Raw genomic sequence first — 64,624 nt, 5'->3', positions numbered from 1 at the left:
TGCTCTAGAATTGAGAGAATTAGACTCCTGCAAAAATATTCCTCAATGGGTAAAATGCACTATTTCTCCCAATCTAACTACAGCTTAATGCTTGAAATGCTGTTATCACACACATGCTAAGTTTAAATTGATGAGACTCTTTTTCTTTGCTTTGTGAACTTTTTAAATAAAAGTTATGTAATAAAAGCTGCTTTTATTACATAAAAATAGCTTTTATATAATAAAAAAATGCTTTTATGTAATAAAAGCTATTTTATTACAGAAAAATAGCTTTCAAAGTAATATGACATCATGGAATGAACTCAGAGTGATCCCCATTTTTCTTTCTCCCCCAAACAAAATCAATTGCAGATTGTTTTTGCAATTGTTGTTATTGATACAATGAACACAGGTGACTTATAAACTAACAAGTATTTTAAAGTCTAATCTCTCTAACATCTTTATCTCCAACTATTCCATTTCTTGTTAGTTTGTTGTTTTTATGCACAATTAAGACTAAACTTTTTTTTTAACGTTTATTGAACTATCATAATCAGGGGCACAGTTCTTTGAACCTGAGTATGTTCATTTTAATAACTGTAGATTATCATTATTTTGTTCTTATTCTGTACTTTGGTGTTAATCTGCAAGCTTTGGCTTACCTGTCGCTCTGCTGGTGATACACCTGAGTTTCTCCTCTGAGAGGTGCAATAAAAAACCTTTTCTACTCTAGTTTCTTTTCTATTCGTCCCGCCTCATAAAACTAGTTTCCCTGAAAAAGGACTGCTTCTTTAGAGCTCAGAAACTATTCTTCCTTAGAATTCCTAGTGTTGCTTTGGACATTTTTGTTGTCGACCACAACATATTAGTGGAAAATAATTGTTTTCAGGAAACATTTCAGTCAAGGAATTAAAGGAATGTTGTTTTTGTTGTTTTGGGGAATTATTGTTTCAGGAAATGTAATTTAAAACATATTACGCCAAGATTATCTTTACTCATATATAACAAAAAAAAAGACTAATCTGTGTCTTTGTTGGCAAATCCAATGTTCCTACTTCATAGTACACGCATGTTTACATTTAATCCATCAGCAGCAGGGATTGTTTTACTGAGATTACACATTTTATTGCAAAATCTAGAGCACAAAATGAAGTACAGAAAAGTACTACAGCTGTTATTTCATCTTCTTTTCTATTTTTTGCTGTTACAGCTACAGAGAAGCTTCAGTCAGCCACACTCTGGAAATGGAAACTGAACCAAAGCAATGGACAGGAAGTGAAGTCCTAAAAAAATACTGTCCTCTTCCTCCTCTGTTTCCTTTCCTGTTCAGAGGCAATCCCTCTTTTCTATCCCTATAACTCTTTGCATTTATCTCACTCTGTGTCCTTGCTTTTCATCTTTTTACCAGAAACTTTTGTTTTCGCAGTAAAGTCTGACTCATATCCTCTTCCCATAAAGCTCCAGTAATTTTCTTCTCAACAGACTCCATTTACATGTGGGCAGAATATTTAAATATGACATACGATAAGGTTACTGCACTTGCAAACAAATGTGCTGACAAAACTAACTCAGAGGCACAATAAAGGATTTAACAGAAAAAAGTTGATTTATTACAGTTAATTGATTCAAGTGAAATTTCAGTCAATACAAACCCAAAAGTCTGTCTCTGAAAAAAACCAGAATATCATAAAATACCAATAAAAACTACTTTAATGCAGAAATATCATTTTTATGACTGATACAGTCATAGGGAAGACTGTTGACTTCACAACAACATATTTGTTTTAATTAAGCTCCATTAGTAGAACCAAATCTATTATTACTGGAGTCTAACAGAATTAGAGTTAATGCTAGAAAATGAAGGTATACATTCCATGCATAGAGTGTTTTATCCAATCATATTATTGGGAAGTTGAGTGGAAGAAAAAAGTGTTATACGAAAAGGCTTGTCAATGTTTAAAGAGCCGCCACACTGAGACTTACCAAGGTTATGACCTACAGAGCTCAATAATTACACTGTTGCTTCAGTCAAAGTGTTTTAACAAAAGTGCATTTTGCGCAGCATTTCAAAATCAAAGCCCCAGTACCTGGATAACTAACTATGGTTAACAAGTATGGATACAAATATCCATACTTGTATCCAAATACAATTTTATTAAAAATAATAATAATAATAATAATAAATGAACTGAAATCAACTCTTAAAACACATCCCTTTATGAGATGAATTTGTAAGATATCTTACTATTGAAATTATTTTTTCATGCTAATTTATTGCGACACATTTCTTTTTTTATCAGTTCCACTCACAGTGTGCTGCTTTCCACATTCGTATGTGTGTGAAGCAGATAGGACACACATTTGTAGCTCTTTAACACAGTCCACATGACAGAATACAGACAAAGAACTCCATTCAGGTCAATATTGCAATGCTTTACGTAAAAAACAGGATTCAGAAAAGCTTATTTGTTGCATAATGAGCGTAAATGCATAATATTCGTGTTAGTATTAAACACAAAAGAACCACTGATAGTTAAAGGTGTTTCTGTAGTTTTAGACTTTTTTTCTTGATGCTTTTTTTTAATCAGACGCCATATGCACGCCTTCAGGACTCGACCTCCTTTTCTCCCCCTCTGAACAGACTGGTCTTTTCCCATTCCCATTATTGCAGTTTTTGTATCACCGGGTTTGGAAGTGAAGTTTAGTTTCTCCCAGTTTTTGAACAGCAGCTGGGCAGAACATCGAGTGAACATGTAGAAATGGATTTTATGAGGCTTTTTGGCACCGTTATCGCCGTTTTGTTTCACCCTGGATCCGCTTCGAAAATAAATGGTAAGATTGTTTTTTTTTTCGGGAGCGGAAAAAATAAAATAAAAAAAGGCAGAAACGAGTTTCATTTATATTTAAAGACCTTCATACGAAAAACAACAATGCTTTCTTTAAAAGAAAAAAAAAAGTGTCAACGTTTTCTAACACTGAAGTAAATGAAACGCGTTTTTCGGGGTTTTACTTGAGTGGCGCAGGGAGACGAGTCTTGAAAGCAAAACCGCTGCTGAAAAAAGTCCAAAGCAAGCAGCAGTCTGCGTGTTTCATAACAATATCGAGGCAACAAACTTCTTGGAACATGTAAACAGCCGTTTCTGCCCGGGTCAGAGAGTCGCTGCTGTAGTTTGACTGTGTTAGACCAGAGGATATCGCTGACTCTTGATTATAAGCAAAACAGAGACGTGAAAGCGCTTACATAACCACTCCTTCTTCATCTACTTTCTGTTTAAATCCGCAATTAAGTATAGGATTTTTCAGGCAGTAAGCATTTTATTACCGAATGCGCAGTAATCCTGTCCTGAGTTACTATTTGCAATGAATCATGATCAAATCGAAAGTTCTACTTTTAAGTGGGATGCAGTGACTCAGTTAATAGTCACTGTATTAATAGGGAAAGCAACTTTATTTGAAAATTACACTTCAAAAACTGCTGGGTTAAAAAACAAACAAACAAAAAAACAAGCCAATCGGTGTTGTTTTTGCTTAAACTGTCCTGGGTCAAACGTGACTGATGCCTTAACAGAACAAAGCTAGATTATGAATTTGAGATGCTATATTAGGTTTCAACCCCACAAATGTGAGTTAAAACGAAAAACATTGTCCAGTTGGTTGGAAACAATAATGGAGGAAGTAAGCAAGAAATTTGGGTTGGACGTTATTTTCTGTTTAGTTTTATGCTTCACCGAAAAGCACGACTTAACAAACTGAAGACAACATCCTTATAAAGTGATATAAGACTTTTATTGACTATTGTGTCAATTTTTCTGGTCAAATTGAGAGTGTGGAACCATAGCAGCACAACCGTTCAGCTACCTGATTAGCTGGTAAAATGCTAACAGAGAGTGAACTGAACTTCAGTCACCATTACATCCCACTGACATCCAATGTATTACACATTGCAGTGGGAAACTTTTTATCCCCTTACAAATGTATCCAGTTTTTGCTTCTTTTTTTTTTTTCATCACATTGATGAAACAGATTTATTATCTGAGGCAATAGGAGTTTTTAAATTATGATTTTATTTATTAAATGAAAAAAAGTTACTAAAGCAACTTGGCTCTATTTAAAAAAGCAATTGCTCCACCTTGATAAGTCGCTAGTTAATTGTGATTAATCATATTTTACTGGTTCAATTTCACAACTCAAACTAATCTTTTTATTGTCAGATCAGCAGGGTGAACAAATTGCTTGAATAAAATTTGTCCGACAAACATGAAGTAAGCTAAAAGTTGTCTAAAAAGCAATGCATAATCTTAAGAATTTCAAGTATAGATGATAAACAAAGTCACATTTGTATATTTTTAAAGCGTGTGGATTTCAGCAAACCATAATTAGAGCCTTTATCAACAAAGGGAGAAATCAATGACACATACCGGTCACAGAACAAACTAAAACAACATCTGCAGCTCTCATTTGCCTCAGCTAAGGTCTCGTTTTGGTCACTTGTATCTCCAATATCATTCTTTCCATCTCTACCCAGAGTTTGTGACCATAAATCAGGGCAAGAACGTAGATTGATGGTTAAATCGAGATCTGCGCCTTTTGACTTGGCTCTCTCTTCACCACGACAGAGCGGTACAGAGGCCGCATCACCGCAGACGCGGCACCAATCCTCCATTTTTTCCTCATTGGTGAACATGACCCTGACATACTTAATTTCCTTCACGTGGGGCAGAACCTCCTCCCTGACCTGCAGAAAGCAGTCTACCATTTTACATCTGAAGACCGTAGGCTCGGATTTGGAGAGCCTGATCTTCATCTCTTCCGCTTCACATTCCGCTTCAAACTGCTCCAACCAAAGCTGTAGGCCACGGTCAGATGAAGCCAATAGGAATACATAGTCTTCAAAAAGCAGAGACGAATCCTAAGGCCAAAAAATGGATCCCCTCAACACTTTTTCTGCACCCAGATGTTCCTTCCTTAGAGGTTATGAACAAGATCGGCAACAAAGGCCAACCAAGGCAGAGTCCAACTCCCACTGAAAATGACCTATTGCCTGGTCGGCAATGTGGATCAGACTCTGACACCGGTCACACAGGGACTTTTAAACAACACGGAAGAGGAAAGTGGAATAAAATTCCTTCAAAGAGATACAACAAATTTTTCACTCTCTAGGGTTATATTTTTTATATTATACTGCCTGTGTTGGATAGTGCTATCTTCTTTTTGTGCTGCATGGCTATTTTATGGCACATAGTTATAAAAAATATATATTTTTCTGTCCCCTTGATGTCCAGGCCAGAAAATCTGCCGACGCGGGACGGAGCGGCCATGCTATAAGGCATCCTACATCCAGGACAGCAGGCGGAGGCTGACGTTTGAGGATGCCAGGCAGTCCTGCAGGTCAGAGGGAGGCGAGCTGCTCAGCATAGAGACAGAGAGTGAGCAGCGCTTGATAGAGAGCTTCATACAAAAGCTGAAGGTTGGAGATGGTGATTTCTGGATTGGGCTCCGTCGCAGACCTCCGCATCACCGGACGGGGAATAATAACCCAGGATGCCCCTCGCAGTACTATTGGGTCGATGGAAGCAAGGCCAAGTACAGGTTCTCCTGATTATTTTTATTACTTCCTCTGTGAAATGGACCAAACTAGAAAAATACCGTTAAATGTTAATGTTTACGTTTTACTCGTCGCAGGAACTGGAACTGGGATGAGCCGTCATGTGGTTCTGAAATGTGTGTGGTGTTGTACCACCAGCCCTCCGCACCAGCTGACGAAGAAGGCCATTTCCTGTTTAAGTGGAATGATGACAACTGCAGCTGCAAAAACAACTTTGTCTGCAAATACAAGGAAGGTGAGTTAATGGAGCTGTTGCCAACATAGCTCCATCGATTTTACTTTCTGGCAATTTATAAAAGGTGTTAGCCAAATTCACTTGGTAGAATTAAGCACACGATTATAGTTTTAATATCTGCTTTATTTATGATTATTACATTTCTTTCCTTTTTATCTTCAAAAGTGTATAACTATTTTGAAGCCATTTTTATACCTGCGCTGGTTGTAAAAGAACATCTTCAGACATCTTTTAAAATACCAAGATTTTGTGACAAAAAATGAGACCATGATAAATTCTTTTAAAACAATTTAAATGTTTGTTAACAAATATATCCTGCACAATTCATCTTAAAAAACAAATCTGCACGAGACGAAAATAAAAAAGTAAAAAGGCTGCAAAAAAAAACTGATTGCATAACACCACATTCTTAAACTAATACTTAGTTGAAATACCTTTTGATTCAGTTTCAGCGTTCAGTCTTCTTTCATAGCGGTCTCTTAACTGGCAGGATCTCCCTCATAAAAGTTCTTCAAATCTATTAGATTGTGGTGCTGTTAAAAATATGTCTTACCTTTCTAAAAATTAGGGTGAAAACCAGCGTATGGACCAGTTAATGATTTCATCCCCTTTGACCAGAAAGCCCAATTTTGAAAGTTACTTTTCCTACTTTTCCCATTTTGGGAAAAGTAGGAAAAGTAACCCTACATCATGATGCTACCACCACCATGCGTCACTGTAGATTTGGCGTTCTTATGCTGAGATGTAAAGCTGTTTTTTGTGTTAAGCTCTTTTTTTTTTTTTTAGAATGATACCCAAAAGCTCATTGAATATTTGTGTTTGGATAAAGTTGAACATTATTTTTTAATTTATTGGAATGTTACAAATGTTCTAATTTTCTTCATCCTCTGCAGAGAAAATGCCAGTATTTACAGGAGACGGGATCATAGTAGAACCAGGTACACATTACTCTTGTTTAATGTAAAACCTCCTTTTGTCAAAGTCTAAGAAGGTTTGATTTATATTCTTTGTGTCACATATATGTGATAAATTTGCTACTAAGCTGGAACTGATAAATAAAGCTGAGTAAAGCACCAAGTTTATCTGGAAACAACCCAAATGGTAAATAAAAGTGATATGTTTGAGTAGCTAAATCTCCATACCAACCATTGGATGTTGTTGATGAGCCAAACCCTTAGCCCTAGTTTGGGAGGCATCCCAAGAAAAGATTGTGAGAGTTTTCTAACTACTTCTGAATCTGCATAGAATCATAATCAAACCTCAGACTGCAGACCTAAATCTTTTGTTAGGTGATGTTGTTGATGAGCCAAACCCTGAACATTTGACCATGCTAATTTTAGTTGTACAAAATCTGACATTCTAAACAATTATTTAATAATTATGAATCCGTTAAAATATGTCAGATATTTGTGGTTTTGTTTCAATCATGACCTTTGATGCTTCTGTAGTTCCATCTATGAGGCCAAACATATCCACAGAAGGGGATGTCAGAATAGCTATTGGATTACCTGAGTCGTCAGGTAAAATAAACACTTTCTATGTTATATTTTTAAGTACAAGAAACTTGTCATACTCGGAGTATTCGGAGGCTGTGTTTTAATGCAGATAGGCTTAATAATGTGCATTTTCTTGCAGTGTCTTTCTCAGACAACAGCCTCTATGTTTCCTACATCCTATATGCCACTATTCCAGCTATGCTGCTGCTGCTGCTGTTAGCAGCTGCTGGGTTCTTCTGCTACAGACAACATGCAAAAAGGTAAATAAAAAGAGAGAGTGTTAAAAATAATCATAGGAATCATTTTTCAACTCAGTTATTAGATTAGTGTGTGTGTGTGTGTGTGTGTGTGTGTGTGTGTCCAGTTGAAAGTCGGCCCTGGCGGTTAGTGTTCTCACCGTGAATTTGATCCTTTCTACTTACATTCAGGAGGAAGACGGAAACAGAGAGTTTCCCCGGCAGATCGAAGCAGCTGATGCCAACAGCACCTTCGGTTTCCTCCATTCAAGGACCTTACGCCTTTAGTGACATCACTAAGCTCCCTCACGCCGCTCTGGACTACAGGACGCAGGCAGAAATCATGACAAAGTACTCCTGCCCATACTCACATGACGCCCAGTATCCCGATTACGAGAACGTGACGTGTTCAGAGAAGGAGACCGGCTTTGTGACGAACGATATCTACGAGAGTGCCAGGACTCAGAGTCGGCGGTGCCGCAGTCAGGATGGATGGGTGGAAAATGAGATCTATGGCTAATGTTGTTGATGTCGATCTGAGCTCCAGAAACATCTGTGAACTTGTAATTGTTAAAGGAACCTTATTAAGCTAGAAAGAGGAACATATACTGGTCTATATCTCTTTCTTTCTACATATCTTGCTAGATTACCAGTGAGGTACGCAGTCTCAACATACACACCTGAGTTTGAACTGGTTTTACGTGGACTGGTTTCAGAGTGTGAATTTATTCCTTGTGTATATGTCGCCGCTTAACATCTATGTTTTGGTCAGTTATAACACTATATTTAGGACGTTATCATATCTGTCAAACCATATTAAATAAATGTTGATATTAATAAAAACAAAAGACATGTTTACATTATTTTTGGTTTTATGGATTTTTACATGATGACAGAGGTTGTTTTTTTTTTACAGTCCTTGTACATTTTGTTTTGCGATTTGCGACGCTACAACAAATAGCCTCAATGTTTTGGAGAGATTTTATGTGATAAGAAACACAAACAGTGGTAGTTATCTACCATGGTGTGAGGTTTCCTGCCCACAGCTCTTATTAAAGGGATCTACAGTTTTGTTGTTAAATTAATTTATGAAAATAGACCATTCCAAAGCTGTTATTTTCCTATTTATCGGCTCCTTGACTGGTTACTGTATCTTGTCTTTTCATTAGTTTTGTAGAAACAATCAGCTTTTGTTTCATTGCTACTTTCTTCTATTGTTGACCATTGTCCCTTTTCTGCCATAGTTTAAATAGAATGCTGGAGAACTTTTGCATCCTTCTCCTGACTGATGCCTTTGTTCAATCAAATATTTGCCAGCAGAGGTTTACATGAGGTTGTTGGTATTAAGCATAAATGATGGCAGGTAAAAGCTGAAGCTAAATCAGAAGAATATTCAGAAAAGTAGTAGTGTGCATACTTATGCAACTGGGTTAATGTCATCCCACCCCCTTTTTTGTCAGATTTGTTTTTCAGTTGAATTGCACCTGATAAATGCCCCACCTGTAAAAAAAATTTAAAAAGCCTATTTATCAGGTTTTCCTAAAGGTTACCAGTCATATTTATAAGCATGTCAGTCTGGTTAAAAGTTATTGAGATATTGTGCACATTTGATAAAAATGCCAACATGACAAGAACAGTAATAAAGAAAGAAAATAGATATCGCCTATCTTGATGCGACACATTTTTCTGATGTCAGGCTTTATTTTGAATATTCAAAATTACATTTATTTATAGATGAACTGATTCAGCATTTCTTTGCACACTTTCAGGAATCTATTTTTTTTTTAAGAGGAAGTTGCATGATTAAATACATTTGAAGTAGCAATTAAACACTGTATATACAATAATGATATACACTGAATATACTTTTCTTGAAAGCTTTGGTTAATCCCAAATGAATCTTCTTGAACATTAGTATATAGTTTCGCAACATTTGTTGAGATAATAAAAAACATCCGTGTGGTGCACTGTAAAAATGAACTTTTCATTTCGGGACTGTTTCAACCCCCTTCGTATGAAATCAAAACTGTCATCACAGTAGAAAGCTTCCTGTTTGGCTGCTGATGTCAGGGAACAGGACAGGACACGAGGAAAGACAGATGACAGATAACTGACCAAAGAGCTTTTTTTTTTTTTTGATAGTAAGAATTTCTCTTTAGGTATGACAAGATTACAATATGTTACGAAAAACAGCATCAGTTTTACCCTGTGTAATCTGTTCCTCTGTATAAATTTGAAAAGACAACACAAAAGCCCATTTCTGAAAATAAATGCCTGCGTTTTCTCTGAGTACATGCTGTGTGGGCTGCCTTGGTTAGTGATTTGGAAAGATGTAGCGGAGCCCAGTAAGGAGAGGCCGAGTGTGTTCTTGGAGAAAGTTAGACAGGAAATGCCAAAAGCACATCTGGAACTCTTACATTCAGGAAGTCTGTTTGTGACAGCAGAGGCCTTCGGAGCATTGCTCTGGCTTTCTGCTTCAGCAGTCTGCTGTGCTCTGCAAGGCTGTTACTGCATGGCATGAAGGGAACCAACCATGGATGTGGACATGGGCTGTGGATATATTATAGAACCATGAAAAATTATTTCCCCTTTACAGATTTCTGCTCCTTTTGCTTTTTTGTTTTGTTTTGTTATATGTTCCAGATCACCAAACAGATGTAACATCAGATAAATATACATTTGAAAAGCATGATTTCACTGATTAAAGTAAAAAAAAAAAGAAGCTATTTAAATTATTTGCCCCTATGTGAAATTTGATTTTTACCCATCTTTGTAAATCATAAAATACTGTGATCAAACATTTATTATTCTTTTTGTTTTGGAAAGCTAGATTCTAGTCAGGCTGCACAGTGGTGCAGTTGGTAGAGCTGTTGCCTTGCAGCAAGAAGGTTCTGGGTTTGATTCCCGGCCCCGGTCTTTTTGCATGGAGTTTGCATGTTCTCCCTGTGCATGTGTGGGTTTTCTCCGGGTACTTCGGTTTCTCCCACTGTCCAAAAACATGACTGTTAGGTTAATTGGTCTGTCTAAATTGTCCCTAGGTGTGTGTGTGTGTGCATGGTTGTGTGTCCTGTCTGTCTCTGTGTTGCCCTACGACAGACTGGCGACCTGTCCAGGGTGACAGGTCGCCCACAACGTTAGCTGGAGGTAGGCACTAGCAACCCTCCCGACCCCATTAGGGGACAAGGGTGTAAGAAGATGGATGGATGGATGGATGGATGGATGGATGGATGGATGGATGGATGGATGGATGGATGGATGGATGGATGGATGGATGGATGGATGGATGGAAGGATGGATGGATGGATGGATGGATGGATGGATGGATGGATGGATGGATGGATGGATGGATGGATTCTAGACACAGTTAGAATCCAGAAATTAAATATGTCTGGTTTCAAGAAATTTAACAGCTGATGACAAAAATCATAAATATCCGTGTTGGAGATATTACGTGGCCATTTCAAAAGCTTTGAGCCACAAGGGAAATTGAGCATTCCACTAAATATGGTTTACAAAATGAAGGCGTTGGAGTGGCCTGGTTACATTATAAACTTAAGTCTGATTGAAATGTGGCATGCTATGGAGAATTTATGTTCAGAAATCAGTTTTATTGCTGAATTTAAGTAATTTTGTAATAAAACATGGGCAAAATTCTATCACAGTAATTTACATAATTCATGGCCTATTATTTGCAATTTCAGAAACTGCGTTTTGTGTTTACTCAGGCTAACAAAAGATGAATGTGACTACACACACAAAAAAAATGTTTTCCTAGAAGTTATTGTGACAAACAGTAATGTTGTTGTTTTGAGACCATTTTCAAGTAATATTATAGTAGTGGGATAATAATGAGAGAACACATTCGTAGAAATCAAAAAACGTTAAATTCTATGACCATTTAACACTGAAACTGAAAGACATTTAAATACCCAAATAAAAAAACAAAGTAACACACAAAGTTAATTATGAAGTCTCTCTGAACAAAATAATTGTCCTTCAGAAAAGGGGCTGTTTGAGACCATCTGTCATTTTTGGTAGAAAGAGAGAAAATATAAAAATGCTAAATAATGCAATTGGAAATTATTGAACTCATTTTAACTTATTAACACACACACACACACACACACACACACACACACACACATATATATATATATATATATATATATATATATATATATATATATATATATATATATATATATATATAGTCAGATCAATAGTATATTATAAGGAGCATTTATATCATTTATATTGTTATATTGACAGCTTTTTCTCTGTCACTGCAGCCGCTTTATACTGTACAATTAAGGTCTCTTGAGAGACCGTGTCAGTTGCATGCTTTTGCCAAAAGATGTCGCTGTGATGTAGGTGAACAAAGTGTCTTCTTTGATCAAATACCTCCCTTTAATAAATGCTTTTATAAAAGCATTGTTTAAAATAAAGCATGCATGCTTTGTGATGCATCCATGTAACCAAAAATGCTGCTTTGCACAAATATGCTTGTTCATTTATTTCCCATTTAGTTTTGCTGAGTAATTGCTCTGAACAAGTAAAAGGAAGTGATGTCGAATATTTTCCTAAAGTATTTTTAGCCGCAGTGCTAGCTAAGCACATGCAGGGCCGAACTTCAAAGTTACCTATGCGTGCAATCAAGAAGGGCAGGCGAGCAAACAGATTTCAGAATAGCAATTTTACCGGCTGACGTAAGAGGTGGGTCTGGTTGTCTTGACAACCAATTGGCACTGAAGTGTGGAGCCGCTCTGTGGCCCCGCCCCCTGTACAAATACCCCCATGGCTTTGACGTCAATGTACGTCAACTCGAGAATATGATGCCTCTTAGCGAGTCAACTCGTGTGCTCTAGCTGATAGAGGCACCTCAACCTGAAATATTATCGCTCTATTGTACCCGGGGAACGTGGCGTGAAAGCCCTGTGGTTCAGCGAATGGCTCGCCGCGTATGAAGGAGAGTCAGCGCCACATTGGCGTTTTTTTTTTAAGCCGGTAGGGGCGACACAGAAATCAACTTTGTCTATTTTTAATGGACACGCTTCGGGCGGCGATAGAAGCGGCGGCGGCGGCGGGCGGTTTGTTTTCCTTTCGTCTTTATCTCTAGCTGCTCAAGCAAGTCTGTCTGAGTCCCCCGTCTCTACCTCTTTCACAAGCAGTCCCATTTAGAACAGCATGGTCATGGCCGACAGTGTCCAAAAACCGCTGCTCCGGGGTCCGGTCCGAGTGGGCTTCTACGACATCGAGCGCACTTTAGGAAAAGGCAATTTCGCTGTCGTGAAGCTGGCCAGACACCGCATAACCAAGACCGAGGTGAGTTCACGGGTGAACTTGTTAGCCTGGAAAGCTAACTTGGGCTGCTGTTCTGCTGAGTTATATAACTTTTATGCACTAGTTGACACCCCAGCAACCATTGCAGCGCTAATCCAGACCCGGGTCATGCAGCTGCCCGTGGACACATGATTTACAGTGCTGGTGCATTTGAACCATGCAGGTAGAGGAGCAGAGACTGTCTGCACGTTCATCCCCCCCTCAGGAATATCAGTGCCAGGAAGAGGTCTGACCACCACTGCTGCTGGGAAATACAAACTGTAAACATGCACACACTCTTCTCTTCTTGGCATCATACACCTGCTCTCGTTTTGTTATAATGACCCCACTCAAAGCCACAGTGGGGCAACATAAAGAGTCTAGCATGTGTAAACTTCCAATTTGCTCTGTATCAAGGGGGATGCAGCCGTAGGTTGGTGGTCCCATTATGTAATCTAACTAATGATGTGATTTAGCTATTTCTTGTCCCAGCAGTGCAGTGAGCTTTGTGTGGATCCTCTGCTTATGTCTTTCTAATTGGAAAGCGTAGAGTTTTGCAGGCTTGCTTGCAGACAGCAACTCCCTGACACTGGCTTCGGGGTCTTCATAGTTTGGAAAGGGTTTGGCTCTGCAAACACTCCAATCTGCAGAGCGGTGCAGCGTACAGTGCCCTTCAGAAATATTCATAACACTTAAACCTTCTACACTTTTTTTTTTTGCTACAAGCACAACAATTTTTTGTGCTCACCAGAGAAGATGCATGATTGCAAACTTATTTTACAAATTAAAAAAAAAATTGATATACAATTTTACTCCACCCTCGTTCAATTTTGACTTTGTGGAACCACTTTTTGCTGCAAACGGTCCTTTGGGGTGTGTCTCTACCAGCTTTGCACATCTAAGCTGAAATTATTACTCCATTTGCTTTGCAAAATAAATTCAGCTCATTCAAGTTTTATCAAGAGCATCTTTGAACATCACTTATTACTGCAGATGCTCAATTTGATTTAAACTTTGACTGGGCCATTCTAACACATGTATATGCTTTAATTTAAAACATTCCACTGTTCCACTATGTTTAGGGTCTCATCCTGCTGGAAGTTGAACCTCTGTTCTGTCTTGGGTCTAGTTTTTTCTTGCGTCCCTGTCTTAAGTCTTATTAATTTTTTTTCTGATCGGGGCCCCCTGCCTTCTACATGCTTGGTATAATTTTATTTGTTAGTCTAAATTATTATTATTTTTTGACTGAGGTTTGCTAGACAAGCTTCAAAACTTGATTGTTTTTTTTTAACCCTTTGGGAATTTACCTGGTTGTTTATCATGAACAATTTCTTACAATAATGCAAATTTTGATGAGTTGTTTTTACAATAAATTTCAATTAAAGGTGCTCAAAAACTTGACAGTTAAATTTTTGTTTTTACTATTTTCTCCATGTTAGCATAAATAAAGTTGCTATTATAATTAAATGCATTTACTGTGATACATTTCCCATTTATGTAACTGAAGTGTCTTGAAGAAGCCTATTTCAAACAGTATGTTTTTTATGATTAGTATTTGTGTTTATGGGGCTATTTAAGTACTGCACAGTCACACTCACAGTTACCTAAAAAGAAGTTGTAAATAGTTGTTTTTTATACAGTCACCTTTTTCAATATTATAATGGTACATTAACATATGGTGATAATATTTTAAATCCATATTACCCACCCCTTTCACACTCAATGTTGTTGTACCAAATAAAATGCATTGACGTTTATAGTTGTAATGTGATAAAATGCACACCAATTTGAGTTCTTTTGCGACAGACTGAATGCACATCGGAAACTTTTGAGATTGGTCTGAGCTAATTTGCAACTTTCTGCCTGCTCATTCCCTATCTGCAGAAAAAGCCTTACCCAAGCAGTACCATGGAGTGCCATGACTCTCTGTTGTAATGATAGAGACAGGGACTTTACTGTAAACAGTGCCCAGAGTGCGTGGAGAGCCTCTGCTGTGAGACGAGTGGGCGTGATTAGACCATATTCCAGGAGATTTGTAAAAACATTTATCTTTGATCTGCGCAGCTTGTTTGTTGGTGAACGTGAGCGATTATAGTGTACAAGAAAATAAAAGATTTGCGTCACCCAGTTTAGATCCTTCAAAGGTTTAATGGATAACAGGGCAAGGATATGTCCTGTGTGAGGCTTTTTGTGGTAATCTGGTTATTAAGGCCTGTGAAGTGGCTCAGCGTTAGTCTAGCCAGGTTAGCTAGCTACATCATTATAATACTGACAGTGGTTGTTTACAGGCCATCCATTTGGTAGAGGAGATCACTTAGTGCTGGCTGGCATATAGAACGGCTGCAGATGTTTAGCTCAGACAAAGACGGCCAGAAAGGCTGGCAATAAACTTTTATGCATCATTATCTGACGTGAGACGATGCCAGGAGCCATCGGTCTGCCTGGTTCTGGGTTGTACAGTAAACCACAGTTTAACAGTACATGAAACAGCAGATCTGGCATGTTTGTGCACACATGTTTACACGTCCCTAGGTAGGTGCAACTCCTGTGTGTGTAACCTACTTTTTTATCTGACCTATTTGTCTCATTTTGGTGTATATGTTTTCTGCTTGTGGGTGTCTTACCCACTCCAACGTGGCCCTGTCTATCAACATTAATTCGAAAAAAAGCTTTGGCAGATATCTGACACTTTCTCTGCCATCTCACTGAAAACAATTTACCCCCAAAAATAATTTGCTCAAACATACCTTCATTTTTATTTTGTTTTACCTTGAACTTGTAATTGGCTTATTCCTGCCTGTGCTTTTTACTTGAATGATTAATATTAATTGTTGAACAGTTTGTTATAATACACTGGAAGTTAAACCTGTAGCTGTAGCACTCCACCTGCTTAACTCAGAGCATTGATTGGGAGCACTTCCCACACGTAGACAGGAGTCCATATGCATGACAAGCTGGACCTGGAAACCTCAGGCTCTGTAGACGAAGCAGGCTGAGATCTTTTTGCTGAGTGAGATGAGTTGCTGCATGTATTTTACCTCCGTATAGGAGCTGGTGTCTTCTTTTATGCTGCCGTGTGTTAGGAGCTGCAGCCACACAGATAAAAAGCTGGTGCTTGGCAGGTGTTCAAACTCATTAAAATCCGTGATGGAGTGAACTAGGCGCTATCGTGGACGACGGTGGACAAGTGGCAGAAGGCTCTTTTTGTGACGCTGTCGTTCAGCAGGTCTTTTTCCCCTATGAATCATGGTATCAAGCTTTTAAAAATATATAGATTAAATTAAACTTTCTGACAGTTTGCTCCGATGGTTTGAAGTTCATTTAAAGAGTTTTCTCCAGCTTTAATGGCTCGCTGCTCTTTACCCACTGGTTGATGCCTCCTGCCTGTCAGCGGGTTGAAAGAAAACTTTTGCTCCCTCTTTTTTTTTTTCACTTATGAGGAAAATTATTTCAGCTGTTCAACTTAAACTCTTAAGTGTAGATTCTTGTGCAATGTCACTTTTTCACCAAATGTATTGGACAAATGCTTGGACAGAAATATGTGGACTATAGGAGGCCGTAGTGGAATGACGAACATGATTAGAACTTGGTCCTTCAGCGTTGCCGTTGCTGTTGGTATTTTCCCTGAACAGTTTTTCTTGTGTCTTTTCATCAGTTTTGCGGAAATATCCGGTTTTAATGTGCAACTGTTGTTCCCTGTTTTTCTCCAATTATTGGTGGCTACCTTTACTTCTGACTGGTCTGTGTGTGGATATAATCTTGTTGAGAATTTGTTTTCCCTTTTCCTGTCCTCCTTGTTCAGTGAGATTATGTTGATCCTTCCTAGCCTGGCAGCAAATTTTGGCTTTATTTCCAGGAAGAAAATGAGCAAAGTTCAGAAAAAAGCCACTAGAACACCCGAACTTTATTTCAGGTTAGTTGGATTCACTATAATTTAAATTTTTACCAAAGACTGAAAAAGATTGAAGAAATCATGACTTTAGAGGTCTTCATATTTAAGCTATCGGGGATAGTGTAACTTTCCCTCCTTTCCTCAAATATCATTTGGTTTTCAGTTAAATTGTCTAATTGTTTCACCACACCTTCAAAAGCCATTATATGTGATAAAATAACAAATAACCAATAAATAAATGTCACTTTGGAAACAGTAAGAATAAAGTAAGAACATCATGTTAGATCAGAATTTCTTGGATACCACAAACTGTTATCCTTTTTTCCTTTAACACTTTTTACCATCCACCACAATCATCTTTTTCTTCATGTTTACACTTCTACATTTAACTGTCATTTATTAACTCTATTTTATTAAATTTTGCAATTATATCTTGTATTGAATGCATGCTCTTTAATTTAATGAGCCACTTTATATTTAAATCCCCCCCCTGGAGCTAAATAAACTATTTATCCCATCTATCTCTGTTTTAGAGGTCTCAGTTTGAAGCTGGAGTGCTGTTACGAGATTTAGATTTCTTTATGGGATTTAATGCCACGATGCATGTCTGCTTGTGTTGTGGCAAGGGACTCGATAATGGAGTGTTAAACCTATTAAACTCTCCCTCGACTCCTCCTAGTTGGCTACAAACTTGCCAAAAGAAGTTTAAAACTGCTGGTGAAACTACAACAACAGGCTAGAAGGAAATAGAACTCCATGTTTGTGCTTACATGACCACTACGTAAAAAAAATTAAAATAAAAAATGGAGTGCTACTATTTTCTGTTGTGGTTCAAGGTAAAGACATAAATGCATCTCAGTTGATCTGTTGCTTGCTTCAGGTATAGACTAGCGCACTGCAGTTATCCTGCACATTCCTTTGTAATGTGAAGAGACGAACGAGTGAAGCTGCTGGTAATCTTTGCATGAAGATGGAGGATAAAACGAGCGGCTCTCTGATAAGCAGGCAGGAGACAATCTTCTGGCAGTTTTTCAGATTGCTGTGCAGTATTGTACAATTTGATAAATCTTTTAAACACTGGGCTTTATTGCTGACCGTTCTAAAAAACAATACAGAATTTTCTGCTTTTAATTTTTTTAACTTTCAACCCCTGCCTTTCTTTTTTTTAATTTTATTTAAAAAGGTAAAAAACTTTCACTGCTCATTAAAACTTCCCAGCTGACTTTGATCTCAGTTGTTTAGCTTCACCTAACAGTGGTGTGATGGCAGAGACCCAGAGTTTCCTGTTGTTTACCTCACCTCCTTGGCTCACAAATGCTTGGAGCACTTCAGGTCACTCTGATGAATTTGTGTTTATGAGAGAGTTTGGAGGAAAGATGTTATTATTGCCTCGTTACCTACCCTCGCTCTGTTATTGAAAGCTTGGGATGTTTACATTTGGAGCATGCACTTTGTGTGCGTGTAAGATGCAAGACTGAACTGTACTTTCATATTTGATTATATCTTGGCATTAAAGTATGATTTTTAAATGTTTTTCTTTTTCAATACAATAGCAAATTGACATATAAGGGAAAAACAGCAAAGTTTGAGCACTTTGCTAGTGTTTTTTTCTACTTGCTAGATATCAAATTGCTGGCTACAGTAGAGCTTGTGGGGATGCGTTTGTTTTACGGTCCATCATATCTGATGGGGTCTAAATGAGATCCTTTCAATTGTGCATCTAAAATCTGACTTCTTAGTTCCAGTTTTGATGCTCATGTTTGATCTCACCGCAGGTGGCCATTAAAATCATTGACAAGACCCAACTGGATGCTGTCAACCTGGAGAAGATCTACAGGGAAGTTCAGATCATGAAAATGCTGGACCACCCCCACATCATCAAGCTATACCAGGTTAGTGTCTGCACCAAGACCTGAAGTCTACAGAGGGATCGTTTTCTATCATCTTTATTAGGCGTTATTGTCTCACACCATAATGTATGCATTATGCATTTTTTTAAATGTTACTTTTAGGATATTTGTTTAATTGTTTATTGTTTTCCGTATTTCTACTCCTGCTCATATTAATTTATAAAGCTTTGCAGAAGTTTACAGACCAAACCATTACTGTCTTTTTTTTAGTTCAGAAGAAAGTTTGTTTGTTAAGGTGGTTGATGCATTTACAGAAAAAAAAGGTGAGAGTTTTTGGTTTTGTTGCATTTGATAAAAAGCCATATTTGACCTGCAAACGAGCTGTTCTGAAAAGGTTGGTCGGATATGATCACCTCTTCAAAACTGTGGACTTTAATGCCTTTTGATGCAATAAAGATAAATACAATATAAACTAGATGTATGTACTGTCAATCTGTGGCGGCAACAAGTCTCTTCTGGTGTTATTTTAGCCATCTGAAGTAGAAATGTTTGGCCATTACTGATCTGCACAAGTCTTTAAGGTTGTCATCATTGCTTTATGTCTAATCCTGGTTTTGCAGGAATATTTTAGGACAGGCTAAATTGCCTCTAAATTACTTGTATTTTTGTGGATGTTATGCAAGTCAAATTGAACACAAATAGCCAGATATTGTTTGAATTATTTTTAGCCTCGACACGTAGCCACCCTCCCCTCAGGTAAGGACTATTGTTCTGTCATATCTTTTGTAATTACGCTCGTATTTTGCCATGTGCTATCTTCAAGGGAGTGGCATGATTATCTCAAATTAAGAAGATGAAAAGCAAGACTTTGGTCCACAAGATATATCTAGATGACTTGACTTGCGATGGCTCATTAGCAAATACCTAACACCCCCTGAGAGGAGATAAAGGCTCTTCTTTGTCTCTGGGTATCACAAGGTCTCTACTGAAGTCCTCCTTTGAATAGATTGTAAAGTTTTATATTTGAGTTTAGAAGATGGGGGGGATCTCAGTTGTGACCAAATAAAGTTTTATTGTTCTATAAAGCAACATCTCCAGATTAGTAGCAAAAGAAAGCAATAAATCCAAAACTGGGCCGAATATGTTTTGACATAAAAGAATTATTGTGGAAAAAGACATAAAAGGATGAGTAAATGGGTGTAATAAGCCAACACTCCTAGTTCTAAGACAAGTTTCTCCAAATCAGGCTTTTAATGAGAGAGATTAAACATTTTTGATATTCCTATGTTTGAAAGAACACTGCTGAAATGTATTTAATTAGGAACATCTTATTTGGACAAGGCAGAAGTTGACTTTTAAAAAAGACTTTACATGTTCTGTAAATATGAACTCTTATCAGATCATAACCTAATGGCAGAAAGTCTGGAGATCTCTAACGCTACCGTGGACGAATGTCCACGTGCGTCTCAAGTCTGATTGTTCGTGCGTCTCAAGTCTGATTGCTCGTGTGATCTAAGCAAAGTCAAAGTCTACCTCTGTGCAACCCGCTTGTCTCTGCCCGTCAGAGCTCAGGGGTCACAGAGTAATATTTAACGTTTGTTACAGACTCAGTATGACGCGTGTTTTAGTTACGGGTGGGAGGGAATACAGAGTAAAGAAGTCAGCTTTGAGAAGCAGAATCTACCACTGCTTCTTGTTGATCTTCTCTTTTTTTGGGTACTTAAGCAGCCCGGGGTGTTGAAGCGCATGACCAATCCAGGTCATGTTCTAATACATAAGCAAACAGATGCTGCCCAGCAGAACCTGCCACTGCTGGATAGTTACAGAATATAGTTAATGACTGACTGACTCTCAGGGCTGTTTGCGTCTTGCTGGAGAGTGAGCAAAGGCAAAACACGCATGTCATTAGTTGGTCGAGATAATATGAATTAAATCTTCTGAAATGTCACATTTTGGCTTTATTCATTCCTCAGGGATCCACCCTTTTATTTACTGGGACTTCTGAAATGAGTATCATTTGGTAGGACTATGTAAACTATGAAGTTAGACATGGGAGCAGGGCCATTTCTGGCTGAGAGTTGTCACTACAAGTAGGCTGGAAGGAATTTCTCACATTTGGTTTAATATGAATACTGTTGTTACCTTCCCAGTATTTTTGGATACAGCGTGGAACCTGAAAAAAAAAGGCCAAGTGGGATATTTTTATTGTATTTATTTTTATTTTTTAAAGAAAAACAAAAAACCCATTTTGAACAGTGGAATTAGTGAATTTGTCTTTTTAACTGTATGACTTGGGGTCCAATATTTTGTCCAATATATTTCCACAAAATTCTCGCAGTACTCTGGTAAAATTGTGGCCTGTTCCTCCTGACAGAGTGGAGTAAGGTTTGTAAGCAGCCTTGCTTGCACATGTCTTTTCAGCACTACCCACTAATTTTCATTGAGATTCAGATTAGGGCTTTATGATAATCACCCCAAATAATTGACTTTGTTGTCCTTAAGCCACATCAACTATAGTTTTATCAGACCAAAGGACAGGCCTCCAAAATGTCTTTTACCCTGTATTTCTTCTGAAGTTGTGGTCTTGCCTTACAGGCAATGTCGGTACTGAACTGTGGATTATGAAAGCATTTTCACAATACCTTTTTCTTTTTGTGTGGGGATGATGTAGGCATTTTGCACCAGACACATTTAATCCCTGGGACACGGTGCTCCTAAACAGTATCATGGCCTGGACGTTCCTCGGTCGTCTGAAAATTGTGAATGACCCTGACTGGTGGAGGTCCACAATGTGGGTTTAAGGTGTTGCATTAAAACACACAGAAATATTTTTTTGCAATTGAAACTGACCTAAAGCTGGAAAGATGGTTTTTTTATGACACATCTCTATTTTTTCGTTTCAACCTTAAAACCTTGTGCGCTTTTTTTTTTTTTTTTTTTTAGATGTAAACTGTTGTGGGTAAACATGTTAACATTGTGACAATTTGAAGGTGGAAAATAATTAATTTAAAAGCCATTAGGTAATTAGCAGTGCAGTTTTTAGTTTGGCATCTTTTCATAATAATTGAGAGAATAAATTTTTCATAACAGTTTCAAAAGTTGTTAAGTTTCCATTACAGACTTGATTGTACACTTTTCTTGTATGTTCTGTGAGGTGGAGAAGACGTATTTACTCACCACTGTCACTCCATTGTCTGGTGTTTGTCACAAAATAGTTCCCTGCAATAACCCCCCACTTTCCCCAGAACACATTGCATAAATGGCCGGGTCCTGCTCTTTTCTTTTAGAGAATGTAAATAAAAGTTCATTATCATCTCACAACCGTGTGACAATGCTCTAGCTTTGTATTGTGTTATTTTAGTGTGTATCGTTATTCTATTTTTTTGGTTTACCAGGCCCCATCCGTCCAATCAGCTCAGCTCAATTAGTTTGTCCCCGTCCCGTCTCAAAAACCCGGGCTGACCCCAGTGCCCCGAGGAAAGCCTATCTAATGAAGACTCACAAAAGACACAAATTAACTGTGGACCCCTCTCTTTTTTTCATGTGTTAATGGCCTCTGCTTTGACCTCGTTCGGCCATTATTTTCTGTCTTTCATTCTCTTCTCGCTTGTCCTCGGACTCTCCTGGGCGTTCCACGTTGCGCTTTCCAGGTCCATGGGTTTGGCGACTAAGTACGACTATAAGAGATCCGGGAGTCTACGTACTTTTCCCCAAAATCAAACCCAGTGTTAAACCCATTACATGGACTGCTTTAATAAAAAAGTACACCATTTATTTAAATATTTGCTGTGTGAACAGATAGAGTATAGGCTTATAAAGCACTCGATTAACCACAGGATGTACTGCTACTCTAGCTTGTGACAGTGTAATTAGGGGAAGTCAAAAATTAATGTTAATGTGGTCCAAAAATAGTTTAACTCCAAGTTTCCCCTTTCACATTACAGTTATTTCCTTTGCTACGGACCAAAATATTTCTAACACACAAAGCTTATTAAATGTCCTGTTTTTGTTGCTTCTCGTCTTATTGGAGGTTTTCATGGAAAAGGCGTTTTGTTTTTGTTTTAAACGCATAAACCAAGCTATCAAATGTTTGTATCAAACATTTTTGGACTTCTGCTTTTATCGGCTTTTACAGTCAAAGACAGCAGTTATGTGTCAATGTGTCCTCACTTTGAGGCAAACTAATGGGTGTTGCCTTTGACAAATTAACAAACCACAAAAAACTAGTTGACTGACATTTGACCTACACATGCATTTAAATAAATTAAGAAACTGAATTTTTAGTAATTTTAAATAATTTAGTAAATTTAGAAATTAAGTGGGTAACACAACAAAAGCAAAATTACTTATGGTAAATGATTGAGAGATATCTGAAATCAAAAGAAAACGACAGGACTTGCATTCAGTTTGGGATTTGAAGTCATATCCAGGTTAGAAAAATGAGAGAATGGAGAAAATATATATCCATCCATTGTTTTTCACCATTTATCAATTCTATCTTTACATTCATTCCATCATCCGTTCATCAATCTATTCCTCCATCCATTATTAATCTGTCCCTACATTTACCCGTCTTCCAACCATTTCTCTTTCACCATCTGTCTGTCGTCTTCCTCTTAATATATTTTATCCGTAGTTTAAATATAAACAGTCTGACATCTTTATCTTCCACGCATAATAAAGTTCTCTTTTACTGTTTAGTTTTGGTAACAATCCTGGAGCTTTGACACGATTCCACCCTGGCAGTGGAAAACTGTACAGCATGTTCCAGTTCAGTCGCTGTGCTGGCTCTCGCTTTGTCTAACCAGTGAAGCTTAAATAACCAATCAGTTGTTTGTCACAGGGGGGGCTAAACAAGTTTACTGAACAACCCCACCGTTTTTTTTTGTTGTTTTTTTTTAATTTCCCAAATCTGTGAATCGGTCAGCGCAACAGATGGAAAAATGATCTCAAACAAAGTGCGTGGGATTTCTAGCGTGAATGTCTGGCTCGCAGTGTCTGATTCATCCCACCATCTCCATCTGATTCTCCGCTTGCCGATTTAATTCTATTCATCTCCTGAGTGTTTCTGCTTCTAAATCAGTCCTCCTCCTACACAACCCAGCACCATGTCAGGACTGAAAGGTTTTAAGTACCATTCAGACACACTCGGCAACACCAACCGTCCACCTCCGTTCTCTTACATGATTGCCATATTTAGAGCCTGTTTCCATTCATGTATTTTGTTTGTTTGGGATTTTATTTTGTGAATGCCACTGGAGTTTAGCAACATAGTGAGCCCTTGGGTTTATTTTGCTTCACTTTTGGATCTTTTGACTCTCAAGTGTCTATTCTTGTAGGTTTTCAGATGAAATTGCACATGAAAATGTTTTTTATGTGTGTTCACTCACTTTTTTTTCTTCTCCCCATTCCTTCATTATCTCCTTCCCTCAGGTGATGGAGACAAAGAACATGCTGTACTTGGTCACAGAGTATGCCAAGAATGGTGAAATCTTCGGTGAGTCTTTGTTTTGTTTTTTGTTTCTGTTTACTATCAATTTAAACTATCGATATCCTTCACATTCTTCCGCTAAGTTTAATAGAAAACTGCTCTCCTGCGTCAGCGAGGCTTCTGACAAACATGGAAGTGTCAAAGTCTCATTGAACTTGCGTTGGTTTCGCAGTTTTCAAAATCTCAAAGGTCATATGATTGATGGAAATCAGAGAACAATGCCCTCACGTAGCTTTCCTCTTCACCTGCTTGGTGCTGAAGTTGTTCTTCTATAAATTACATCACCAAATGCCTATTAAGGCCACAGAGGGGCAACCTCAAAGAAATAAAGGTTAATTAATTACTATAAGTGCTGCGCCTTCACTGTCACCTGACAAGTTTATTGTTGGGTGTCGAGATATCACTTTCTACTATCTCCCTTGCAATTCCTCCTCCAGAGTAAAATTTCACTTAACTCGCATTTGAATAATGTCAAGTCCTTGTCGGGACTGAATTCACAGGAGTATTTGTCATGTGTTTGCACAGACAAGGCTGTTGGTTTTAGCTTATCTCTGTTTGCACTATTCAAGCAATTTTGTGTCAAGTAACAGGAAATAAACATGTGACCGGTTGTGACAGAATGTATTGATGAAACCCCTTAACTAATTGTTTAACGTATTACAGCTTTCTCTGCATTCAGTGAGGACTGCTTAAAATTTAATTACATTTAACATCTTTTCACATTGATGTAATTTGGGCCTATACAAATAACTGATTTGATTTTACTGATGTATTAATATTTATCTTAAAGTTCAATATATGGGGCTCTAAATTAAACATTATCCATTTATCCAATATGAAGTCTTAGTTTGACCAACTTACTTTTGTCTAATGCAGGATAAGTAATATATTTTCTTTATCTTGATTAGATCAATGATGTTTATGTAACTCAATGTATTTTAATCAGTTGGATAATTAATTTGCCTTGGGCAATTCATTATTTACATCCCAAAATCAAAGTTTTTTTAATCACTTATGTGTAATACTGTATTGAGCCACGTGACTCTGAATGACAATGCACTTTGAGGTGATGAACTTCTCAATTATTCTAGGTTACTTTGCATTATACATAAAATGTTTAGACATTTTGTGTTAAATGTTTAGTTACATATTCTTAAATATATAAGAGGTGTGCCGATCGATCGGCCACCAATTATAATCTGCCGATTTCCGTGAAAAAGTTTATGATCGCTGATCGCCGATCACGGTTTCTTATTGCCGATCACACAAACCGATCACCTGCATCTCATTTTGCAGCCTGGCTGTGCAGCTGGTCTCCTCTTTCCTTCACACTGCGCAAACGCGCAGCAACAAATCCTAAGCGATGTGGAACTATAACGCACTGAGTGACTGGGGAAGTTTGCGTGTTGCAGCGGAAAATTGAAAGACGTGGGGTGAAGCACGTAAAAATGCATCAGCATGACGAATCTAATATGGCATAAAAACAATGCCATACTTGAGGAGTTTGACTACATCGAGGCTCACTGCAGTAAAAAAGACATATGGAGGATCAGATAGCAGGTAAAGCAGCGCATAGCTACAAACACTCACCCGGATTAGCATGACGGTCAGAAAGCTAAACAACCCGCAAAATTATTTAAGTCTTTGAGCTGCGATGTAAGACGCTGGTTCTGCTCTCGCTGTTGAACCGCCGCTACGCGCTACAGGTAGTAATATTTCAGATGGAGCGCCGCTTCTGCTCCACCTGGTAGTGACTCTCACACCGAACCTCTGCTTAAAGCTGCAGCAACCAACTTAAAAAAATAAATTTTACATACGTATTAAAACTTTCACTGTCCTAACATGAGACAGATAATCTCTGAAAAAATAATCGATCTCCTCCCTGTTCTGCATAATTACTCCGCTCAGTCAGAAACAGCCAATCAGAACTAGCAGTAATCAGCTAGCCGCTATGCTATCAGAAAGTTTTCATTCTTTAACTCTGGATTGTTTATTGTAATGGATCCTGTATTTGCCTTTGAATGTTAAGTTTCCATCCATCCATCCATCCACCCACCCACCCAAAGTTTTATACTTGAATTTTCTTTGGCAATGTTGAGAGGTTTTATTTTGACTCTTTGCATTATTTAGCCTTTTCAGAGCTTTCATATGTTATCAGTCTGTTAAAGATGGTATTATCGATAGCAGTACAATTTGCAGAATGCCTGTTTTTTTTTCTTGAAAAAAGTTATTAAAAACAAATTTTTGTCTAAATTAAGGTGAATTCATGGTTCCTTTTTCCACATAATGTAACCGGTAGTGCTTTTGATTAGAAAAATAATAATTATGTGATCGGTATCGGCAGGAAAAATCCTGATCGGCACATCTCTCATATATATATATATATATATATATATATATATAGTGACGTGCAGTGAGGTTCATTGCTAGTGAGGCACTTACTTATGACTTAAGACACCATCCATGTTATTGGACCTACGGGAATTTCGTGCAGGCATTCATCGCTGCGGGGCAAAAAGACTAATCTTTTACATGTCATCCATAGCTGCGTTAACTCAGTGAAACTTAAAAATGTAGGTATTAATTTCGTGCTATGATCCACAGCAAAGTGATCTGTATTTGCCAAGCTACGCAGACTCGTTGCCATAGCAACTGACAACAATGCCACTTCATGTTTTTGGATTTACCAAAAAACATTCAAGAATTTTGCACACCGAACAGAACATTTAGTTTGTTGTTGTACGTTTTAGGCTTAATGTTTTATTAATAAATAATTGCTGTGGTAGATTAGCTACCGCTTCTACTTTACTGAATTATTTAAACATTAACTGTAGCCCTCAAAACGCACATTCATTAAAAAAACTAAACAAAAACATCTTATTGCCGTCTTACCTTTACGTATCAATGAAATCCATGCACCCCTAATTCTGCACAAAAATATCCGTTCATCCAAAGCCAAGTTTATCCTCTGCATGTCTTTTCTACTCCGTTTGAGAATCATCAAACTGTCTTGAAGTAAACCTTACAGCTCCGGTGTTAGTCTTCCTTTAGTTATTGTCTCCTGCTTCAATTGAAAATCCACTTTAGAAAACTGTTTAAGTGTAGAAATGTAGTCTTTCATGTTGACGTCAGAAGAGAGAAGAAAACAAATATATCGCTGTCCTTTACTTATTTACTGTGTGGCTAGCTCCATGGTTAGCTCACTGTGTCTTAACTCTGCAGTTGTGCAGTCAAAATATCTGGGAACATGAGCGCCCCCAGCGGTGAGGCAAGAGAACTGCCTGCCTCACCTCGAGCCTGTTCTCTGCCATTTCTGATCGCTCCTCCGCACACAAAACACGTTACACACACAGTTAGTGACAAAAAACACTGTACATTATATACATAAGCAAAATTATGGAAAATCAGTCCATATATAAAATATTAGGCATTTTATTGCTGGCGCACAGACAGGACGAACATGCAGCCAGTGCAGTTAGCGAGAGGTTGAGTAATCCCAGGTGAGACTCGGCTCGCTGCTGCCTCACCGGCTTCGCTTCTGAGCATTTGAATGGGAAAATGCGAAAATTCAGCGATTTTGAAGAAAAACTAATCAGAATTGGTTAAGCCAAGTAAAAAATAGATACTTTATAGTACATGAAAATAGCAATATAAATGATTTTCAGTGGTGGAGAAAGTACTCAAAAAATGTACTTAAGTAAAAGTACAAATACACAGACAAAAATGTACTTGAGTAAAAGTCAAAGTACCACATTAACATTTTACTTAAGTAAAAGTAAAAAAGTCCTGGCTTTTAAAAATACTTAAGTATTAAAAGTAAAAGTACTTGCTGAATGCATTACCTTATCGCTAATATCATTAAGTGAACCGATCATATTTAATTTTAATACATTAGAAATGTGCCATTTTTAATGAACAATGCAACAGATAAAGCATGTTTTTATTGCGTTTATTCTGTAACATAGACTTAGATATGTGATTCTATGCATCATAATTTCAGGGATGGAAACATCTGGTCTCCTGTCCTAACATAACATGAACTTCACTTTTTTTGCCACACATTTATTTTGAAAGAAATCCAACTGGCAGAGGAGGACGTGGAACCAAGGAGCCACGTAGCAGAGTTGTAGTCTAGACCACCGAACCCAAGACCAAATCAAAACCAGCACACCATGCTACATGACAATAAAATTAAGTGCACCTATCAAAATTGCTTCTCAAATTGATCTGAAAGATTCACTTTCCCATAAAACACCTAGATATTAAATACTCAGAGCTGAAATAAATTTAACCAGTATCAATTCAAACTCTTCTTCATTCTGTTTTGCTTTCATCTCTGTGCCACAATACACAGAGGTCTCCTGCCATCCTTAAAAAAATAATTGTGCAGACAATTATTAATGTCAGAAATAATAATTGTCTGCACCATTAAACATAGCAATTAACAACGCTCAACTATGAACACTGTCCAAGGCCCAGTAAGCAAGAAGTAACCAAGCAGGAGGAGCACCGTGACTGTTCTCATCCTCCCTCCTGCTACAATGTCTGCCACCATGACGGGTGACGAAAACAAAGAGCAATGAGCATGCTCTGTGTTCTTATGTTCTTGTTTTATTTATTCGCCAATTAAATATAAAAATATTTTAATGAAATAAAATAGCTACTGCAGTGTACGCAGAGCATTACAACAACAAAGAACGGCTCTCAGTGAGGCTTCAGCACTATAGGACTTGGTCAAGATCCGTCCAGAAGAATCGGATCGTCCATGAATGTCATATTACTATATTGCACTTTGGTCACAGCGTTGTCCCATATCTGCGACATGTCAGTCAACACCTCCACACAGTAATTCAGCGCATGAGTGACAACTTTTTTTCATTGCAGATGCAACATGTGTTTCAGTCAATACAGCTAGCTTTACTAGCATCACGTCCACGGAGCTTACCTTTCTTTAAGCTTTCCTTCCAAGTGACGTTAAAAATTGGACGAAGTCCCCACCGTCAGTGAAAGCGAAGCGCTGCTGATTTTACATGTCACCATATCTTATGATTTATGCAGCGCTATTATATTACTGACGCTCAGAGGAAACCACTGCGCATGTCTTGGAGCTCCGCGTGCAAGTAAAGGGGGAGCCGATGGGTGACAACACACACTAAGTCACATTATTGCTTGGATTTTACAGCGCCACCTTAAATCCCTGAACTTCACATTTTAACGGAAAAAAAGAGCAACGCGACTTGGACGTAACGAGTAACGTGACAGTTTTGTAGAAATGTAGTTTAGTAGAAAGTACAGATACTTACTGTAAAATGTAGTGGAGTAAAAGTAGAAAGTATCCATTATTAAATCTACTTAAGTAAAGTACAGATACACGAAAATTGTACTCAAGTACTTGTACTTCGTTACTTCCCACCACTGATGATTTTATATTATTTTTCCATGATGACAGGTGAGGCTCTGCCTCACTTAGCTGATTTAATTTGGATACTTTAAATGGTAATAAAATATGTCATCTTTTAAAAGAGCTGTAACATTTTTTCCTTTTTCTTTTTGAGTGTAAAGTCCAGAGGCTGTATAAATGGTTGTGGCGGGTTGGAGTTTTTTCCCACAGGCCTTGAGTTTGACACATGTACTTTAAGGCCGTGAGGGTAAAAACAGGATAAGCCACATCTTGTTTTTACTCCAGTAGCTTCAATGATTAAATTGTAAATATTTACGTAAATGTTTGATAGTTTTTTTTTTAAACCTGTCACTGAAATGCAAATTTAGAAATTTTGTCTTTAAGAAACTTTTTAAAAAAAATAAACATCAGTGCAGTAAAATTTGTTTTCAAAATGTCTCAAATACCTGCAGCAACCACAACAAAGCCAACTGAATTAAATTTATATCATAAATACATATCATATAATTCAAGTATATACTCTACATGTAATTGGTTCCTAATTTTTTTAAATGCTTATTACAACCAAATTGACCATTTTTGTCTTGGTCAATATCCTGAGCATCTTTTCCAACTAGCATATTAAATACAAATTTTTGGCACAAAAAAAGTGTATCAGCTTTAATTTATTTAAAATTTTGAATGAACCAAGGCTACTTGCTGTAATAATATTACAGATGAATCAAAAGTAGTAAAAATATTTAGAGTTTTAATGAACCTAGTCCACACTGGATGGTAGAACTTTGGTCTAACAAGTCTGAAAATAACAAAAATAGTATGCAAAGATAGCAACTTATCTTGTTCTCCCATGACTCTCTTGTGCACCCTATCGCTGTGACACATGCACAGCACATGCACAGTTTGTACAATTTGCAATCTTCAATCCAGTCTGTTGGATGTGAGCCCACAGAAATTGCTGGAGAAATCCAAATGTTTGCTCTTGCCAAATGCTATTTTTAGTTTTACATTTAAATTTGTTCAACTTTGGTTATGCATCTTAAGAGAGTAACTGGAGGAAGGAGCAAAAATTAAGTTTGCTTTACAAATGAGCTTGCATATTAATTTGATAGAAATAATAAATCCTAATCAGCTTTTAATCACTGGATTTTTTTTTTTTTTTTTTTTTACGTTTTCAAAAAGTAAAACTCGTGCAATCTCAGTGTCTCTTGTAACATATGTAAAAAAAATTCAGTGTAATTATTTATTTAGTAAGTGACCACACTGACACAACAGGAGAATAAATGCCAAATTCTACAGTTGGAAAACATATTTTGTTAATAGTAAAGGAAAGCTAAAAAATGGTTAGCTTCAATGGCTTATGGTCTTATACAAACATCCAAAGTCCAAAATAAACGTTTTTCATTGGTTTGGGCGGCCCACACTTTCCCCTATTCAAATTATAAAAATATAATTGAAAAAACATCACCATACCTTACAGGGAATATCGCTACTCTTAGGTGGAGCTCCTCAAACTTAAAAAATATTCTTACTAAATTCTTACAAAATTGACCATTACAAAATTACTTACTAAATAAGTTGCACAAACTTGTTCTTTGCAACCTTTTGTAAAACTTGAATGAGGAACATTATGCTTAATGTTCAAATAGAATAAATAATAAAAACTGCACATTTTTATTATTTTTACTGCCAATGAATTCACCAAATCTTTAAGAACTTTGCCACGTTTACATGATATCATTTACATAAATAAAATCAGACCATTTTTGGGTCTAATGGCCTCATTGACAATAGAACCTTACCTGTGACGCAGACGGTGTCACTTCAAGGCAGAGAAGCTCGGAGGATTGCTCAAGCCATGTGCTGCGTCTGTCATCATGTATGTACGCGTCTCTGTCTGAGTCCAGTGCTCCACTTGTGATGTTGACTCAGCAGCAACCTAAAGAGAGCTCTACGAGCCACAACCCTCCACATTTTAGTCACATATACACTTCTATATGTTCTAATGAATACAAAATGCAGTTTTCACTTTTATTTTGTAAGGGAGAAGTTTGGTAATTCTGCTTCACCTCGTCTGAAATTACCTTCTAAAAAGGCAAAATCTGCCATCAAGCATCTGTGCCATCTGGTGAGTCTTTTACATCAATGTGAAGGAATTTTGCCCCTCCTCTTTTGTAGCTGCTTGTTTCAATCATGAAACGGTTTAAATATTGCCAAAGTATCTCAGTTGGATTACCTCCAAGTCTGGACTTTTACTAGACCACTTCAAAGTTGTCTTTGTTTTTTGCCATTAATGATGTGCTTTGAATTTTCTCGCTTCCCTCTCATTGTTTTGAAAGAGAGCCTGTTTTATACTTCAAACTATTTCAGCAAATCAACCAGGTCTAAAGCACTTCAGGAGCCCCAGAGCATCATACCACCACCACCATGTTTGACTGAAAGCGTAATGTTATTTTTTAGAATATCACTCAAATTATAGAGTAGAATAGGGTTGGTAGATTTTTAAGAAGTACCAAAGTTGCCACACGTTTCCAGGAAATATCGAAGCACGCTGCAGTAAAACTTCATGGAGGAGTGGATTTAATTTTCTAGTGAGACTTTACACCGATCCACACATCCAAACAGACCTGATCTAAACCTCATAGAGAATCTATAAGGGATTGTCAAAAGGAAAATGTGAAACCAGACCCAGTAAAGCTACAACTTGGACTTCTGGTAAACCTCAACAAGCTAATGAGCTCCAAGTATTGCCATACTGATGCACATTAATGCAAAAGGAGGCCCAATCAGCTATTGAGTCCAAATGCTATATAGTACATGGACATATGTTTCAGTACTCGCATTATAATCTAAAAAAAAAAGAGGCTGTTTGTCATCCGTCGTCCCTGGCCGATTAGTAATTTGTCTTGCTAAAAACAAAGTTATAAAAACAAGATTACAATTACTTAACTACAAAATATTTGGTCAATAATTACAATGGGTACCAAAAGTAAATACTTATTTATATTAATCTTATAAAAGAAAAAGTCCAACATTCCATCAAAATGTACAATGACATAACTTCATTTTCCCATAATAATCTACTTTTTTGAGATGCATCTTTACTGCTTCATGGAAATAGTTTGTTTATCCAGTCAACCCGGTTTTGTTCTACCCACAGAGTCCCATGTTCCCCCAAATACCGGGATCTGTTTGTTTTTTTTATAATTCCACAGATTCTATTCATTTTATTGCTACACACTATGAAGCTATTGTGTCCTGATTCCTCAGACCCCTCTGCTTTGATTACACAATGAGATGAATTTATGTAAGGTATTCATATGTCGACATCAGCTGCAGCAACAGCAGCTTTGACAGATAAAGTTGTAGTTGGGGCATTACAGCATTCAATCTCACAAAAGCGAGACTTGACTCAGAAATATACTTTTCTGCCAGCGGATCGAGTTGTTGAGTCAGGAGGACCGAGGAAAACGGATTAGCTGCCAGGGCAGATTTCGGCTTGCTGCTCTCACCGTCTCTCCCCGGAGAGATTCTCCTGTTTTCCTGACATGAAGCATCTTTCAGGTCTGCTCCTGACCAGAGGTAGCAAAGACTGGAGAGTGTGATCTGTAGTACGGTCATGAAGTAAACCAGGTAGAGTCGCTGCAGCAGGTGGGGGCACATCTGTCTGAAATTGAAAGACAAACATTTTGGTTTAGTGCCAGGAGTTGGAGAACGGATGGGTTCGTTCCTGCCAAACGGTGCTTGGGCAATGTGACGCACACGTTTAGAGACACTGGTGCCAGTTTGCTGATGTGCCTTTTGTGTCTGTCAGTCAGGCTTGTCTCTCCGCCGTCTGCCGTAGCACTGCAAGACGGATCAAACCCAGAAACTGGGTCAGCCGCAAATACGTCGAGCGGCAAGTGGCAGCGGCGGGAGGGGAGACGAAGGAAAACAGGCGCAAGCAGGGGGGGGACATCCTTTTGAATTTGAGAGGCGGTGGGGAAATGTAGGGCATGCATATTTAAGAAACCACTGCTGGAGAGAGGCGAGAGTAGTAGCTGGCAGTGAGTGAAATCACTCGAGCAGATCTCTTATCTCACCAGTCGAGAGTGTTTCCTTCGAGGGGGCACTCGGGCGTTTTAGTTTAGATGCAGACAATTGTTTGTCCATACATCGTTTTTAATATTTCTTAGTCAATAGGCTCCCGGTCTTACAAGCATCAGGGTGTGGCAGCTTCAACTCGGATGACCTCAGCAGCGTAACTGATGATGAATCATTTGGACAATTGTTTGGTGTCTCAGAACATCACCAAGGCTTTAAGGTTCTTTGTTTTAAAGAAGTGAGTCAAACCTCTGGAGAAACGAGATGCATTTGTGATGACAAACTGTGTTTAAATTACAGAATTAGAAGCTTCCAAATTCTTGGTCTAAGTTGGATCGACTTTATATGGAAACTTAAACTACTTATTAGTTTTCCTCACTTAGCTTTACGTCTCATGTAAGCAGGGAGCTAAAGAGTAACCAATGTTTGCATTTTTCTACTTCCCGACTGCTTCAGAGCAATTATTACTGTATAATTCTTAAATGAAACTAATTTCTACTTTCATGCAGACATGCTGAGAGGGGATTTTCTCTTTGAAACGTTCAACATGTTTTTAGATGAATGACGGGCACAATTTTTATATCAACTTTAAATTATCCACCAGCTGTATGTGAAAAATATGCTGAGGTTAAAGTGTCAAATTAACCTCACATTTGTTACATTGTTTTCTCACTTCAAAAATGAACTGTGGTAAATTGTTCCCATCTTCAGTAACTGCTGACATGTGAGAACAGTGCAGGGTTTCACGTAAAACTTAAAAGCCCTTGATTTTTAGGTTAACAATGTTTGCCAGATGTTGTGAGCTGGAGAAAAACGATTAAATATTATGGCTCATTATCTTTCCTGCTTATTCTTCTTAAGCTCTGCATTATTATGAGGCATACTTGTTTGTTTTTCTGTTTATCATGTTAAAAACCACATGCTTATATGGTTTCGTTGGAATTTATGTGACCGAAATGAAGTTGTGCATAAACGTGTGATGTGAACAAAAATTCTGCATGGTATTAATTTTTTTTTTCTTTGACAAAAGTGTGGGTCTCATTTGGATTCACCATCCTTTACATTCAATAATCCCTTTAATAAATTGCAGTTGCCTTCAAGAGTCACTTAATTTGCAAGTGGGAGCCATCTTTGTGTAATTTAAGCTTGGTGTGCACACAGCTGTTGTGTGAAGGCCTCAAAGGTGTTTTGTAGAGAACAGAGATGACTAAACAGGATAATGAAGACTTTATTTGGAAAGGGAAAGAGTATTCCCCACCTGCAAACCTACGAAGAAATGGTCGTCCACCAGACTTGAGAGGCCAGGCAAGGAGAGCATTAATCAAAGAAGCAGAGATTGATATAAGGTAAATGTTGAAGAGTTGCAGAGATCAACAACAACTCTGTTGACAGGACTATTTTCTACGCCTCGATTCTGGTCTTTATGGAGAACAAATACATTGTGGGGAAAAAGATGCTGAAAGTCATTTACTTCAGGTGTTTTTCACATGAGAACCAAATCCTGCTTTCAAGCATTTGCGGAAAATTCTCTGTGACAGAAACCCAATATTCCAATATCACCATGAACTGCTGTGAAAATATGGGAGGTCATTTGCTTCAGCATGGACAGGGAAGATGGTCACAGGTGGCTGTCGAAAGACTTCAATCAGGGAAGCCAAATGCCTCACTTTTCAGATTTTTATGTAAAAAGAAACTTAAAAATTGTATAATTTTTATTCAACTTCAAGCAAAATTCTTAATAAAAACCCTCCAGAGATTTGTGGCTTAAATGATGCAAAGATTTGAGAAATGCAACTTGCACGGCACTGCAGAGTTGATCCTTTTGATGGGTTTACAATGAATGAAAATATCATTGCTGAGCTCGTTCTGGCTGCGGTCCATTTCAACCTCTTGGCCTGTCCGTAATAAATCAGCACTGACATCTATCAACATTCATATAGATGTGACTTTAATGAGGCTGCTGCTTTTAGTGGCTAGGAGCATCAGTTACTGTTGTGGAAACGGAGTGTGTGTTAACAAGCTATCCGCTCTCTCTCCGCCTGCCCCACAAAGTCATCAGAAGTGTTGCCAGAGCTCAGTCCAATAAGCCAGTTTGTACCCACGATGCCTGTCCCGTCCAAACCTGAGCAGCTGTTAAGAGACTTATCTTCTCGCCCCGCTATGTGCAGAAGTGGAGCACGCCGGCCGTCGAGCTGTTCCCTGATGCCCCTATGATTCATGCCTGTTCTGTTCCCTTTCCCAGAATGCAGCTCTGCATGCCTCGCTGTGCCGAAGCTCTCACCAACATCGGTATCACTCATCGATCAACCAGAGTGACATCTTGCGTCCTGTGTGTGTTGATCACCCAAGCTGTAATGGCTGTAACACAAAGCCGCTTCTCGTTCTTGCAGAGCTCAGGCATGACGTTAAAGCTGCAGTGTTAAAAATCTGCAGTCAATAAAAAGGGATTTAACAGATGTCAGGTTTTTTTTTTAAAATTACAAACAGAAATTCTTGGATTATTTAAAATTATCAGAGATCATTGAGACAGTTTTGTCCTAAAGAAACAGACTCGTTAGCCATAAGTCCCATCCAGTTATTTTTGTGTTCTGACTTTTTCTTTGAGGTAAAAAATATCCTGTTTAGAAGCTTTTGTTTTTTCATATCAGGGTTTAGAAATTAGATTTAGGCTCCACTTTTTTTCCCTACAAAATATAGGACATTTTCTTTATTGAAGTATAATATCACTATGTAAACTATATAATTTAGACATCGATATGGTAGTAAATAATGGTAATCAATGCAGTTCTATAAAATAAATACAACTGAAGCATTTTTAAATGTATTTTAAAAAGTACGTATGCATTTTCTGAAGTTACTCTGAGTGACTTAAGAATGGCGAGGTTAAAGATTTGGTTAATCTAGGATATGAATATGTCTCAAGGGCTTTGGTCTATGTCACTCTTCAAAATGGGAAAGGCAAGAGAACAGTCCATCCAAGTAAGACGTATTTTTGTTGCAAATACGTCTTGCATTTGTTTAATGCAAGACGTATTTTTGTTACACAATTTTCAGTGTAAATTGAGATTGTGCAAACTTTTTTATTAGGATCATAAACAGGTGGAACTTGCTCTGCAATCGCTTACTTGTGTTGTCATCTTGGATAGATGGATTTTTTGTTTTTTCATAGATTTTATGCTCTGACTCTCATTTTATCCTCAGTTAGTTATTATTGCCAAAAACAAATAATCTGTTTAGGGACAAATATGGCCGCTATGGCATCTGGGAGTTTTTAAACCAATTAGAATAACACCTGAATGAAGCATTACCTTGAAGCCGTTAGACGCATGTTCACTTGAATCACAATTTATTCAGAGTGCGATCAAGATGGTCTTCTATATAATTATTAAAGCCCTGTTTGATCATTAAATTATTGCACTTTCGAAGTCGTGTGGCTGATCCGGGAACATTCTCGGACATTCTCGACACATTCCTCTCTACCGTGTGTTTTTTGATTAGCAGTGTTGCTTGAAAGCTGCTGTGGTCACTGAAGATCCCGTCTATGAAATTCACCAGCTACAATCTAATCATCTGTTTCCAGTCTGTCGGATGGCAGCTATTTATGAACTTTTCCGTTTGAATCCACGGCCGAATTACAGCAAACGTCTCATGACAGAATCAAGTTAAGTCCAAATTCTGTTCAGATTAATCCAATTTCTAAAAAATGCATTCAGATTGTACAGATGGTAATTTAAAATGCTAATAATAATACAGTACCATTAAAATTAATTAATAAGTTAATGGAAGAAAGATGTCTATCTCAGGAAGTCCAGCTGATTGCATTGGGTTATTTACTTTCCAGCAATCGCTTATTTCTTTCCTTTAAAAAGGCTCGTTGAAATTTCATGAATGGATGCGCCAAAGTCTACGTGGAGCAACAGTCGCCGTGCGTCTTTGGTTTTATTCAACTTGACTTTGGAATAAAAGCAGAAAATGTGGTAAACAGAAGATAAGACTTTTATATTGTCCCATTTTAAGAAGATTTTAACTTGTCTACAACTTTTGGAAGACCAGGTAGCCTTACAAAAAGTAACAAAAAAAGTTACCATCAGCATCCAACTTGTACTATTCCTAGACTGTGGTTGTGGGCCCCACAAAATAAATCTCAATGCCTCTAAGGGTTATACTTTAGAGACCCCTCAGATAAATAGTCAGGTTGTTAGATTTTGATAAATAACGGATCAAGTTTAACGTGAAATTATTTGTTACATGAGTAGGAATAATCTGGCAGCCCCTTAGGTTTGGACTAACCTGCAGCACGTTTATTTTATGTATTTTTTAATTTTATTTAGTTTAAACCGATTAGTTTAAATGAGTTATGCTTTTTAGAGTGAATCGGAGTCAGTCGGGCCTTAAAAGAAGCACAAATTGGTATTGGTAAAAGTTTAAGTGCATCTTTACTGTATAATGTTGGAGCTTTGAGCATGAAGTCATTTTAATGTTTAGAGTTTGTTGTAACAACTCTTGTCATAACTCTTTGCTGAACTTTCAACTGAGGAAATGCAGAATACAGGAGGTGCTTAGTGACTGAGGCGGCAGAACAAGAGTTTCTTTAATATCTTTAATTTAGGAGAAACGATCTGGTATGCTGCTGTGACACTTAAACTACAAGCATTAAAGGCATTTTTAGTGTAGTTTTTATGCTTCTGTTTTTTTTGTTGTTTTTTTCTGAAATTAGATTTCCTTTTTTTAATGCCCTGTCGTGGTTGTGTTGCGTTGTTGTGAGGGTTGCTCAGTAGTCTGGGTCCATGCCAGATGGACAGAAAGCCAGTGCAGAGTGTCCTGTCTTGTTTGCTGCTAAGTGTGAATGGAAGAGCTTGCAAGCCATCTAGACAGAGAAGTGTGAAGATGAACCCCGCCGACAACAACAAACGCCACACTAGTCAAAGTTCACAGAGCTGTTGAAATCGGGGCATCCCGTTAAACAGTCTGTTAGTTCTCATTTGTAAAAAGAAGAAAAAAAACTAACTAACTAAATAGACAAAACCAAGTTTACTATGTATATGTAAGTGGTTAGTAAAACAATCAGAGCAGGAGAACAAGTGGTCGAGGTCAGGGATATGGACTCTTGGAAAAAGAAAATGGTAAAAATGTATTTCTCCTACCCCATGGGAACAGAATCGACTGTGTGTGGTTTTCTAATCAGCTGCAAACTAGATTTCTGCTGCTCTGTGTTCAGTAGATAAATAAATCAAATGGTTTTATTACTCCCAGGACAAAAATATTCGTTCATACTTGGATTAGCTGTGTGCATGTGTAAACTTGGCAAACTTTGCCTACTCAAACATGCACCCAACACTCAATTAGAGCAGGAGTTCTAAACAATAAAAACAAATCACACAGCCTAGGATTACCTTCATAGTAAACCATCCTCGTATTAACTTTAATGACAAAGCAGAATTAAAAAAAAATACTTTGAAGTGTTTTATTTTTGACTTTGGAGTTGTACTTTATTCTGTGTTTGAGAGGCCTAGTGGGGACTAAAGTTATGCAACTGGTGCAAAAATACCATCTGCATGGGTTTCTAACATGACACATCACATTTTTTCCAATGTCTGTTCCTCTGGCTGCAGACTACCTGGCAAAGCACGGCCGTCTCAGCGAGCTGGAGGCAAGGAGAAAGTTCTGGCAGATCCTGTCTGCAGTCGAGTACTGTCACAACCGAAACATCGTCCACAGAGACCTGAAGGCAGAGAACCTGCTGCTGGACGGCCACATGAACATCAAGATTGCAGGTACTTTAAGATCATAGTATGGAGTAGTGTAATATATACATATACATGTATGCATGTATGTGTTTATGTAAGTATTTATAAATGTCTCCTATGATATGAGCTCTGGCTGGAAGAATTCAAAAGCTTGTTCTGATTAATTGATTGATTGATTTATTCAACAGGCTCCTGGTCCACAGACATAAAAAAGAACAAATATATGATGCACAACAACAGCACATAAACAACATATTGTGTTCATAAACAAGCAGCATTTAAAGCTGCACTTGCATTTCAAATAGTTGGGATATTATTAAAAATTAAATTGACTTATTTCACTTATTCGGTTACTAAAAGAAAAGTTAAACATGTAGGTTCAATTCACTACGAGTAATACATTGTTGATGAACATAGCCTATAACTAATGAGACAAAAAGACAGCTTCTTAGAGAATTCGAATAATAAGTCACAATATTGTTATTTACTAAACAGAAATGTACAGTATATATATTCATTACTGGGCTGCGCATAATTTTCCACCATACTTTTTCCTTCCGTTAAACTCTCTGAGCTGCCATCTTCACCAGCAATGAACAGTCAAGACAAGCTGTTGTCCCCTAATTAGGGCTGCACAATATATTTCAAATTTATCGCCATCGCAGCATTACTGCAATCACTGTTAACTAACTTTTCCCATGCATTCTTGTTTTTATGCATATAAAGTGTTAAGAGTTGTTGCTTAAAGTAGTGTAAAATTGTTTTAGATGCCAGAAAGCCTGATTTCAATAAAACCTTGTTGTTTAAATATAGATAATGTATTTTATAGCTGTGGTAGACCACGCATTATCTGGAAGCTATGTTTGCCATTAACCCAAAGCAGAAAGACATTAACACTAACCGGCTGTTTGATTTTTTTTATTTTATTTATTTTTTATCACAAGTCATAATTGTTCTCACAACATTGCCTAACATTGACATGTTTTTCCGCCTCTGATTGTATTAGCCATAACATAACCATAAAATAACATTTATGAATTAACAATTCACATTTCTGATCCACTTTCCAAACATATGACCACCTGTAGATTGACTAGTTGACCACTTTGGAGAAAGAGTAAAGGACTGCAGCTAAGAAATTATAATCCAACATAGAGAGCCAAACCCATAAAAGTGGGTAAAAATATAGATGTCAGAGGACATCAGACTCTCTGTGTAACTTCGTGTAACCCAGAGAAAATGACTTTTGTTCTTGAATTATTTCAGCCAAGTTGTGTCTTTCCCTGAAGGAAAACAACAACTGGGACCAATAACAGAGCGGAACAGGAATTTTCTTTGCTAGTCGCCCTATGTGCATGTCAGACCTCAGTGCCTTTTAGTTCTTCTAACTGGAATAGCGAGGTTTACCGGAGCTTTCTTTACCGATGACCATTTCAGCTACTTAATTTGATTCAGTCTTTATTTTTATTCTTTTCAACTGTTTTTTTTAATGTTTTTTTGAGGATGAAAAACTCAATACGTAATTTACCACAGCGATAATTTTCCCAAACATGCCTAGCTCACAGTTTATCTTTCCTGCACAGTAGATTAAATTTGAAGCATCAAACGATGAACAGAACATTACCTGACTCATGATGAGTCAAAGCATGTCTGGAGCAACAGGAGATTGTACTTTCAGTGCTTTTTCCTAACCTGAAAATCTGCGATCACAAGTCGGGTTGATGGTTCGTACAGCCAACATGTCGGATTCGTGCTGTGGGTTGCTGCACACGTTTATCCTCCGAGTTACTTCCTTTCAGTTCTGGCTTTCATTATTTGGACCCAGTACAATATCGAATAAGTTTTGTCTTGTCTTGAGCGCCAGTGCTTCTGGGTTTCGAGCTCTGCAGCCCTGCCAAGCCTCCGGGCTTTCTAAAGGCCACCTCTGGTCCATCTGTATGAAGCTTAGCTGGTGGTCAGTCAGAGGAAAGGTCACAGTCATGGCAGCTGCAGAGCAGAGCGCAACGGTAGCAGCAGGGAGTGCCCTTGATGTTTTCACTTCAAACATCCCCTTTTGGGTCAAGTTGACAGATTGAAGGCGATGGAAAAAGAAGTGGAGAAATGATTAATGAGTAAAGAGGATTAGAAGAAATAGCTGTTTAATTAATCATTATCATTATATGGTGTGTTTTTTCTTTAACTGTCTAATTTGCAACTATCTAATATTCATCCCTTAGGAGTAACAAAATGGTCAGCTTGTAATTTCTTGGGTTCACATGATGAATAATAATAACACCACATTAACACTCTGCCACACGCTGGCCTTTATAGCCACATTAAATCTCATTTAATTCTTCTAATTTGAAACCATCCATACATGAATGTTGTTGACGGAGCCCTAAACCCTCGAGGTATTTTTCATGGCCAGTTAGGAGATGTGGACACTGCAAACATTCACCTGTGCACGTCAACAAAACTAATTCGTCTGCATTTTTGTATTTTATTACTGCAGTGGTGGGAAAAAGAAATGAATCATGTTAAAGCCACTCTGTCGTTTTTAATTGACATTAGTAAAGTAAAACTTTTACCTAAGAGTCAGTTATGGTTTTCAGTTTTTATTCATCAAATTTAACAACTTTTATCTGCTGATTATTTTTACTTAAATGTAGGAAAGAAATGGCTCAATAGCATCTCTTCTTCCTGTTTCGCAATGTCTTTTTTTTATAACATGGGTACATTTTATTTGGCTTTTGGGTTGTTTAGATTTTGAAGTATTTCACTTTTTTGGTGTCAGAAAAGTTCCACTTGTTTTGATTTTGTAATATTTTCTCCATGCTTTAGTCTCTTTGAGAGAAAAAAGTCACTATTTAAAAAAAAATGGTATTGAAAAATAGCCTTATAGGAGCTTCTTGGTCTGTGATTTGCCTAAAATAAGTGAAAAAGCACCATAGATCCAAAGAAAACTGTCGGCTGTCCTGTGTTTAAAAGGCTGCTCCAAAAGTATAAAGTGCTAAAAAATTTTAAATCATCTGTACACAAAACTTGCCGTTAGTCAGGGAGCCCAGTCTAGACCCATGCATAGGGTTTAATCTTTTACACAAACATAGTTATCAAAAATAAAGAATAATTCTTCAAATTCATCCAGAAAACAGAGAAAAGTCTGTTTTTTATTTTTCCAAAGTGCCGTTTCTTGCTTTTCATCTGTTTTACGCTACGGTTTTCATGTGGTGCTGAATGCATACTGATTATAAAACCCCGCTGCTACAGTAGACGGTTTTATGTCCATGTCAGGAACAGGCCTGAAGCTGATTTAAACCTGCTAACGTGCATCTAGGGAGAAGTACTGAGGTTTGAAACGGGAATGTGTAGGATGAGTCGGGAGAGGAAGTGGCTAAAGTTATAGGTATTTCAACAATGTGAGGAGAAAAAGGACAAACTGTTGTTAATGCAGTTACTACAGTCCACTGCCATCCAAACTCACTGTAATTAAATCTGCAACTTCAGTAATCTGGCCTGTTACAGCAGCATATGACGTAAGGTGAACTATATTTCCAGTGCAACCTGTCTGATATTATGCTAATGCTGCTGTGTTCAACACCGAGACACCCTTCCTCTTCTCCACCACCCCCAGCTACCACCCACCCTTCCCGTAGAGCTGAGACTGCTGTTGGTAGCCTGCAGCGAGTGTTTGACGTCAACTCGTCTGCTCAGTATTCAGCTCCATGAAATGGGTCACAGCTTCTGACGATAAACCAGCTGCAGCTCTCTGCTCTGCCTTCATCTCCCGGCTCACATCTGCAGCAGCATCTGACTGTCAGCATATCTGTAGTAAAACCCAACATGTCGCACTACTTTCCCCCTTCATGTCGCACCTGGTGCCACCTGCATTGCAATCGCTAAATGCTCTGATTTGACTCTCGTCTGCAGCAGTTTGATAATCTCTCAAATCGGATTCTTACATGTATTTGTTCTTGAACCTTCTGCATCTTTTCCGGGAAAGAAAAAGTTTGCAATCCGGATTTATTGCTATCATCCCCTTTCAAACTTAAAAAAAATATATATATTTTTGTTTGTTTGAACTCAGAAGAGGAAGAGATTATGAAAGACACAATAAATGGCTTTGGGGACGAGTTTTATATCTACAGACCCCCACGTTAGATTAAACATGCTGTCTCAGACTCTATAACGTTGCATATTGAGCATGAACCCACGCAACCTCTAACCCCATTATGTAAGGCAGATTTGTTCTTTTTTTAATCTGTTATTTATTTGTTTTGCAGAGCATTTTTCTGTTTATGTAACTGGTGTAGATTATGGAAAAAAACGGAGGGGGTGGAAACTAAAGTGCACATGTCTGGTCCCCTGACAGCTTCCATTTATAATGGATTGCTAAGCAAGGGGTTTTTGTCTCTTTTTTTTCTGCTAGGTGTCATAAATCATAAAATACAACTAGCTGTGTCAGTTAAAAGGGATTAATTATACTATTAATGAGAAGAGGTCTATAGAATATGTAATTTGCATAAATAAGAGGAAAAATACAAAAGAGCAAAATATGACAAAACAATGACAAATGCTTTGAATGATTTCACATTCCAATGTCAGTGCAGAGGGATTTTATTAAAAGGCAGACATGACTTTAATAGTATGTTTGTAATAGTTCCCAACGCCTCTCTCCTCTTAAGATGAAAATCAAAGTTTGATTCATTCTGCACACAACCAATAGAAGCCCACGAGTGACCTAATGTCAGTCTCAAGGGGAGGTTGCCTCATAGAAAGACCCATTTCCTCAATGTGCAAAAATGTGGATTGCAAACTGCATTACGCAAAACCTCCTCACAGATACTTGATGTTTAAGCAACTTTGTTCTGCATGTTGGTTTTTGCAATAGATGTTCAGGGTGCTTCATCGTCTTACAAGGCAAAAACTTTTTTTTTTCCACTTTATTTGTTGCAGTATCGACTAAATGCGGGTGTTTTGAAATGATCTCTAATCTTCTTAACATTGCTCTTTGACCCCTTTTTTTAGATTTTGGGTTTGCGAACTTCTTCCAGCCCGGGGAGCCTCTGGCCACATGGTGCGGCAGCCCGCCTTATGCTGCCCCAGAAGTTTTCGAGGGACAGCAGTATGAGGGACCGCAGCTGGACATCTGGGTGAGATGACAGATTACATAACAGAAGATGGTGGTGTCACTTTGCTCTCTACTTCTTTAGTTTATTATGGGGACATCAAAAATCTCAGCTGACATGGAGAATTGATATATTGAATGTTTTTAATGTTTGTTTTTTTAGTTTTTATTTTACTGTTATCTTAAATGTGTGTTAAAATAATTTAGATAAATTCATCCTGTAAAAATAGCAAAAATGAAACCCGGTCTGTAGTGTTACATTTATTCATTCAGTGAAAAAAAAAAAAAAAAATCCCATTTTTCAAAATGATCGTTAACAAAATCCTTTGTGGCACAATTATTGAAAGGTCAAAAAGTCTCGCATAAACAGATCTGAGCTAACTGATTTTACTTTAGTTAATTGTCTGTAGGATCAAGGGCTGTACGGCTAAGTAACGATTTCCTGCTTAACATAATTTTTAAAATGACTTGATAAAGAGGCTCACGTTTTAAAATGGAAAACACAAGAGAACATCCATTTTCCAGTAAACAAGATGTTAAGTGATCAATTAGTGAAAGGTTACAAGTTTTACCTTACCCACCCTCTGAGCAATAAATACAATTTTAAATAACTAGAATTAAGGTTGAATGAGGACTCGTGTTCATCTCATCACCCTGCATGGTGAGAAGGTTTTTCCATCTATCTACATGGCATCCAGTTATTTAGGAAGCAGAAATAGTCATTTTCTGACCTACCATCACAAATGTAAACATCCAGACTTTGCTGCTCTCTACTGTTGCTTTTGCTTTAGTCAGATGGGACTTGAGTTCTTCAGCAACACGTGTTCGAGGTTGGCTTTGGTGAAAAACGGAAGATAAATATTGGGGAAAAGTATCTCAAAGCCTTCTGTTAAGTGAAGTGGTGGCTCTGTAATGCTGTGGGTCTGTTGACCTTAAAAATAAAATCATTCAAAATTTTATTAGAGGCCACACCACTGTAAACATTACAAGCTTTTTTTTTTATGTAAAAACCTGATGGCCTGCACAAGAAAACTGAAAATGTGTCATTAGTTTTTTTTACAGGGCTAATGATCCTAAGCAAGTGAACAAATCAAGGCAGCAATGATTCACTGAACACAGTCACTTCCCACGATGATGTCAGTCCCCATAACTAATTCCTATGTTCTTTTCATGTTGGCCAAAGTATTACCAGCAACGGCGCCGGTCTGTCACTGGTTTTCTTAAAGACATTTGTCAATAAAGGATTTCTCAACCCTATTTAATAAATGTTACGCAGATTAAAAGTTGTTTTCTGAGGTGTAAACAATGCTAAGAGGATTTCAATTCCTTATATCTTTGTTTGATCCTCCTGGTTGTTCCTAAGCTCACCTTGTTCCGTCTTGTTTTGCAGAGCATGGGGGTGGTGCTGTATGTGCTGGTTTGTGGTGCATTGCCATTCGATGGGCCCACTCTGCCCGTCCTGCGACAGAGAGTCCTCGAAGGAAGGTTTCGAATCCCCTACTTCATGACTGAAGGTGAGAAGCACCAGCTCACATATTCTGGGAGGCAGGAGAATATGTCTGTAGTAGAGATTGGAAATGCAGCATGAAGTCAAGAAATAGTTCCATCTTTCAGCTAAAGTAGCCAGAAGGATGTTTTGTTACATTAATTTGAAGTGGGATTCAGAACGGGGCAGTCGGGGAGTGTCGAGGGTTATGTGTGCGTGCCGGCCTCGCAGTGAGTCAGGCTGTCTCAGAACAGCCCTGCTGTTAACGGCTGTGTTAGCTCGCTGGCTGCAGATTAAGTCCAGAGCCGGAGCTGTTTATGTAACGTAGGGAAGAGCCAGTGAAGTCCTCCAGCAACTCACGGGAGACTTTGCGTGCTTTTTTTTGAGTCACCCTCCCGTCCCGTGAGACGTCTTCCTGTCCGTCCGAGTTCCCTTGTGTCTGATCCGAGAGGCTGCCGTCGCCATTAGGGACTTTTTCTTTCTGTTCTGCTTCTTTCAAGACATGAAGGGGAATGTAGGAGTGAAAATCTCACCTCATGGGCCAAATTGAAACTCAAATCCGCCTTCTTACCCTCAGTCCAACCCCCCGTTCCCCGAACAGAGGGGAACAGAGTGTGCTGATTACTTCATCCAGAAACAGTCCATCTTGTTTTGCTGTCTCTGACTAACGCCATGGTGTGCGGTGCAGCTCGGTGCTGTAAACTCGCACCAGAACACATCAGAGCTCTGCGAATACAGAGGACTCGTCAACCACATGTCTGCTTTGCTGAACAGGACCTTTGAGCACTTAGCATTAATGTGTTGGCTAAAAATCATTAACGTGTTTTAAATACAACTAACACTAGCAGGATTCCTACACAGTCTGGAATTTAATTGCAATCCTTTCCAGGTGTGGATAAGTATGGAAAAAAAAAAAAAGAGTATGGAGAAACATTTGTATTTCTAGACTTAAGCCCCTTTCTCATTATGTAAATGTTGCGTCCTTCCTTCTCTTTTTTTCCTTCCTTGTATACATCATTTGTCCTTGAGTTCTTTCCTACTTTCTCCCTTTTTTATTCCGTCCTCACTTCAGTCTTTTCTTCCTTTGTCCCTCCTTGCATTTCATTCATTTTTTTCCCTTTCCATCCTTAAGTCCTTTTTTGTTCTTTGTTCCTTCATTCCTTTCTTCCACTATACATATGTATCTGCCCTAATTTTACAAAGACCTTCAATAGTTTAAGCTACAAAATGAATGTGAAGACCTGAGAATCCGAAACATCTGAAGCTTTTTACTTGAACAACATGTTGGTTTTGCCTCCCCCTCGTCTCCCCTCACTGCAGCTCTGTCCCACTCGGGCATTCAAGTGTTAAATTGGATGGCTTTGTGGTTAGGTCATGATGGTGCGATGTTCCATCTAAGAATGGCGCGTCAGTCAATCAGCCATGCAGCCCCATGGTTTTTCAGTAGCAACAAGTTTGCAGTTTTACCAGTCCTTGGGTGAAGCAAAAGCTCTGGCATTAACTGTCGCCTCAAACGTGGCTGCAGCAAAGTCAGGTGCTTTCTGGGTCAAACAAATATAACGCTGCAAATTTGTTTTAAAGCAGGTTGCAATTGATAATCATCGGAAAGGCAGGAGTTTAATGTAAAACTGGAGTGAAGGTCACACTGTTTATGTGTCAAGTGGGAGGATAAATTTAACTTGGCTGAACTACCGAGGTGGAAAACACGGATTGAATGCAGACGTTAGTAGATCAGCAGGTTGAATGAGGAGAATCTGCAACAGGGAGTTAATGTGGGCCAGCAGGTCCTTGGGCTTTCTAATGTGTTCTTAAGGGAAGATGGGATTTATGGCCTGATCCTTACTTTAAAAAAAGATCAAAAAAAGGTTGCATGGGTTAAATATCTTGAAATTGCAACCAACAAATAGTCTTGAAAAGTCTGAATTTAGGGAATACTGTAAGTTTGGAAACTGGCCTGAAGTTTGCTATGTAAAGCAGCTTTTCTTCATATTTTCCAAGACAAATAATGAATAAATTTCTAATTATGCAATGCTTTTTTTTTATACACTAGTTGTATATTTAAATTATATTTTATTTTACTTTTAGCACATCACACAGCAATCAGTTGCTTCCTGGAATGTAAATTCGCTCAAAAATCTAAAACTGGGCCATCGAACTGCTTATTTTCCTCTATATAAATTTATACAAGGGTCATAAACTGCACGTCTAAATCTGCATCTAGTTAAATGTTGGACAATCTGACGGTGTAACAGTTTCAAAGTAGAGATGCACTTATCTAAAGAATTATAAAGTCAGTTTGTGACCTTTAACCTGACAATGCAAGATTACAGTCAAATTCAGTTTCTAATTAAGCAAGATAATATAATACATAACAGCTTGAAAATAGTTTTATTCTGGCCTTCCTGAGCCATAGCACAGCAGAGAGGAAGTGTTTTTAGTAGTTTTTGAAACAGAGCTCCTCTAAGTTGGTCCAGATGCCTAGAAATCACTTGATAAGATGCAAACTCCAGCCTCATCTTGTTTCATTGGACATTCGGATGATTAAAAACAAAAAGTGTCCAAGAATTTCTATGCAAAAATTTTTAGCATTTACGTGTGTAGAGTAATGCTGCAGAATAAATTGTACATGTTAATGTCTTGAAGAGCATACTCTTAGTTAAAGGTGTTTTTAACAAATGACAAATCCAGTAATCTTAAGTTGTTGTGAGGTTTTCAGATGCATTACAAGGAAAAAAAAAATATATATATATATATATATTCCAACTGATGCAAATAAGACTTGGCAAGCGGAAGAATGATTGCAGCGATTTTACTTACGAGTCCACCGGTTCTGATTCAAGAAAAGAATGGTGGAGTAAATGTTGGAAGGATGCTGAGTGGCAGGCAGGAATGCAGGGTGCAGCCAAGGGAACCGTAATCCTGTTAACAGCCCAGCTGTGTCTGACGTCAAACTCATCAAGCCACCAACTGGAGGTGAGGAGCTCTCATTAGGAGAGAAGGAAAGTGGAAAATCCTGAGAGCAATTAAGAAAAGAATACAGCCGATTTTTCTTGAACCGTCATTTTCACCTCACTTCATCAGGGCTGCTTGTGGCATTTATTCCCGTTTATCATGACTTGTAAAAATGGTTCTTTCATTTGATAATACACTGGTCTTAAAAACTTTGTGTGCTCTTTATGATTCCTCGATCCCCTCCTTTTAGACTGTGAGCACCTGATCCGCAGGATGCTTGTGCTGGACCCGTCCAAGCGTCTGTCTTTGGCCCAGATCAAGGAGCACAAGTGGATGGCTCTGGATGTTCCTGTGCAGAGGCCGGTTCTGTACCAGCAGCCGCTGTCTGCAGAGGGCGAGGCCGGCGTCGGAGAGTACAGCGAGCAGGTCCTCCGCCTCATGCACAGCCTCGGCATCGATCAACACAAGACCATAGAGGTAAGGGCCAGGCGTGAGCTGCGTCACTCTGCATGTGTTGATGCAGCGCAGTAACAATTTTATAAAAGATGAAAACTTTATCTGATTGTGTTGTTTTTCTCATTATATCTGTAAAATTAAAGAAAAAAAATCCTAATCTTATCAGTGTATTTTTTTTTAATAACTGTTATACATCGATGTTTATGCAAGTAATGGATTGAATGATTATTATAAGTGAACTGATCAACAGTGTAATTCATTTTTGCTCAGCCAGAAACATGTTTGTAGAGTTGGGTGCACTGCTGTCATGGGTGGATGCTTTAGCTCAGAAGATAGATGTAAGAAACGACACAGAAACACTGACTGAACCTGCATAGTGGAAATGGTGAAAACTCATGTGCAATGATTAAACCATCTTATCAATATTGACCAAAAATAATTGTGATTATGATGTTTTTTTTATTATTATGTCAGCCCAGTAGTGTGAGCTCTATGATTCAGACTAAAAACAGCTTTCAGAACCTTTGGAGCCGCAACCAGGGATCATTTTAAGAACCTACTTTTTTTTTTTTTTACATAAATGCCCATTTTAACTGCTACAATTTTAAAACTTAGGCATTTTTTGTCACAATAACAGTTTATTTCACTTTTGTTCCAGCAAATAATGTTGACATAGTTGACATAATTGGTATTTTTATGTGATTTGTTGATATTTGGACAGTTTGTGGAAGATTTTGCCTCTAAACCGAAATTATTTTTAACTTGACAAAATGAAAGAAAGAGACAACTTACGATCCAATTCGTACCAAACATGTTTTTAAGCACGGAGGAGGTAGTATTATGGTGGGATTTCAGGCTGACGAGAGCCGTATGCATTGAATCCAAAGTACATGGTAGGAGAAATGCACAAGCTCGAGGAAATATGCAATAATATAAAAATAGGAAGAATGGTGTGAAGATCACTGAATTACAGTCTGAATTATTCTTCACTAAGCAACTGACTGTCTAATCTGTCGGGATTATCTGAACCTGCATGCTGTTCTCAGTCTGTTCTATCCAGACTGTAATTTATGCATACTCTGGGTTTTTCATCATGCTCCTTTAACACACAGTCTGTGGGCTGTATTTTTATCTTCCCTCTGCTCTCCATCTTCTGCAATAACCCAGTTTCACACGGGGATGATTAAAGAATAATCTCATCAGATTTTAGAAGCTGTCACATTTAAGTCATCTTTAAAAAAAAAGCACAAAAAAAACAGGAGTGTGAACTTGAATGAACTTCAGATGCAGACTCCAGCGCTTATCCTGTCTGTCATCCTCCAGTCTCTGCAGAACAAAAGCTACAACCACTTTGCTGCTATTTACTACCTGCTGGTGGAGCGGCTCAAGGCACATCGCTGCAGCTTCCCTGTTGAACAGAGGCTCGACGCTCGCCAGCGGCGCCCCAGCACCATCGCTGAACAAACCGTCATCAAGGTAACGGCAGAGCTTCAGAGCATCTGAATAATGCGTGCTGATTAGTATCCTTGCCTCTGATCAAAGCTGCGTTATTCACACCTGCACCCTGGAACAAATGGACAGAGACGGCCCAATAATTTATTTATCCATCTCTTCTGTGCTCTCTCTCGCTCAGCCTTGATCTTAATGCGTTACCCTTGGTTACATTATTCATTATTTTTCCGTCTGTGAACACTTCTCACATCCCAGGGAAACTTGTCTTTAATTTGCCTCACCGTTTAGGATGCAGTTTCTTCTCTGTATGAACCTTTAACATTAAATCTACGGCAATGGTTTTATGTGTATTACCCTATATTTCCTGGCTGTAAATTATGTGCGGAACTACTGAGAAGAATTATAGCATGTATAATGATTTATATGAGGCTGTCAAAATTGTTTATGGTCACAAATTCTGTTTCTCTTAGTTTCATTAACATTCACCACAAGGCTAATGATTTGTTTAAATTGTCTCTTACTAAAAACAACATTATTCTCTAAATTAGTGCCTTTCTTTAAATTTATCACATCTCTTTCCTCTGCTTTGAGATTTCATGGCAAACTTTTGCTTAATTAGTTTTAAGTTGCATCATCAGTATTGAGGAATTGAAGGGTGGCCACTCTCAAATATATAAGTAAGGAAAATAATACTCGCACATAAAATAACTTTAGACTGTGATCCATTACAATATATTTTATCACTGAACATGCGGGTAACCGTCATTAAGTCAAAATCTGCTTTAATTATATGATCATTCTGATATCTGTAGTTAGAGTAACTTTTATTAAAGCATGTGTGATTCCTATATTACTATATCTCTCCTGCTTTTTCAGCAGCAGTCCCTGATTTACCTTAGTGTTATAAAAATTGTTAAAAACATTACTGACGAATCTTTCTATCTTTGCATTTCTTCCACTTCACAGTCCACCAGCGGTTCAGCACAGGTGGGGCTGCCCCTGCAGGGCGTACGCTTGTTGCGTCCCCCCACCGTTCCCCAATCCACCTCTGACGCCTGCAGCTTCCCCCAGACCGCGTCTCCTCTGGAGCAGAACTTCATGGTGGAGGACATCGGCACGCCCAAAGTAGGTCCAAGATGGTGCATGAGGGTGTGTTTTTGTTTGTGTCTCAGCCTCCATGTCACGCCTAATTCACACTTGTTTTTAAGTATTAGTTAGAACAGTCAGCATCAGCTTGTGACTTATTTTGATAGCTGTGTTCACTCGGGGTGAACCAGACTTGCTTGTGTGTGTGCGTGTGTGTGTGTGTGTGTGTGTGTGCACCAGACTCCTTTGAGGTTTGGAGCGTCGACCTGCCTGAGTGCAGCTGACATGTCCTCTTATGTAAGCACTCAGCCACATTCACATCAGACAGGACAGCTGCCTGTCCTGCACGGCTCCACACACACTGTGCTCTCCTTTTCATCAATGCCAACCAGCGACCTTTACCTCCAGGCCTGCTGTTTCCCTGACCTCCTGTTACAGAACATAGACACTGTTCATCTGTCGCGACGGTTCCACACACCTTCAAGCTTGCACCGAATGCTCAGTTAAAGCTTTATTTTCCATCTTATCCCCCCTTTTCAGAGCTTCAATAAAGAATGACTTGTGTGTGTGTGTGTGTGTGTGTGTGTGTGTGTGTGTGTGTGTGTGTGTGTGTGTGTGTGTGTGTGTGTGTTTGGTTAAGCAGAACGAAGCGCTAAGTAAGAGGGCATGTTATCTGCGTGAATGGAGTCTGGTTATGTAAGCGGTCCTGTGATGATGATGTGACCTAATGCAGAGCAGAGTGAACACACATGGACAGGAAGCCGCTGCGCTGCCCTCCACGATCTCTCTGCCCAGACTTCCCGCCCCTCAGCCAACAAATCGTTTTTTTTCTTCCTCGCCATTGGGCAATCTTCCTCCTTCTGTTTCTTTTTTTAACTTCCCCCCTCTCTTTTCATTCAGTTTCGTCCTTCTCCACTCCTTTCGATCGTTTCACCTCTGTATCCCCTTGACCTGCCACTTCTTTGTGTCTCAGCTCTCAATGTGTTTTTTATTCAACATGCGTCTGTTAGATAACAGCATTCCTATCTCGGCACACTAAAGAAAGCAGATGTGGATCTGGGTAAAGCTGCTCTTTCTAGATCAACACCAGGCTTTGTTGTTACTGCAGCAGCCAATACAGATGATCTGTGTGTGACTGTATACTGGCTTTCAAAATTACTCATAACCCTTGAACTGTTTCACTTTTTATCACATTAACAACCAAAAAGCTCAATGCATTTTATGATTAACAAACTCAATGCAATAAAAAGGATACTTGTATTCAGTTTTTTTGGTTTTGCAAATCTAAAAAGATCTTGTGGCACATATTTCAGTCCATCATGTGAACAACTGTAAACCTACTAAGAAACCCAGAGGATTTCTCAGTATCTAAACCAAAATTATTTTTAACTTGACAAAATGAAAGAAAGAGACGACTTACGATCCAATTCGTACCAAACATGTTTTTAAGCACGGAGGAGGTAGTATTATGGTGGGATTTCAGGCTGACGAGAGCCGTATGCATTGAATCCAAAGTACATGGTAGGAGAAATGCACAAGCTCGAGGAAATATGCAATAATATAAAAATAGGAAGAATGGTGTGAAGATCACTGAATTACAGTCTGAATTATTCTTCACTAAGCAACTGACCGTCTAATCTGTCGGGATTATCTGAACCTGCATGCTGTTCTCAGTCTGTTCTATCCAGACTGTAATTTATGCATACCCTGGGTTTGCATAAACCCAGATGGGTTCCAAATGGGTTCTGGAAATCCTTGAAAATACTTGAGTTTCAATTAGATGTTCTCAAGGTTTGGAAAATTCTTCATATTCAAACTGTGCAGTTTTGTAATAAATCTCATCTAATGTTTGAATAACATTTGAAAACATTTACAATTGACGCAAAAGTTCTTCAAACCCTTTATTTTTTTGTTCCCGTGTTTTGTGGCCTACAGTTTAATCCATGCAGTCATTCTTCCGTCTATCTTTCTCCATCTTAGGTGAACGGCTGTCTCCTGGACCCCCTCCCTCCCACCACTGTCCTCCGCAAGTCCTCTACCTCATCGCCCAGCAACATGATGGAGACATCGATTGATGAGGGCATCGAGACCGAGGAGCCGGACGCAGAGGACGATCCCGCCCACCTGCTTTCAGCCTATCAGACGGCTCGATTTGGCCAGCGGCGGCACACCCTGTCTGAGGTCACCAACCAGCCAGGACCTTCAAATCAAGGTTTGACGTCACTTTCACATCTAATAGCAGAAACAAAGTGTCCATCAGAATCCCTGATCACACTGGAAAACACGTCTTATCAGGTAAATTGTTCAGTCTGGGGCACAACCCATCCATGGGAAGCGTCGACTCGGATATTGGCTACGACATGGGCTCGGTGCACAGTGACCTCGGCCTGCTGGAGGACTCCCCGTCCCTCAGCGAAGTAATACCAGCCAGCGGCTCCGCCGCCGGCTGCAGCCCTGCACCTTTCATGATGACGAGGCCCCCGAACCCAGCAATGGCTGCCCTGACGTCCCAGCACCGGGAGATGCACAACCGCTCCCCGATCAGCTTCAGAGAAGGACGCCGCGCATCCGATACCTCCCTCACGCAAGGTCAGAGCCAACAGGGTTCAGTTAGTTCCTCAATTTGTTTTTTTGTTTTTGTTTTTGGGTTTTTTTTTTGCGAGCTGACAGACTACATTTACTCTACAATGAGTGAAAATCTTTTGAGATTTAAAAGTAGGCCTTAATTTAAGGCAGAAGTCTGAAACCCGTCCTCTAGGGTTACTGTCCTGCTTTTTTAGTTTTTCTCTGGTCCTGCACACCTGAATCAATTGGTTGGATTAAGTCCTCAGGTTGTGAGTAGGTTTTACAAATGACGCAAACTGGTTCTGAAGTACGAGAGTCTGAAACCCTTCACTGATTTACCAATTTTGCTGTCCATATCTAAGCAATGTTTATATTGAAGCTTTACAAATCTGTATATTCAGAGGGTGTTTTTTATAATCACATGCAAACATTGAAAACAGTATAAAGGTTTATAAAACAGTGAAATTGAGGTGTCTTAAGAATAGACATTTGCACCTCCCTTTTCAACCCTTTTGAGAAATGAAAGTTAGACTCGCCTCCTTTTATCCCATAATAATGCAAAACATTCAAACGAACCAAATTCAATAGAGAAAAGCTTGTCTAATTACATTGTGCCGAAGGCATCGAGCAAAGTGTCAAGGAACTTTATTTAAACAAACCAGACCTGCCTCATCGTAATGAACCAAGTACAGAGTGAACTCCAAATTTAAAGGCAGCTAATTAAAGTTATGGGAGCTGGTTTTATCTCCATTTATTCTCTGAGCTGCAGAAAAGATCATTTTTCCACTACTTGTGTATTAATTTGTAAGGCAAAACAAGGTAACTAACACTAATTGGAAGGTCCTCTCTATTTTTTACTATCCAGATTGATTTAAATCTAATTGAAACTGAGCTTTATTCTAATAGCTCACAGTGCCTTGTGAAAGTATCGCAACTTTTCACATTTTCTCATGTCAAGCATCACACATTGATGTATTTCATTTTAACGTTTATACCAACAAACAAAAGACCTGCAGCTGTAGCAGCAAAGAGTGATGGTGCAAAGTACTGACTCGGGATTGAATACCCAACTTCGTGTTGGTCTGTTACATAAAATCCCAAAGCAATGCGCTGAAGTTTGTGATGGTAACAGGACAAAATGTGACTGTAGCTTCCTGCAGTTTTAAAGCGTCTCAACAAGAACTAGAGCTGAATCTGTTGGAGAACAACGTGACGTGCAACTGAGTTTACTTTGATTGTTCAAGTCTCAAAGTGAAGATGAAGGAACTTTGATCCTTGTAAAGACACTCCTACAGCTCCTCCCTTAGCCCTTTACACTTTCAGACACACATGTGTGTTTTATATGTATTTAAAATCATGTATATGTTTGTCATTAGGCTGTCTGAGTGTCGCTCCCCTCCTCTTTCACATGCCCTTTTTCCCTGCTCCCTCTTCCCGTCTCTCATCCTCTTGGTTTCTCTTGACGACGACAACGGCGATGATTCACCTTGTGAATCAGATGCACATTTGAAGGTTTCAGCCCACATATTCCTCTCTCTCTCTTTCCCTCAACCCCTCCCAATGCCTCCACTCTTCTTTTAACTCACTTTCTGTCTCGGTGCTGCTTATTCCCTCTCTTTCCAAAAGCTGCAGTCTCTAGGTTTCTTTCTTCTGCACATCAGAGGGAAATAGAAGCCAAAACACAAGGAGGGGGGTTTGCTAAACAACCTCCATCTACCTTTTGGTTTTTATAGTTTCTTTTTTTTTTTTTACTTAATTATGTGCCTCCTGGTTGTAAATCACCTGTATTAAGGCCAAGTGGAGCCGATTTTACTCCGAGTTAAAAATATGGATCTTCCCTGGCTTAGCTCTGACAGGCTGTAGTGTGCACTCCCAGTTGGTGTTTGCAGTTATTAATTTATTTTTCCATAATCTTCTTTGGAGGGTGTTGATGCTGCGGATTCTTTTGCGTCAGACTGCTGACTCCGGTTTTAAATAACTCCCACCATCTCAGTGAGTCAGGTCCCATCGTTCACAGCCCAGGCTCGTCACCACTGGATGGAACTTATCAGAGCTGTTTGCTGTTTCTCACACACACACACACACACTGTCTCATGTGTGTATATACACACACAGCTGACGTCCATCCAGTGTCAGGAAGATCGACAAAGCCTCAACAGTCTGACGTCAGAGAGGATTAGGCCTGTTTCTGTAAAAGGATGGAGCCAGAGCTGGAGATTCAAGTCACAGTTGAGTTTATAGAAACAAAGACTTGATTTAGACTCTGGTTCATTCATCTTTTAGTCATGTAATCAGTGGTGAAATTAAGATGGTATGTAAGCCACATTCTGCCGCTTTGAAAGGTGTTTGATTTTTATTTTTTTGGCCGGAGGCTGTGGATAGTTTCTAACCATAGAGACATGTTTGTCTTTCCCAATTAACTCTGCATCTGATGAGTGTGGGTCATTTCAAAATCTACTCCGACATTTTATTTTCTACCTTTTGAGCAGCCATTATTGCAAACCCTTACAGGTCTACCTCTTTATTCTAAAATTTTACAGAATACTTTTTTTTTCTTTTTCTTTTTTGTTGCGTATTAAATTATCCGTCAGTAAAGTTAACAGAATCCTTGGATGTTTGGAGCTGAGATTTGACTCAGAGTTGTAAAAATGCTGGAGGTTTTCTTGTTGAAAATTGTTTTAATCTGTTCTGTTTGGTTTCTGCTTTCAGGTCTGGTGGCGTTCCGGCAGCATCTCCAAAACCTGGCGAGGACCAAAGGCATCTTGGAGCTGAACAAAGTCCAGATGCTGGTGGAGCAGATGGGCTCTGGAGACGGGGCCGTCTCCGGCCTCCTGGGACCACAGCATCATTTGCACAACCTGCTGGAGGTTAGTTTTCTGCAGAGTCTTTATTTTTTATTTTTCTCCCCCTCAATAACCAGTTCTCAGATTCGCCCCTGCATCCCTCCTGATTTAATATTATACATAAAAAAATGTAATAATTGCACACAAGCAACCGGGTTGTTGTGTAACCCCGGGAGAGGCAGCCAACTCCGGCTTGTTTACTGTCTCCCGTCCCCCTGGAGCTCCGAGCCCCGGCCAAAATGAATGCAGCTATTGTTGAAATGCATCGGACTCGCCCATAGAAATGACAAGAACTACAATCACACGCACAAAAAAAAACCCCTAGGCAAACACACTTATACACACACACACACACACTCACACAACAAAACAGGAACCGTCCAAGAAACGGAACCGTTGATGTCTTCTAAACAAAACCCCAAATGAGCACAAACAAGATCTTCTTGTTTTGTTTTTTCTTTCTTGTTTGTTTATTTTTTGTCCATTTTCATTATGCAATAAAGCTTCTCTTTGTTGGTTATGACCCTTGAAGCCCCATCATCCTTTTAATTAGCTTTCATTCCATTTACCTAATGTGAAATGCCTCTGGTACGCACCATTTAGGGAAAGGCATCAGGCCAATGAGTCGCCACACAGGCATCTGTGCAGGAGAAAGCAAAGCTAACTCGTCGAAGCTACACGAAGCGTCCAGACCCTGACGCCGCGTTTATTATTTGACGGAGGTGGGCAGGGAGGATCTGTGGGGATTTTGGTTTCCAATGCTCTATGTTTTTAATTAAAGGGTGAGGCCTGCAAGCAGCAGGAGGGCCTAGCTTTATACCCAGGTGAAGCCCAGCCGCCTCTCCTGTCCCGCAGACAGAGTTTGGAAACACAGTACCTCACACACAGGCTGCAGGTACAGTCACCATTACTCACTGACCGGTTTTACAAGCTCACACATGTTTATACTCGCCGCCCAGCTGTAGCATTACGCTGCTGTGCCGAGTAGTTGTTGATGTCATTCGCAAATTAAGAAACTACCTAAAACAACTGAAGATTAGCATCACATTTTGCAATATTATAGTCGTAATTATTAGTTGCAATTTCAATTTTTTTTTTCTTTTTTGCCCAGAAGGCCAACATCTTGGCAAACAGTCCTGCTAGCTGTCAGATTTTCTGTAAGGAGACTCCTCGAAGTTTAGAGCAGCAGCTGCAGGAACACAGGTAAAACAAAGATGTCTCATCTGAGCTCTCTTCTTCTTCTTCTCTGAATCCCTGGTGATTTCTGTTCACAGAACCTTGCAAAAGTATTCAAATCCTTAAATCCTTTCACTAATTGTCTCATTGTGACCACATAAAATCTGCTGCTAGTACAAATGTTAGCCTTGCCCTCCACGAATCTGCAAGACGGACAGGAATAAAGTTAGTTAGAAAAAACATGAAGGGAAACATGCTCTACTGCACATAAAGCTTAATACAAAATGTTTTGTGTGATGGAAAACTAACTTTGCATATCACCCTGAACACACCATCATACCCAAGGTCAAACATGGTGATGGAAGGTTCACACTGTGGGGAAAGACGTTCCTTAACAGAGACGGAGATGCGGGGAAGTTGAACGGAGATAAACACGGGGCAATCCTGTTGGATGCTTTAAAATACTTGAAACATCGTGGTCCAGTCAAATCTGGTGTAAGACTTGAAAATCATCCAGAATTGCAATATTTGGCAAAGCAAATCTGTCAGAATTGTGAAAACGTGTAGAAATGCTTCAGCACGGCATTTCTGCAGGAAGCCAAGCAGCCACAGTGGCCCGGCCTGGTGGACAGACTGATGCTCCGTTTTGTTCAGCATCATCCATGTTGCTGTTCTGATTTCATGCCAAGCATTTTTTTTTTTTTTTTTGTTGCCTCTCATGTGATTCTAATGAGCAGAGCAGCTTTAAGTAGGCTGCTTTGTTTCAGTCCCATGAACATTTTTAACACATTTCTATGAACCGTTTCATTCATATGACGGCGTTCCCAACTCTCTCCATCCTTCTTTGCGTTGGATTCATTTTTTTCTTATAAAACACATGTAGCAGTTTAGTGTTTTAGACATTTGGTTCCACTTTTCCTACATTTTCTGCTTGGTTTTTTTATTCACAATGCTTTTGTTCTAATTTGATGCCTCCTTCCAGACTGAACCAGAAGAGGATGTACCTGCAGCAGCAGTCGCAGGGAATGGGCCTGCAGGCCTACTTCAACCAGATGCAGATAGCTGAAGGCTCCTATCCTCCGGTGGGCCCCGCTATGGACCCCGCAGCGCCTCCGGGCCCCCCGCAGGGCCCCGCCATGCCAGCGGGCGGCCAGCAGCCAGGCAGCTCTCAGGCCGCCGCCCCTTTTGGTCATGCTCTCAGCCTGAGCCCCTTACTGGAGCCGGGGGAGGGCGTGGTTTACGACCCCTACATGAGCCATCACCACTACACCCAACATCTGCCTCACGGAGCCCACCTCCACCCCCAGCTCCACCACCAGCTGCCTCAAGATGCTTCCAGCTGCGGCCTGGGCTTCAGCTTCCCTCCTGGCTGCGAGCAGCCCATCCTCGGGCCCCCTCCCGAGGCTCTTCCGCCAGACCAGTACGAGCTGTCCATGAACCCCCCCTCGCTGCTGCATCCCGCTCCAGGAGAGGCGGAGGCCAGAGCCATGCCCGGGGTTCTGGGCGGGCCGGCCCAGTCGGACAGCCTGGGGATGAGCGAGCTGCCTGCTTCTCTGCTGGACAGCGAGATGATGGAGACCGTGGACTCCCAGCAGGGCTTTGTACTGGTCAACTGAACCCAGCCAGAGGAGGTTCTTGTTGTTCCTAGAGAGCAGTGTTAAACAGCGAGGCAGCATTAAGAGCAGGGAGAACGGAGATGTAAGCGGAGGTCGTACGCGTAGCAGCAGGGAAGGAAGTGTTCACTTTTGTGCAACTAATAGAAACTTCATTTCTTAGTTGTAAGAAGCCTCAACATTTGTACCAAAATCCTCCCTCAACCTACCTCCCTTTCTCCTTCTGCACCTCCCTGTTGTAGTTCTCGTCTGCCCTCGCAAGGCAGCAAGGAGGCCTGTCGCCGTGCCGACGCGACGAGGCTGCCATCGCCGCGTGCGCTGAGCCGTTTAATGAGACCGGCGGAGGGGATGCCGCAGCATTTCGTCTAGAAATGGTTTGAGAGCAAACTAATTTAGGGACTTGAAACTGAACGGCAACCAAAAGCACAATAAGGCTGGTCGTGCTTTTCGTACTTCAAGTTACCGTTGACGACAATAAGGCAGGTTTCTGAATGAGACTTCTGTGGATTTTTATTCAGTTTGTTTGGAGAAGATGGGGGGAGAGAGTGCGAACCAAGTGAGCAGGAGAAGATGGGCCTCGTTTACCACGGTACCACAAATATTAACGCAAATTCAAGTGATTCAAGCTGGTGTTTTTGTGCAGTTATATTACAATGGTCATCAACAGGTTTTAACACTATCACTTTGATACACAAAGATGTAACAAACACCTGCTATGGTGTTACGTTTCTTAACCGTTAAGGACATCTATTTTCTTTTTTTTATTATTTTGTGATGTTTGATTCATAAATTCTAACTACTGATCTCAAGCTATTTCCAACACTACTGATTGCTGTCCCAGTTCCAGCTCACCCATTACCATGATTACCAGTTCAGCGGAGGCGTGGGTCATGCCTTCGCCTGGTAAATGAGGGCTGATGTCGATTCAACGCGGAAAGTGGAGGGTTGGAGTTGAACGTGTGTTTCTGTGGCAATACTGAAGCAATATTAATCCTGAATGAATGTTGAGGGTGGGGGTGTCGCGAACGGAAACCTCCGATTGGTTCCCCAGCCACCTCCAGGTCAGCGGTGACGTCACTGGAGCAGATGATGTAAGCGGGAGATAATCTCACCTCTGTTCACGCTGGGAAACGTTTCATGGAGGTTACTGTGGCGAAGTCGGAGAAACTGGTTAGTTTTTTCCAAAAATAATCATTTAGAGTATTAATTTAATCAAAAAATGGAATGGAAAAATGGAAGAAACACTGTATTTGCCCTACAAACATCAAAAGCTATCTTTTTAAGGTATTCTGTAATCAAATCAGAAACAGTGTTTTTAGATTTTTAAAAAAAAAAACTTTTGCACAGTTCTTGTTTTAGAGATTATTTCTGGTTTACTTCCTCTGCTCCAGTCATGCCTCTGCTGTTTTATTTGTTTGTTTGTTTGTTTGTTTGTTTGTTTGTTTTTAAATAAATAACCCCCTTAAAGATTTCCTGAGTGGATTCTCCCCTTTGACGTTGCGGTAGCATCCTTCAGCTAACGGGGAATCTCAATTCTTTCCTCAGCCTATCTCAAGTTTTTTTATTTTATTTTACTTTAACGGCACTCAGACTGTGTTCGCTCTACTACATAAAACTGACAGATGATCAGTCGTCATGACAGCCGTTGAGATGAGAACGGTACTGCGACCATCTGCCAGACCGTGCGGCTTGTGGTGGTTTGTGGTTAAACTGTAGGAAGGTTTGGAGTCGGATCCAGCAGCAGAACCAAGGTGTTCGCTCAGATTTGTCTGACCCGGAGTTGAAACTGACAGTTGAACCGTCAACAAAAGCTGGTCTGACCTTGGTTCATGTGCAGAGAGTTTGAGTAAATCAACCCAACGATCAAAGTTAAATTAGCTCATTTGTTTGACCAACTTTTTTTATTTTTTTTTTATTAGGATTTATCGACCAACAAAAGTAGCATGTAACTGTGAAGTGGAAGGAAACAGATAAGTGGTTTTTAAACGCATCAGCAAGCCTTGATCTGAACCATTTCATCATCCATTTCCCATCAACTGGCCAGCTTTCTTGTCCCAGCTAAAGAGCAACGTCCTCACAGCAGGACACTGCCACCAGTGGGTCTACCCAGGGTTTTGAGGAAAAATGTTTTCAAGTTGTACGTCTTATTTTATTAACTAAAAATAAGTTTTTTTAAATGGCAGACCAGATTTGAAGAGACTAATAGTTTCCTATCAAGGCGTCAGAGTAAAGGGGGCTGAATCCAAACGGTGGTGGCAACATCATGCTGTGGGGTTGCAGAGACAAGGAACCTGGAACGTTTCACAACTGTGTGCTTCTTTGTGTTGAAAATCTGTTGTTGGATTTTGGTTCGAAACCTTTTGTAAGGCTGACTGAACAGCAGCTCTTTGGCTTATTTGGTCACTTGGTTGTTTGTACCTTCAACAGACTCAGCTGACCAGAATGAATTGCAGGCCTGTTGCAATATTCGCCTCGTAGTCGCATTAACAGTTCCACCCTTCACTTTACAAACTCGGCATGTTGCTCTTGTCGTAATCCAGCCATAGTTTGACTGGAAAAAAAAAAAAAAAAAGAGGCTCACACCCAGTTTGTGGGTTTAAATGTCCATTAGATAGAAATAAGGACTGAAGCAAAAATAATTGAGGTTTGGCATAAGAGAGGGAGGGGGAGTTGCCTTTGTGAATGGCCAGACTGAAAGATCTACCGGAGGATCTTGGGAGGTTGAACACTGGAGCACTTTCACTACAGGGAAGAAGAGATGGAGGAGAAAAGGGTGAGGAAGGTTTGCGGCTTCCTGGCGGATGAAGCGCGTCCTCCGATCGGGATGGAGACGCCTTTCTCCTCTCTCTTCCCCAACCAATAATGGACACAAAACCCATTTTCTTTCGAGGTAAGACCAGATCGAGCGCGACACTTTACGTGACTGTCGATCTGAATTTGAGAAAAAGCAACACTTTTCAGTTTATTATGACGAGTGTTGTTTGTGTGGCTGTAGTGAATCCTCGCCCGGGGATATTGTGTTGAATAGTGTTCAGTGTGCCTTTTTACTTCTTTTCAATCTAAATATGAATGACTATTCCTGGTTTGGCTCCTGTGTCGTTTACTATTGCTTCCTCTCTGTTTTTATGATTTTGTTTTGTTTTGTTTTTTTCCTGAACATAAGTAGAACCAGGTTTTCCAAAGGTACCAAAGTCCCTCAGAAGTTTCCCTGTACAACCCACCATGTGGAGTTTTGGAGCTTCTTTATTTTCTTCTCTGTTGTCTTTATTATTTTTTTCTAGCTGGTCAAATCTGTGTATGCCATTTAAAAGTATTATAGCAATATTTCTCTAGTTGAAGACTAAAGTCATGAAGATTCTAGTGGATGTGTTTCCAGGTATCATAATTTCACCTCCTGCTGATTTAAAAACAAAAGTCAATCAATAGAAATTCAGTTTTATATTTACCTTCATTGATGTTGACCACACATAAGCTAACTTGCTGTTGAGATTAAAAAGGTTTATTGAACAGAGTCGGGCGTCTTTCATGTTTGTGTTTGTCTTGGTTAATCGTTGGGTTAAAGGAAGTGATCCTGCTCAGGATCCAGGTCAGTCCACCATCAGCCATTCAGTCCATCTAAATATTAATGTCTATCCATTTACTCATTCGTGTATTAATTACATCCATTGATCTGTCATTCGTCTTAAAATCCTGGTATTCATGCACCAAACCATGCATCTGTCCATTCACTTATGAATCTCTTCCTATTCAAAAGTCAAATCTTCCCATTTCCTGTTGTCATCCCATTCTTCCATCTTTTCCTATCTTCATTTGTCTATCAATCCATCTATGTGCCTGCAGGCCTTAATTTGTAGTATTTTTTTCCGGTCACATGGTGCCGGAAAAAATAGCACATTCAAGTAACTTTACCTTCTATTATAAAAATGGTGCATATATCATACATAAGCTAAAAAAGTTGATGCCTCTGTCTCTTTAAGAAGCTCCTACTCGTTCCGACACGCTCTCAGCGCAACGTCACAATGTTCCCCCACTACGTCGTCGTTGACGTCTGTTCTTGGGAGCGTTGGACTGCTGCTGCTAGTCTGGGCGAACTGAGTGGAGAACCTGAAGTGCAGTGGTGTATATTTACATAATACCTCCTCCTTTAAAAACGTATCGCAACAAAATGGCATTTTGTTCAAAATACGACAATGAGACTGTAGGTTCTCAAACCACATATCCTGAGATAAATCATGAATAAGTCCAGCCCAGGAATGAACATGGTGACCTGGATCCAGGTGGAACCACCTCAACCTTGTGATGTGGACTCGGCTCCTTCTTGGTGTACAAGTACCTGACATCTAAAGGTATCCACAAAAGGAAAGTCCACCTATAACGGTGTTAGAAGATACTATCAGATTGGATATTTCTTTCAACGCTGCTCTTTTTTTTTTGTTGCACAAGTAGCTGTGAAACTGCAGCGTTTTGCAGATCTCTTTTAGCAATGAGTGTTAACCTGCAGGAGGCGGTGAATAATTTACCAGCAGAGATGAGAGCTGCAGCCCGGACCAGTGGCTGAGC

The 64,624-nt window shown here is 39.2% G+C and overlaps 2 protein-coding genes across 3 annotated transcripts; both read left to right on the top strand.

Moving 5' to 3' along the window:
• The first annotated feature begins 2,342 nt into the window (after positions 1-2,342).
• On the top strand, positions 2,343-8,414 carry laynb (layilin b). Its single transcript, XM_008425690.3, has 7 exons — positions 2,343-2,811; positions 5,262-5,568; positions 5,662-5,819; positions 6,713-6,757; positions 7,268-7,339; positions 7,455-7,575; positions 7,744-8,414. The coding sequence occupies exons 1-7, from the start codon at positions 2,739-2,741 to the stop codon at positions 8,069-8,071; spliced, it is 1,104 nt and encodes a 367-aa protein (XP_008423912.1). The 5' UTR covers positions 2,343-2,738; the 3' UTR covers positions 8,072-8,414.
• Positions 8,415-12,321: 3,907 nt separating this feature from the next.
• sik2b (salt-inducible kinase 2b) lies at positions 12,322-63,575 on the top strand. 2 transcript variants are annotated; one of them, XM_017308329.2, is made up of 15 exons: positions 12,322-12,873; positions 18,538-18,654; positions 24,046-24,109; positions 39,197-39,358; positions 44,336-44,460; positions 45,826-45,949; positions 49,124-49,350; positions 50,653-50,805; positions 51,748-51,906; positions 53,848-54,079; positions 54,163-54,456; positions 57,142-57,299; positions 58,057-58,170; positions 58,390-58,478; positions 59,434-63,575. In XM_017308329.2, the coding sequence occupies exons 1-15, from the start codon at positions 12,736-12,738 to the stop codon at positions 60,065-60,067; spliced, it is 2,790 nt and encodes a 929-aa protein (XP_017163818.2). In that variant the 5' UTR covers positions 12,322-12,735; the 3' UTR covers positions 60,068-63,575. The 2 variants fall into 2 exon arrangements, with proteins under 2 accessions (XP_017163818.2, XP_008423913.2); XM_008425691.3 differs by having other exon boundaries at positions 58,387-58,478.
• The last annotated feature ends 1,049 nt before the right edge of the window (positions 63,576-64,624 follow it).

This window comes from Poecilia reticulata, chromosome 13 (genome assembly GCF_904066995.2).
Source record: "Poecilia reticulata chromosome 13, P_reticulata-male-v2, whole genome shotgun sequence".
In the NCBI taxonomy this organism is placed as follows: domain Eukaryota; kingdom Metazoa; phylum Chordata; class Actinopteri; order Cyprinodontiformes; family Poeciliidae; genus Poecilia; species Poecilia reticulata.
This window is presented reverse-complemented; position numbering and strand designations above follow the sequence as displayed.

Bases quoted from the DNA above. Each gene is read 5' to 3' on its own strand.
- laynb (XM_008425690.3), top strand. From the start codon at position 2,739: ATGGATTTTATGAGGCTTTTTGGCACCGTTATCGCCGTTTTGTTTCAC. The intron at 2,812-5,261 runs GTAAGATTGTTT...CTTGATGTCCAG, and splicing joins ATCCGCTTCGAAAATAAATG to GCCAGAAAATCTGCCGACGC. The intron at 6,758-7,267 runs GTACACATTACT...ATGCTTCTGTAG, and splicing joins CGGGATCATAGTAGAACCAG to TTCCATCTATGAGGCCAAAC.
- sik2b (XM_008425691.3), top strand. From the start codon at position 12,736: ATGGTCATGGCCGACAGTGTCCAAAAACCGCTGCTCCGGGGTCCGGTC. The intron at 24,110-39,196 runs GTGAGTCTTTGT...CTCTGGCTGCAG, and splicing joins CAAGAATGGTGAAATCTTCG to ACTACCTGGCAAAGCACGGC. The intron at 58,479-59,433 runs GTAAAACAAAGA...GCCTCCTTCCAG, and splicing joins CAGCAGCTGCAGGAACACAG to ACTGAACCAGAAGAGGATGT.